Genomic DNA, 72,089 nt, shown 5'->3' with positions numbered 1-72,089 from the left:
TTTTTTTATTTGGAGGGGGGCTATGTTTTGTTTGGGTTTGAGTATTTCCTTTTGGTTATTGCTCTGGGGTTGTTATTTGCTTAGCTAAATTTAGGTAGATTTACTTCTTGCCATCCTAGCAAAAGATGGGGGAACACAGTGAATTATCCTTAAGCTCTTAGGAAAAGGAGATTTTCACTGAACAAGCCAGTATGAAGGAGATTATTGGCTACGGCAGGAGATTTTCCCTGAACAATGCAGTGTGAAGGAGGAGATCATTGACTATGGTAGCTATGGATATGTAAAGTTGGCCTAGCACCACCTCATAGACACTAAGGTGGTAATGAAAATAATCCTAAAAGGAGAGTTCAATAATTGTCAGATCAAATATGAGATGGACAGGCCGGGATTGTGGATCAGTGGTAGATGTTTGCCTCGCATCCAGGAGGTCCTGGGTTCAATTCCTTAGCACCACAAGAACAGAAAATGCTGGAAGTGGTGCTGTCGCTCAAGTGGTAGAGCAATAGACTTAAGCTGAGGAGATCAGCCACAGTGCCTAGGCCCAGACTACAAGCCCTAGGACCCACAAAAAAAAAAAATAGATGGATATTATTACATTTTTCCATCACTCACACATGATTAGGTCATACCAGGTGAGGGAAAAGGATGAGCACCAATACCTGGCAGTGGAACTGGCCATCTAGAGACCTCCTGACATATATGTGAAAATCATAACACCTATTCAAGAATGAAGTCACGAGATTGTTCAGATTGTGAGTACTGTGCATTACTTTAATGAATATATAAATGAACACTGAGACATTAAACCCAATAACATCGTGTTGGATGACAAAGGCAATGTGAAGGTCAATGACTTTAGCATGAGCATGAGGATTTCCCAAGGGTAGTTGCTGAAGGACATACTGGTACCTTAATTTTGTCCCTATAAAATATTCCTGCATGGAAATTACAATGGTTGCAATGTAGACATCTGGTGTTTGGGAGTCCTCATTTGTATTCTATGGGGATGGCACATTTCCCATTTGAATATATGAATTTTAGCCAGATAGAGGTAATTGTCTTGGAGGTCACATACATTTCTCCATTCACTTGTCTCCAAAAGAACAAAATATCATCTTGAAACTGAAAACTGCAGACCCAAAGGAGAGGCACAGTATGGAACAAACAATAAAGATTGGCTCAACCAAGTTGAGGAATATTTCCTCTGTCCTGGTGAGCTACTATGTAATAAGCTAAACCCTATTATTCTTGCACTCATATGTGATGGGGTACAGCCTGCCTGATATGTACAAATCTATATTGGACAGGACATTCAATGAAATCATTAAAGTAGAATGAAAGCAGTGAAATTTAATCAGTGCCTTCAATTGTTTCAGTGTGCCCATCTTCTGCAGATATATAGTATGTACATATGTATATATTTCACAAATATATTACATATTAAATATGTTATATATAATTATATATGCATAAATATACATAATTCTGGAGATGGAGTTTCATGGAATTCTCTGCTTTTGCTTCAAGCCAATATTCTCCTCATCTGAGCCTCCTTAGGTGCTAGGATTATAGACTGGGGCCAGGCAAAACATTTCCTAATAAATGCAACATAGAGCCTGTCTTTAACTTCCAAGGAATATTAGAAACTGAAAATAGTAGAATGATGAATGTAACATAAAAGACTTAAGTCCTTGTAAAATTTCCAAAACTTATTTCATACAAACATGAGGGGACAGTATTACTAGATTTATCATTTACAAAAAGATTAATAAAAACTTAAACACAGATACAGATCCCAGGTGGAAGTGTGAAAGTAAGTGGAAGGCCCATAAATTCAAGTCCTAGTACTGACACATTACCATATATAAAATTAATTTTCTATGTGTTTTATTATAAAAATACTGTACAGAGGTGTTTCAGTTACATGAGCAAGGTAATGAGTACATTTCCTATCAAGCATTGTTGCCTCCTCCTTTTTTCCCCCTACCATCCCTTCCCTCCCACCTAAACAACTACCCCCCCCAAAGTTGTAAAGATCATTTTCAAGGTAGTGTCTTGTACATCAAATTTTTACAATGGGTCAACCTGTATCCTTAATTAAGTATTTTGTGCTTTTCCTTACCGTCCCCGAATTAGAGAAGTATATGTACAAGATGCAGGTTACCAGAATCAAATATAGTGAAAACAGGGTTTATACCATAAGGGAGGAATATACAAAGCAACCAAAAATCCCATGGTACCTTATAAATAGGTTAGAAACAATACCAAGAAAGGAAAAACTACTTGCGTCCCTATCTTGAGGTTTATTTCACTTAACTTCATCTTATCTGGTCATATGTACATAGATTTTGACCTTGTGTGCTTGTCCTAGACATGTACTAGTTATTGCAAATAAGGGAAACCATGGGACCTATGTTTCATTGGACATGCCTTACTTCACTTAATATATTTTTATCTCAAGACTTTCCATTTCCTAACAAATTGGGCGATGTCATTTTTTCTGATGGAGGCATAGAATTTATATATACAATATATATATATTATACTATATATAATATATATATGACATTTTCTTGATCCATTCCTCTACTGAAAGGCATCTGCGTTGGTTCCATATCTCAGCTATGATAAATAATGTTGCAATAAACATAGCTGTGCTGGTAGCCTTAGTATGGCCTTATTTGTGATCAGTTGGGTAAATGACCGAAAGTGGGATGGGTGGGTCATAGGGGAGCTCTATGTGGAATCTTTTGAGGAACCTCCATACTGTTTTCGAAAGTGGTTAAACAAATTTATACTCCCACCAACAATGCAGTAGAGTTCCCTTTTGGCCACATCCCTTCCAACATCTATTATTATATTTCTTATTTATAGCTATTCTAACAGGGGAAAGGTGGAATCTCAATGTTGTTTTGATTTGCATTCCTTTTATGGCTAGAGAAGTTGAACATTTCTTCATGTGGCTATTGGCCATTGTTATTTCCTCTTCAGAGAATTTTCTCTTTAAGTCTTTAGCCCACTTATTTATCCGGCAGTTGTTTCTTTGAGGATTTGTTGTAGGGGTATTTAATTTTTTGAGTTCCAAGCATTTTTTAGATATTGGACCCTTGTTTGTTGTATGGTTAGTGAAGATTTTCTCCTAATCCACGGGATTTCTATTGATTTTGCCAGCTATGTCCTATGCCATGCACAAGCTCTGCACTTTCATGCAATCCCCATTTGTGCAACCTTTCTTTGATTTGTTCTGTTTCTGGGTCTCTATTAAGAAAATTTCAGCCTGTACCAAGGAGAACTAGGGTTTCTCCTATTCCTTCCAGTAATGTTTTCAGGGTGTGTGCTTTGACTCTGAGGTTGACAATTAATTTTGTAGGCCAGAACTTATTTTTTCCCCATCCTTTGTGTTCATAGGATTGTCTGTATTATGTGTAAACAGGCTGCTCTACAAGGTATCTTTCCATGTCATACAGTAGGTATTACATGACTCTATGTAAGTATTGTATAATGACATAGAGCTTTCTAATGACTTACCTACAAAATCTATTAATGTTAATTAAGTGTCATGAAGAATGCCAAACCTCCATTTTTGTGTCTATCTCCGTCCTTGTTCTCCCTATTGTTTAACAGCTTATATCACACTCAGCATAACAAGCTGGCACATGGAACAGACATGAACTCAATGGATCCTAGCTGTGAGATGGCCCCAAATACAGAAAATATTAGAATCAAAGAGATTGAAGCAGTTGTCCAAGGTGCCTAGTTTATGAATGACTTTGGGTTCCAATGGTCGCACCTGCCTCTGTCAGAAGCCTGTTGATGGTCTGTCACCATCAAAGCTCACACTGAAGCTTAACTTCTCAATGTAGCAGTGTCAGGAGGTGGAACGTTTAAGAGAGGTTTCAGTCATAAATAGATTAATGTCATCTCATCAACTCTGAAGGGACTAACATCATCGTCATTCTAGCACATGCCATGATGCCAAGATCCTCTGTGATATGATGCACGTAGGGGGCCATAGCCCATGTGCTAGCATGCTATTTAGACATTGCATCCACTATTATTGTGACTGAAATAGACCTTTTTTCCGTATGAAGTATACAGCTTCAATGATTTTGTTAAACCATGACAAAATGGACTGAGATGCTATTCTTTTTGTCTTTTTCATGGAACTGAGGAATAAACTGAAAGCCTTACACTTACTAGGCAAATACATTACCATTTGTGCCTGCATTCCCCCAACCATTTTTTTTTCTTTTTCAGTTGGCTTTTCATATAGTCATGTGCTAACTTCACTCAAGCCACCCTCATTAACCCATCCTCCTATACCTCTAACTCTCAATATCTGGGATTAGAGCCTGTGACACCACAATTTAACCCGTAGAATATACTATTCCTTTGGGGAAAGAGATACAGACCCCTGAGAAGCTTATGTGTGTTTGTGTGCTTGTGTGTGTGTGTGTGTGTATTCGTGAACTGGTCTTGATTTATTTTGTACTGAGGGTGAATCTTCCTGATGATTCTGCATTCTAATTCCTTTCACTGAAAAAGAAATGGTTCTCTGCGTGCTAGTGGCTCACATCTGTAATCCTAGCTCTTCAGAATGCTGAGATTTTGAGATAACACTGTTAAACCAGGTGAGTCAAGAAAAGTCCATGACACGCTTATGTCCACTTAATCACCAAATATGTCAGAAGAGGAGCTGTGGCTTAAGTAATAGAGTAATATTCTCAAGGAAAAAATAGGAATAGCACCTAGGCTCTTATCAAGGTTAAGGACCAGCACCCATACAAAATCTACAGATAACACTTGTGCTATTACAATGAGCTCTTGTGCTATTTAAAGTCACAATTATGTCTAATGGATTATCTGTACAGGACAGTTGCAGTAAAATTCTTGTATTTCTTCATAAGATATGTTCTCTCTGGACCATCTTTATGCTCCATTTTTGTCTCTGCAATGATGTCTTGATTTTGAAATAGAGGAAAAATTCAGTGATGAATTTGTTCTCTGTGTCCCTCTCTCATCCATTATTAACATGTTCTCTCTTTTTATTTTTTGACAATCCTGGGGCAGGAACTTAGGGCCTGGGCACTGTCACTGAGCTTCTTTTCTGCACAAGGCTAGCACCCTATGACTTGAGCCACAGTGCCACTTATGGCTTTTTCTTTTTATGTGGTACTGAGTAATTAAACCCAGAGCTTCATGCATGCTGGACAAACACTCTGCCACTAAACCACATTCTCAGCCACATAATCTCTTTTTAAAATATATCTGTCATGTTTACCTCTGTCCCATTTCTGAAGTCACTGCCACTGCTCTTGAATCTATCCTCAGTTTTACTCCTAACTGCCTTTCATTCCCTATAACTGCTGAATTGTTTTCCATTCCAAAGGAACTATCTTTCCTTTTCTTAAATTTCACACTTCATTGGCTAAAAATCAAAGAATAACTCAACATTACCAGTGTCTGAAATTGAAGACACTTAGAATAGTAAATAGCTTTTTCTACGTAGGTTTTAAGCTGTAGGGCTTCAACTCTGGGCCTGGGCGCTGTCCATCAGCTCTTCAGCTCAAGGCGAGTGCTCCACCACTTGAGCCACAGTGCCATTTCCAGTTTTCTAACTGGTTTATGGGAGATAATAGTCTCTCAGCCTTTCTTGCCATGGCTGGCTTTGAACCGGGAGCCTCAGATCTCATCCTCCAGAGTAGCTAGGATAACAGGAATGAGCCACCGCTGCCCAGCTAATAAATAGCTTTTTATGTGTATCAGGTGATACACAACAAGTCAGAACCTTGGGATATCTATTATCTTCCAGTCTGGGAAGGATCTAACCCCACAATATACCCTGCTAGACAACAAAATTAAAGAGATTCTACAAATGTAATTAGTTCCCACAAGATTTGGGTGTGAGTTACTTCCAAGGAGTGAGTGCAAAATAAGGCCTTTCTAGAAGTCAGTGACACCAACAGAATGAATCAAACAGTAAGGAGAATATGTTTGTCAATAAAGTATGGAGGTGTCTAGGAGCTGACAAAAGTGGTTGTATGATAGGGGACCAGAAACACAGACTCACAACCACAGAACCTAAAGCATACCAGGCATCCCTTAAGCTTGGAAGAGATCCTTACATTCCATGAGAGACTATAGCCTGGTGGCCCCTGGTAGAAAGTGAGCAGCTGCTAGAGACAAACTACACCCAAGCTACCAAACTTATGTCCTACTATTGTTGGTATTTAATGGACAAACAAATACATTTGTGGTGATTTGCCACATATCATGACTAAATGAATGCATTTCTCAGAGTACTGGTGCCTCACACCTGTAATCCCAGCTACATAGGAGGCGGAGATCTGAGGATCTAGATTCGAAGAGATCTCAAGCAGCAAGCAGCAATATCTGTGATATTCATATTGCCAATAAAAAGCAAAAATACTGGAAATGGTAGTATGGATTAAGTAGTACGGCACCAGCCTTAAGGGAAAAGCTAAGTAAAACACAAGACCCTAAGTTGAAACTCCAATACCAGCACATACACAAAAAAGAATGGAAAAATGAGAGCATTTATTGAAGACCATTTGGTATTTTCTTTGCTCTGTGTAAAACTCTAACATCTCTCACACTTTTTCTTGTGCTTGAAGAAATTTATTAAAGTCTATAACACCACCTTAATGATATCTAACTACACAACTACACAAACATGTTGGTCACACACTTTTCAATATAGCATATTGTAATTGTTACTGCAAACAAAGTACCTTTCCTACTAATTTAATCTAATTAATCTCAGAAACTAGATTTGTATATTGATACTTCTCACAATACTTTATCTGAAATCAAACTTAAACTTCGTAACTCATCTAAAGGGAAAACTTATACTGTATCTTCAGGTATATTCCTTTCTGCCAGTTTTCCTACAAATGAAAATTAATTGATTCCAGCACTTAAAAATCCTACATCCCAAATTAATAGAAGATTCTGATTAAAACAAAAAAACTTTAAAGTGTTTTCAATTTCTGTTTAATTTGGACAAAGTACTTAAAGATATCTTTGGACTTCCATAGAGATATCATATCCAAAACTTCATCTATACCATATAAATAAGTTCCCTAAAGGCTGTCTATAAATTCACATAGATGTTGCTCAATTCACTAGAGCAAAAGAACTATAAATTCTGACTTACATCTATAAACATCCCATGACAATTTCTAGATCATTCCATTTTTCTCAGAAAAATGAAGGCTGCCATGAAACTCACTAATGGTGAGAGGAGAAAAAAGAGCAAGTTTTCAATGGCTGATATTTTACAAAAGCCTTATTTGCATGTGGGCACACACAGAAAGCTATACAATGTTCAGCTTTACGTGGAAAGAAAAGGAACTCACCCTACAGAGAGAGAAAAACCCTTGGCAGGAGAAAGACCGAAGAATTACCTGAATGAATGTCTTCTCATATATTTCCCTCCATGTGCTTCATGGAGTTTTCTCTGGGACTCAATGCTCAATAAGGCAGACCTCGGTCATCCCAGCAAAAGCACAGACAGCCAAGACTCAGGTAACAGCCATTTCTTTGCTCTCCCTGTGGAAACATCACCAACCGAATGAAAAATAAAGCAAAGTGGATTTCAGGGGCACATACAAAGAACCATAGTGCTTTGGGGACAAAGAAAACATGTGTGTTTGTGTGTGTGTGTGTGCGTGTGTGTGTGCTTGTGTGCTTGTGTGTTGGTACTGGTACTTAAAATCAGGACTTGGAAACTATCCTTTAGGAACTACACATTACTACACTTTAGCTTCTTTGCTCAATCCTGGTGCTCTACCACTTGAGCCACACTCAACTTTTGGCTTTTTAGTCATCAATTGAAGACAAGAGCAATAAAATCTCTCCTGACGAGGATGAATTTGAACCTTTATCCTCAGATCTCAGCCTCCTGATTAGCCTGAATCACAGGAATGTGCGCCATCAATGCTGGCATTAGTGACATACCAATGTACTGATTTCAAGCCCCAATACCAGCACAAAAACTCAAACCAAAATCATACTTCATAGCCTATAAATATACTGATAGCATATGAAACCAATATAATGAAATGTGGAGAAATGTGAAGGACATCAGAAAATGATTATTATTATTATTAGCTTTTCTAATTCTTAAAAACCTAAAATTATTTATAATTTTAAAAACCTAAAATTATTTATTTATAAAACGTAAACTGACTACAGAAGGCACTTGTACAAGGTGTATGTCTCAAATGAGATAGCAGATTAGGACAAACAGAAAATGCTAAGGAAAACAAATAATTTTAGAATTCAGTGATTATTACACAGAAAAGATACTTGAGCATCTGTACTTTGAAACTGTTTCAAGTAAGCAACAGTAATGACATATTTTAGATATGAGACCCTTGTCCGTTATTTGGCTAGTGACGATCTTCTCCCAGTCCGTGGGCTTTCTATTGATCTTGCTAACTATGTCCTTTGCCATGCAGAAGCTCTGCAACTTTATGCAATCCAATTTGTCCAACCTTTCTTTGATTTGTTGTGTTTCCGGGTCTCTATTCAGAAAATTTCGGCCTGAGCCAAGGAGACCTAGGGTTTCTCTTATTCCATCCTGTAATGTTTTCACAGTGTCTGCTTTGACTTTGAGGTCTTTAATCCATTTGGAGTTAATTCTGGTGCAGGGTGATATATAAGGATCTAGCTTTAGTTTTCTACAAGTAATTAACCAATTTTGCCAGCAACATTTACTGAAGAGCCTGTCTTTCTTCCATTCTATTGTTTTAGCTCCCTTATCAAAGATTAGATGGCTATAGGTCTGTAGGTTCATTTCTGGGTTTTCAATTCTATTCCATTGGTCCTGAGGTCTGTTCTTATGCCAATACCAAGCTGTTTTGATTACTATAGCTTTATAGTAGAGTTTGAAATTTGGTATTGATATTCCTCCAGCAGTGTTCTTTCCGTTGAGGAGCGTTTTTGCTATTCGGGGTCTTTTATAGTCCCATATGAATTTTTGGATTGCCTCTTTATTTCCTTGAAGAATGAGGTTGGAATTTTGATAGGTATCGTGTTGAAATTATAGATAGCCTTGGGAAGTATTGCCATTTTCACGATGTTAATGTTTCCAATCTAGGAGCATGGGAGGTTTTGCCATTTTTTAAGTTCTGTGTTAATTTCCTTTTTCAAGATTTTAAAGTTTTCATCATAGAGGTCCTTCACTTCTTTGGTTAAGATAATTCCTAGGTATTTTATTTTTTGTGGGGCTAATACAAATGGAATTTCCTTCCTAATTTCAACCACACTTTTCTCATTGTTGGCATACAGAAAAGCCATTGATTCTTGGTGGTTAATTTTATTACCTGCTACTTGCCAAAGTTTTGAATCACCTTGAGTAATTTGGGAGTGGAGTCTAAGGGATTCTTTAAATACAAGATCATGTCGTCTGCAAAGAGGGAGAGTTTTCTTTATTCTTTTCGTATTTGGATACCCTTTATGTCTGCATCTTCTCTTTTTTTTTTTTTTTGTCATTCGTGGGGCTAGAAATATGGGACTGGGCGCTGTCCCTCAGCTCTTCAGCTCAAGGCGAGCGCTCTACCACTTGAGCTACAGCACCACTTCTGGTTTTCTGGTGGTTTATTGGAGATAGGAGTCTCATGGTGTTTCCTGCCCCGGCTGGCTTTGAACCGCGATCCTCAGATCTGAGCCCCCTGAGTAGCTAGGATTACAGGCATGAGGCACCAGCGCCCAGCTGCATCTTGTCTTATTGCTGTAGCTAGGCATTCTAATAATAGATTGAAGAGAAGTGGAGAGAGTGAACATCCTTGTCTTGTTCCTGAGTTAAGAGGAAATTTCTTTAGTTTTTCACCATGAAGTATAACGCTGGCTGTAGGTTTGTCATATACAGCCTTTATTGTATTGAGGAATGTTCCATGGATTCCTAGTTTTTCCAAAACCTTCATCATAAAGGGGTGTTGGATCTTGTCGAATGCTTTTTCTGAATCTATTGAGATAACCATGTGTTTCTTATTCTTGCTCCTGTTGATGTGATGAATAATAGTAATTGATTTGCGTATATTGAACCAGCTTTGCATCCCTGAAATGAATCGTGTTTGATCGTGGTGTATGATTTTTTGGATGAATTGTTGAAGTCGATTAGCCAAAATTTTGTTGAGAAGTTTTGCATCAATGTTCATCAAAGAATTGGGTGTATAGTTCTCTTTCTTTGGTGAGTCCTTGCCTGGTTTTGGGATGAGGGTTATGATGGCTTCATAGAATGTGTTCGATAGTGACATTTCTCTTTCAATTTCATTGACGAGTTGGAGGAGTATTGGTGTGAGCTCTGCTTTGAAGGCCTTGTAAAATTCCACTGTAAAACCATCTGGTCCTGGACTTTTCTTAGCTGGGAGGTCTCTTATTGCTGTTTCTATTTCAGTGCTTGATATGGGCCTGTTAAGATGGTTTAACTCATATTGGTTTAGATTTGGCATGTCAATATTTGCTAGGAAAAGGTCCATTTCTGTCAAGTTCTCAAACTTATTATCATAAACTTTTGACAAGTATTCCCTTATAATGTTCTGAATCTTGGTTGTTTCCATGGTGATGTTTCCATTCTCATCTCTGAGTTTATTAATTTGGGTGTGTTCTCTTCTTTTTCTGATAAGATTTGCTAAGGGTCTGTCAATTTTGTTAATTTTTTCGAAGAACCAACTCTTTGTTTTGTTGATTCTTTGTATAGTTTTTTTGGATTCTAATTCATTTAATTCTGATTTAATTTTAATTATTGTTTTCCATCTACTGGATTGGGGTTTATCTTGCTGGTCATTTTCAAGGTGGTTTAGATGTGTCATTAAATTTTTGGTTTCAGATCTCTCTAATTTGTTGATATAGGAGCTCAGAGCTATCGACTTGCCTCTGAGTACTCAGAGTACTCAGTGCCTTTGCTGTGTCCCAAAGGAGCTGGGAATTTGTGTGTTCATTTTTGTTGAATAACATGAACATTTGAATTTCCTTTCTAATCTCTTCCATGACCCACTCATGATTCAGCAGTGTGTTGTTCAGCCTCCATGTAATACCGGATTTTCTTTGGTGGCTTTTGGTGTTGAGTTCTAATTTTATTCCCTTGTGGTCAGAGCGAATGCAAGGTATAACTTCAATGTTTCTGAATTTAGACAAGTTTGCTTTGTGGCCTAAAATGTAGTCTATTTTAGAAAATGTTCCATGTGCTGCTGAGAAAAACTTGTATTTTGATGCTGCTGCGTGAACTGTTCGGCAGATGTCTGTTAAGTCTAGTTGATCTATGCAGCTGTTTAGATCTGTGATTTCTCTGTTGAGTTTTTGCCGAGTTGATCTATCTAGTGGGGAGAGTGGGGTGTTAAAATCCCCCAAAATTAATGTCTTTGGATCTATATCGGAATTGAGGGAAAGTAGTGTTTCTTGGATAAATGTGGCTGCTCCATTGTTTGGCGAATAGATATTTATAATTGTAACATCCTCCTGAAGGAGAGATCCCTTAATTAGTATGTAGCGACCTAATTAATCACTTCTCACGAATTTTAATTTGAAGTCTGTTTTATCTGATATTAGGATTGCAACTCCTGCCTGTTTATGGCAGCCGTTTGCTTGGTAGATTTTGTTCCAGCCTTTAACATTGAAAATGTGTTTGTTTTTACGGGCAAGATGTGACTCCTGAAGGCAGCAGATAGAAGGGTCTTGTTTTTTAATCCAACTAGACAGTCTATGTCCCTTAATTGGAGAGTTCAGTCCGTTAATGTTAAGAGATGACTTAGAGGTATTTGGGTGTTCCTGCCATGTTATCCACCTTCTTGGGTGTGTAAAAACTGGGTTCTTCCTATGGTTCTTGGATTCTCAGTTTGGGTGCAGTTTCTTGGCCTTTATTATGGTCTTGTTGGTATTCTATGTGTAGGACATCTTTAAGAATCTTTTGTAGGACTGGTTAGGTGGAGATGTATTGTTTCAATTTTTCTTTGCTCTGGAAGCTTTTTATTTGGCCTTCAGTTATGAAGGAGAATTTAGCTGGGTACAGTATTCTTGGTTGATAGTTGTTTGTTTTCAGGGCATGGCATACATCATTCCAGGCTTTTCTTGCTTTGATTGTCTCTGCTGAGAAATCTGAGGTGATTCTAATTGGTTTCCCTTCATAGGTGATTAATCTTTTCTCCTTGACAGCTTTAAGAATCTTTTCCTTGGTTTTAGTTGATCCTGTGTGGATTATAATGTGACGGTGGGATGTCCTATTCTGGTCTGGTCTATTTGGGGTTCTAAAAGCTTCTTGTATCTGAATAGGCCTATCTTTTTGTATGTTTAGGAAGTTCTCTGCTAGGATCCTGTTGACCAAATTTCCTAGACCATTAACTTCTGTTTCTAGGTGCTCCTCTACACCCATTATCCTTAGATTAGGCCTTCTGATGGTGTCTTCCAAGTGATGGATAGATCTATCATATTTCTTGGACTTGTCTTGGATGGTTGTATGTTCTTTCTCTATAATATCTAGGCTGTTGTCAATCCCCGAGATTCTATCTTCTGCATGGTCTAACCTGCTGCTAGACTCTCTACTTTGTTTTTTATCTCTTTTCCTTCTAATTGGTCAGCTTTGATGGCTTCAAATTCTTTGTTGAAGCTCTGTTTTAGATCTTGTATGAATTTCTTTACTTCCTTAATTTGGTGTTCAGTGTTTATTCTCAAATCACTTAGTTGATTGGTTATGGTTTCTTTGGACTCCCATTCCTTCTCTTGGGTTCAATTCAGCATTCCCTTTGCAGGCTCCCTGACTTCCTTCAGCTCTTTGTTAATGGATTCCATGAATGTTTTTAGTGATGTTTGTGTATTGTCTTCCTGCTCTCTCAATTCCTGTATTACTCTTTGATTAGCTTCCTCCCATTCGTGGGATTCCTGCAGTTCTCTTTGAGTGTTCTCAGCCTGCTCATGCCATTCCTGCCTTTCTCTTTGAGTATTCTCAAGCTGCTCATGCAAATCCTATATCAGTTTTTGAGTAGCTTCCTCACGCTTATGATATTCCTGTATAAATTTTTGGATTGCCTCCTCTGTCTCCCTATCACTCTCATACAGAGTCCTTTGTATGTTTTCTATCTTTTCATTTATCATTTTTACCAGCTGTGTTTGTAGAGTTATTTGGGTACTCTCCTCTGGATTAATCATTATCTGTTCTGTCCCCTGATTACCAAGATTGGGAAATGAGATACCCGCATTTGCCATTTTTCTTGTGTTTTTCCGGCTTACTCTGCCCGTTTGAGATGAAAATAGCACCAGTTTTGTGCTAGAACACTATCTTAAGGCAACCATCAACCATAGTCTGAATTTGTACAGTCAATAGTCTACAGATACAATCTAGTTCAACATATACATCTATTCAACATCATACAACTATATGTTAAAGGGCTTCAACCGCAGAGAAGAATTTGGAAAACCAGAAAATATTAGGGTGAGGGAGAGATGTGGGTAAAAAATAGGAATAGATTGGTGTGGGGAGGCACAGGGAGAGTTAACTAAGTCCTAATCTCAATGCAGGACATAGGTTGGGTAGGATGAAAGTAGAGAGAGAGAAAAAATGAAGAAAGGGAAAGGGAAAGAAAAGAGACCAGAAAAAATAGAAAAGTAAAAATTAATAATATTATGGCGTTTTGAAAACAATCTATTTAGAGAAGAACGTGAATATAGGGACAGAAGGGGAGGGACATAGAGCAGATGTGAAAAATTTAAAAATAAAAATGCTTAACATATTATATAGGTATAAAGAGGTAGTACTGCTATTAAGGAATTTAAGTCTCAGAGGTTTTGAACTGAGTAATAAATTTGTGGATTAAGTGTGTACACAATGGGGTATAGGGTCTACTAGTTAACCATGGGTTTATCTGAGGATGTGCAGGACAAGAGTTAAGTCACATAAAGAAGAACAAAAGAGAGGAAAAGGTGAAAAGGATAAGAAAGGGAGAAAAGAAGATCAGAAGTTCAGTAGAGCTAAATAAAAACCAAAAAAAGATTAAAAAAGAAAAGAAGAAGAGATAGAAGACAAGAAAAGAAAGAAAAACGCACATTCACGTATCCCTAAAATAAAAATTATAAGAGGAAAAAAAAGTTACTGGAAAACAATTTTTTTCAAAAAAGGCAAAAATTAAAGATTAATAAAAGTTTTAGAAAAGAAAAAAAAATTTTTTTATATATAAGGTACCAAAAAGAAAAAAAGAAAAAGAAGAAGAAGAAAAAAAGAAGTTCTTTGATTTTTTTTTAAATTTTTTTTGGGAGGGGTGGTAAAAATCCTGTATCTCCCTTGTGTCTGTAACCAGTCTCTTGTTGGAGTCTCTGGTCTGTTTGAGGTCCTGTGGCTTGATTGGTTTCTTAAGTCAGATTGTTCTAACCGGCAGAAAAATGCTCTGCTTTACCCAAGATTTTGAGATCCCCCTCCCAGGTTAGTTTACTGGGAGGGGGATCTGCTTTGAGAATCACAAAAGAGGGGGATGCAGTGGTGAGGCTAGGTTCTGGGTAGAGTTGAGGCCTTTCAACAAAGAGTAGCTTTTCTCTGGGGCTATTTTCTGGAAAACTCACAGAGCCCAGCCTGGAGCCATTCTCAGGGTTTCTGTTTTTCAATTGATTGATGAGGCTGCTAGAAGGAGGGGCAGCTTCTGGCTCTGATTACCCAGTGAGGAAAGCCACTCCTATGGTTGGCACCTGAGCTGGGTGACCTTTCCCTGGATGGAGCTGAGTCTGGCAGGTCACGCTGTCGTTAAGTTCTTGTGATCTGCTAAATGACTGAATTTATTCCAAGGTCTGAGTTGGAGCTAGCAGCTCCTCCGAGCTTTGTCAGTATCCAAGATGTAGATCTCCAGTACTGGTGGGGGAGGGGTGGCCTTCCTTCCTCTGCTCCCTGAGAAGGAGTGAGGACGTCAGGCTTCTACTCATGCCGAGTCTTGGTTCCTGGGTCGTCTCTGGTCTGCAAACTGCAGGATGAAGTTGTCCACTCCTTGTCGTTCTTGCTGGTGTTGAGTAGAATCCGCTTGCCTGCTGCGTCTGGCTCCTTTGTCCCGGACTCTCTGTGGCTCAGGTATGGTGCCCTGCGGTCGCCACTGCGACCGCTGCCGCCGTGGTGCCGGTGGCTGGCAAGTGCTCAGATGTGTCTCCTTGCCTTGGCTTCCCCTCTCTTGCCTAACTCTCTGTCCTGTGATTGCACACTTGGTGTGATTCTCTGGCTTAGGACTGTTCACTGGAAGTCTAAAACTGCTTTCTATGCGAGATCTTGTTCAGATTCCAGCTTCTCCTCCGCCATCTTCCCGGAACTACAAACAATCTTTCATACACACATCATTGCATAACAACCTATGCATGCAAGTGCTAAAATGAAAAACAGTTTTAAATATTGATATGTGCTTTTATATTGTTAGGGCATCCATCATTTCAAATAGCCAATTTGTATAAGTTTTTATCCTGGCAGATAGCGGATGGATTGTGCATATAATCCTTGCTATTCAAAAGGCTGAGATCTGAGGATCAAAGTTTAAAACCAGTCTGGGCACCACAGTCTGAGAGATTATTATTTCCAATTAAACACTAGAAAAATACAAGTGGACCTGTGGTTCAAGATGGTAGAGTACGATCAAATTGTTTAAATAAAGATACAGTTGGACCCATGGCAACAATGAGATGTACAGGATGTTATGTCGAAAATGAAATTTACAACTTTGTGGTGGGGTGTGAGATGGGAAGGGATAGTAAGCGGCAACAAAGGAGGAGGCAACAATGCTTGATAAGAAATGCACTCATTATCTTGCCCATGTAATTGTAAGCCCTCAGTACGGTATTTCCACAAAAAAAGGGGTGTTCCTAAATTAAAACCATTTTCCCAGAGGAAAAACAAAACAAGAACAACAAAAGCATTATCTCCCTAGGTAGATCATGAGGTGACCTCCAGTTCTCTCCTCTCTATAGCATATTTGATGAAATGAACAACTTCACATTTCTATAAAATGGTCCTATATATTTCCTTCTCCTCATTACACACTATGTGAATAGTATAACATTACATTTCTAAATGGACTATTTAATTTACTTATTGCTCTTGTTGTTAGATGCTATGTAGACTACAATTAATAACCATTAATTAAATATATCCTTGGCTATATTACTTTGAAATATGAAGCTGAATAAACCTACCTGTAGGTAAAATAGCAATCATCACTATGTTTTAAATATATTTGCACAGTAAACTCATTTAGTTAATAGAGTTGAATTGAATTCAACTAATATATTTATGTGTTTTATTGCCAATTAATTTCTGCATACATGCCAACAAATTCGTTAAAAATCAACAGATGGATGCAATTATCCACAAGCATGAAAGCAAATTGCTAAGAATGTTATGGTTGTTAATTATGAGAATAGAAAGCTTAGTTACTCTCATCAGAAAAAATGGTCGCATGGTAGTTTTTCATAACAATATTAGAAAGCAAATTACGAGAGTTCACTGGGGAAACATCTATAGAAGCATTAAACATATTAAAAAAGTAATTCCATTCCATCTAATTAGTCAAAGAATTTGGCATTATGAATTGCTTCCTGCACAAGTGAGAATTAGGTGGTCTCAGATGGCTTAAAGCCATTGACATAGAACATGGTCCAATTTACACAGTTTTTTGTGAACTGGATCTGTTTTACACCTTCAAACTTAGTTACTTCTCACCTTTCTCTTTATTCTCCACTAATGTAGACAAATCAGCATGAAATCTCTAACACAGGCTGCAGTAAATAACACAACTGAAATGATCTTGCAGTATACTTGGATTAACTACTTTTTAAAGTAGTATCTTCAAAGTGTCAACCTTCCTCTCTCTAACATAAGTTATAGTTGACAAATATTTCTAACCAATTCCCATTAACTTTTCTGCTAAATTATAATGTAACATTAGGATGTTTTTCAATAGGTTCATGAATGAGTGCTTTGATTTATACAATGAGATACATACTGAAACCTTAGTATGAACCAGAGCTAGTTTCATAATAGGAAAATCAAACTATTATTTTCAGATAAAGAACAACAGGTGATCATTACTCACACACATTCATTCACATTTATTAGTTCATGCAGTGATAATGGGGGATGAGTAAAAATAATCAAAGTAAGATTGTATGTTGAGAATAGGGTACTAATTTACATGTGTTAGTAAATAAAATGAGTTAAGGTTCTATTGGAAAGAAGAGCAATCCAATTAGAGGGGAAAAAAAAAAAACACAACAACTGTGAAGTGATAAAGAAGCATTAGGTAGCTTCCCTTAGAGTTTTTATTGTAGTTTACGTGAAAGGAGAAACCATTAGAATGTCTTAAAGAGAAGAATGTCAAAATCTATAGCAGAATTATGCATGGTGGCTCATATCTGATGTAAACATAGCCACTCAAGAGGCTGAGTCAGGTCTGAGGACTGAGGTTAAAAATTAGCTCTGCAAAAAAATTAAAAATACAAGTCCACAAGATACTTGAGTTAACTAGGTAAAAGTCAGGTGTGGGTCTGTGGCTCAAGTAGTAGATGACTCAAGGACAAGAACCAAGTCCCAAGTTTAAGACCCAGTGTCTAGTGCAGATTTTAAAGACATATTTCCTTGAGAGAATTTTTGAAGGTAGATTAACACAATTATCTGATTGAAATGAATTCTTGGATGGAAGTTGGTAGGTAGGAGTGAGACTGGTGAACAAGTCTCAGTGGTATTTACTGGTAGTTTTCATGTGAAATCTTGCAGAGATAGATCAGAATTGGGGGTATGGACACTAGGCAGAATTGCAGTCATCATTCTATAGGGTGCTATAAATTTGGGATATGAAGATAAATTAATTTGTTTAGATTAAACTACTTATTAAAAGAAATAGCAAACTATTTTAGTATGAGAGCTCTCTGAAGGACATTTGTGAGATACTGAAAATAATGTGAAAATGAGATAAGAACCTCCTAAGGTGCACGCTGATGACAGCAAGGGACTAATTAATATCCTGAGAAGCAGGACAGACAACTGCAGGTAGAGTTAATGAGCAGATGCTAGGAAAGGATACCCAGTGCCCAGGAGCAAACATGGCTACACACAGATGTGCTGGCACTTCCTTCAACCCTTACTTTTTTGATCAATATGATATTCCAGATATAGGGCAGTTGCTAGCTTTCTTGGTGAGAATGCTGAGTGTTCTGCTGGGCACCAGTAGTTTACACCTACAACTCTAGCTAATTGGAAGGCTGTGATTAGAGAACTCTGACTCAGAACAAGCCCAGGCAGACAAATCCATGGATAGGACTCTTATCTCGGAATAAACAGCAAAAAGCTGGAAGAGCAGGTGTGGCTCAAGTGGGAGAGTGAAATTTGTGAGGAAAAAGCAAAGCAAGGGTGTAAGGTCGTGAGCTAAAGCACAAGTATGGACAATAATAATAAAAATTCTCCTCCTCCTCCTCCTCCTCCTCCTCCTCCTTCTCCTCCTCATCATCATCATCATCATCATCATCATCATCATCATCATCATCATCATCATCATGTCTGAGAATTAAGGACAATAATATGATGTCTGAGGAGGAGGAGGTACAAAATAGGGATTAGGAAGATTCTCTGGCTGGATAAAAGCATTTTGTTATACTTCAAACAAGAGAATACTTAACTCAGTGATTATCACCATAAATTGTTAATAGTCAAGGAAGTTGAAAACTTATACCTACCTCTTAATTTTTTAAAATTTTATTGTCAAGGTGATGTACAGAGGAGTTATAGTTACACATTAAGGAAATGAGTACATCTTCACTTTTTAAAATATATTTTTATTCAAAGATATTGTACAGAGGGGTTACAGTTACATGAGTAACTTAATCAGTCCATTTCCAATCAAGCATTGTTATCCTCTACTTTGTTTTTCCCCTACCATCCCTTTCCTCCCTACCTCCCCAACTCCTCCCTCCACCTACCCCAAACAAAGTTATAAACTACATTTTCAAAATAGTGTCTTGTACACCTCATTGTTACAATGGATCATCCTGTATCCTTATTTCATTTCAGCATTTTATTTCCCTTCCCCTCCCCAAATTAGAAAAATGTATATTCAAGATACAGGACACCACAATTAAATTCAGTGACAATAGAGGTTATACCATGGGGGAAGAACATAAAAGAAACAAAAAAAATCACATAGTACATCATAAGTACATTAAAACAAACAGTGAGAAAGATAAAACCTCTTCTTTCCCTATCCTGGGGTTCATTTAACTTAGAATCATCTTATATGATCATAAGTACATAGCTTTTGACCTTTTCTGCTTGTCCTAGACATATTCTAGTTATTGCAAAAAAGGGAAACCATGGGACCTATGTTTCTTTGGGCCTAGCTTACTTCACTTAAGATAATTTTTTCCAAGTATTTCCATTTCCTAACAAATGGGGTGATGTCAATCTTTTTGATGGAGGAATAGAATTCCATTGTATGTATGTATATATATATATATATATATATTCATATATGTGTATATCTATATCTATATCTATACCACATTTTCTTGATCCATTCATCTACTGAGAGGCATCTGGGTTGGTTCCATATCTTAGCTATGGTAAATATTGCTGCAATAAACATTGTTATTCTGGTAGCTTTAGTATAGCCTTGTTTGTGAACATTTGGGTAAATGCCCAAAAGTGGTATTGCTGGGTCAGAGGGGAGCTCTATGTGGAGTCTTTTGAGGAACCTCCATACTGCTTTGTAAAGTGGTTGAACAAGTTTACACTCCCACTAACAATGTAGTAGGATTCCCTTTTGGCCACATACACTCCAGCATCTGTTGTTATTATATTTCTTGATTATCGCCATTCTAATTGGGGTGAGGTGGAAGCTCAATGTTGTCTTGATTTGCATTTCTTTTGTAGCTAGAGTAGTTGAAAAGTTCTTCATGTGGCCATTTGGCTACTTTTTATTTCCTCTTCAGAGAAGTTTCTCTGTTAAGTCTTTAGCCGACTTATTAAGGAGGCAGTTGTTTCTTTGAGGATTTGTTGTTGGGAGATTTATTTTTTTTTTGAGTTCTCAGTATATTTTAGATATGAAGCCCTTGTCTATTGTATGGCTAGTGAAAATCTTCTACCAATCCGTGGGCTATCTATTGATCTTGCTAGCTAGGTCCCTTGCCATGCAGAAGCTCTGCAATTTTGTTCAGTCCCATTTGTTCAACTTTTTTTTTTTGATTTGTTTTGTTTTGGGGTCATTATTAAGAAAATTTTGGCTCATGCCAAGGAGTCCTAGAGTTTCTCCAATTCCTTCCTGTAATGTTTTCAGGGTGTCTACTTTGACTTTGAATTCTTCGATGCATTTGCAGTTGATTCTGGTGAGGGTGATATATAGATTTAGTTTTCTACAGGTGTTAAGCCAATTTTGCCAGCACCATTTACTGAAGAGGCTGTCTTTCTTCCATTCTATGTTTTTAGCTCCCTTATTGAGGATGAGGCGGCTATAGGTCTTTGGGTTTATTTCTGGGTCTTCAGTTCTATTCCATTGGTCCTGAGGTCTGTTCTTGTGCCACTACCAAGCTGTTTTGGTTACAATGGCTTTGTAGTAGAGTTTGAAATTTGGTATTGATATTCAACCAGCACTCTTACTTCTTCTAAGAATTTTTTCTGCTATTTTGGGTTCTTTTATTGTTCCATATTAATTTTTGGATTGCTTCTTTAATTTCCTTGAAGAATGAGGTTGGAATATTGATAGGTATATCATTGAATTTGTCAATAGTCTTTGGCAGTATTGTAATTTTCATGATGTTAATTTTTCCAATCCAGGATCATGGAAGGTTTTCCCACTTCCTTAGTTTTGCTTTAATTTTCTTTTTAAAGTTTCTAAAGTTTTCATCATAGAGTTCCTTCCATTCTCTACATTAACTCGCAGGTATTTTATTTTTGTGGGGCTATTACAAAAGGAGTTGCTCTTCTCATTATTGGCATACAGGAAATCCATTGATTTTTGAGGGCTAATTTTGTATCCAAAGTTTTGAATCAGCTCTACGAACTTGGGAGTTTAAAAGAACCTATGAGCTAGCTAGAGTGATAAGTTCATGGTTGCATCAGTTATGGATAAAAAATAGTAATAACCTCCCAACTATTTGAAGTACACTATATTTATGTTGTAAATATCACAATTAAACACTTTTGCTAATAAAAATTATGAAGACATTTCTCCTCCATAAAAAGGTAATTCATTTAGTATAAGCCAATACCAACCAAGTAATGTTTGTGAAAAACCATGGGAAAATAGAAGTCAGTGAGAAGTTATTAAAGATCAACAAAATAAACATCCAAGCAGATCATATTATTTGGCATTTTATTAATACTCTAAACTGAGAAGGTAGACAATATTGGAAATATTAGGATATTAGAATCAACAAAAAATGAAACGAGAATAATACCTGAGGAGAAAAACTGTAATTGCTATGCTATTGAATAAAGAAGAAGAGAGATGATAGTTTGTAAGTGACTGAAAAGGGTGAAGGGCAATTTAACATCCTGCATATATGAAGAACCCAAAAATTAAATACCAAAAATTACAAATGGGTAAATAATCAATGTACTTTCAAATAAAAAAAGTACAAATGGCCAGTAAATACACAAAGAAATGTACAATGTCATTAGCCATCAGTAAAAATAGGCAAATCAAAGCTACATTGAGATCCCATCACATCTCAGTCAGAATGGCTGTCATTTAAGCATCAAAAAAAGTAACAATTGTAGATTAGAATGTGGGGTGAAAAAAGAGCTCTTTTTCATTATTGGTGGGAATGTAAATTAATTCAGGAATATACTTCACCTTTGTTAATTTAGATCTGGGTAAAGTTAGTAGGTTTAAGTGAATTGAGGACTTTTACAAATATCTCAGAATTTTTGATGCGTATAATAATTCAGAATATTGTAGAAAATTATAAGAAAAAGACGTCTCCTTAATAATCAGAAGTTAACTCGTACTTCCTCTTATATTGCTGTGGGTGTATGTGTAATTTAGTTGCATTAAAATGAAATAGCCACATAATATAAAGTAATTAAACATGGCTTTTCCTGGGGTCTCTGAAATGCTGTGTACCTTGCAGGTTTCCTATTACCAAGACTTTCCAATCATGAGGACCAATTTCTTAACGTAAATGATTCTATATTTACAGACACACACACACACACACACACACACACACACACACACACACACACACACACACACACACAAAACTTAATTTTGCAAAATAACATCATTTTCCCACATATTTTTAGCAGATATTTGACTACCATCACTGTAACTACATATAATTTGAAACAATGTAAAAACAAGAAATAAAAGTCATCTGAACAAAAGATAATTAAAAAATCAAAATCAAAATAAATAAACTGTCCTGTAGCTTTCCCTTAGTTTTCATTTCATAAAAAGAACTTTCCTATTGTTTTAAAGGTGTTCTTTAAAGGTGTTTTAAAAGTGTTCTTACATTTTTTCATTTTTCATTATATAATAAATTGAAATATAGTAATGAGAAGAAAGGAATACAGTCAAAGTTTTGGTAATTGTGATATGGCTAAGTGAAGCCATATCACATTATACAGATCTGTGTAACTCTCAGGGGAGTGGTGGAATTTACCTAGTTTACACACCAACAGTGACTAAACAAATCTCTTCTTTATTTTCTCCTGTAGGCTCCTTACCTATTCCACAATGAATACCCTTGGAAAGTAAAATGTTAATAGGAGACAGATTGCAGTTATCAAGGTATTGGTTTAATTCAACCCTTCCTAATTGGAGCCCAAGCAGCATTGCTCTCATAGATAAATAACTAGAAAAAAATAAAATAGCAACAAGTAAGACAGCATATGTTTGGAGGAGACAGGCTGCAAGAATAGAACATCCACATAGCCTCCAGCACCTGACCATGATGAAGGCTGTGAAGAGCTGATAACACCGGTTCTTTGGGGCAGACACACTTACATTGGTCCTAAAGGCCAGAATTTAGATTTTTAAATTAAATGGCAAACAGTTGCTACCAGTTGGAATGAAGAGGGCACTGCAGCAATCCGTGTAGTATTGGTATATATCTGTGACTCCATTTCAGCAGTCTGAAAAGTATCCATGTGGGAAGATAAAATTCCGTGTAATCAGGTAGGGAAGTGCACGAAATGAACTGCTCTGAAGCGCTGGCCAGGGGCAGCAAGGTGAGACAGGAAGGGGAAGAGGCTCTAAGGAAATCTAGGCCACCCCTCAGGTACCATTTAATCACAATGCCTCTGGAAACAGGTCATGATAACATTGTACACAGCAAAGATGACAGTTTGTACAAATAAAGCCTTGTTTGTTCTCAACTTACTTTAAAGATTGGGAATTTCCTTCCCCACTCTTGCTACAGTTATTTTATGATAAGCAATTCTGTTCTTCTGTGAAGTTCACTTTATCTGTGGCTTTTTCTCCCAACTAGTGGTGTCAGGATTGTCTAATGCTAGCAGTTTAGACTCTATTAAAAAGCTATGTGTATATCAGCGATCAAATCATTAGTTTTAAATGCAACCTATCTTTCTTGTTCTAATTTTTCCTAGTTATTTATCTAATAGATGAATCCATCTATAGGAATATTGAGTAAAATATTGAGTACTAGTCTCTATTCTTTATCTGGTAACTAGAAAATGAAGGAGGTGAAATATATGACATCCATTTTGCATTTTTGAACCATTTCCCTAGGAACCAGTGAAAATTAAGAGGTCAAAGGAATGAATCATTTTTATAGTCTATATAAAAGTGCATTTGTCTACTATCAATGACGTTTACAACCATTTATAGGCTTTAATTTGTACAGCAATTGTTTCTTTTTAAATCAGAAATACTCTTTCAGAGTTGTAATAGATCACTGCTAGAGGAATTCAGATCAAGGTTATGCCTTATGACCCTTAACTAGACAGAATTTCCTTTCACATACAGACTTAAATAATACTATAGATTTTGTTGACAACTAAATGCATGTGATGAATTGTGGCCTGTCTTGAGAATCCACACCAAACAATGAGATGTCTTTTTTGTGTGTCTCTTCTATGACGCAAGTACATATGCAGACTAGTTCTGAGAATTAACTTTGGAATAAAATTGCTTTTAAATTGCTTTTGTGTTGTCGTTTGTTTTTATTGCAGAACTTGGGGCTTGAACTCAGGGCCTGGATGCTCTCCCAGAGCTTCTATTTTGTTCAAGGCTAGTATGCTACCACTTGAGCGAGTGCTACTTCTTGATTTTTCTGGGAGATTTATTGGAGATAAACATTTATCTGAATTAGGGAAGGGAAGAGGAACAACAAAAAGGTGAGACAAAGGACAAAGGGTAAACCAATGCAACCGTGATACTCATAAGAAAATATGTTGGAGATGGGGGAATAGAGGGGAAGAGAAAATGGCAGAAAAATGAGGGAGGGGGTAATAAGTTCAACAAGAAATGTACTCACTACCTTACATATGTAAATGTAACCCCTCTGGACATCACCTTGACGATAAAATTAAATTTAAAAAATGAAAAAAATGTCTCATGGATTTTCCTGCCTACACTGGCTTAAATCACAATCCTCAGATCTCTGCATCCTGAGTAGCTAGGATTATGAATCAACAGCAAGAGGCTTAAGTCACTCTTGTAGACATGCACTGCTGTGAGTTCTTGAGAAAATAATTCAATGTATTCATGTTGTGTTCTCATCCATAAATCACAAAGAATAATAGTAGTTAATGTATAATTTGTGAGAAGATTAAATAAGTAAATATGTATGTCTGTGTAATGTATGTGTGTTTATATATGTATATGTGCATATATAATGCATATGTGCATTTATATACATACACAGGCCTATGCATTCATACATACATATGAACATACATATGCATTCTTATATTTTGAATTCATATACATTACATATGAATATTTATTTACTATACCCATGCACAAACAATACACGGACATAATGAGCACTTCACTCATGTGAACTCTTATTCCTGCAGTTTTCAGTATTTGTCCTTATTTATTCCATGGGCATATCAGGCAAGTCTCCATCACCTTCCATCTAAGATTTTGCAATGGATTCCTCCCTAGTATATTCACACATTCTTCCCTCACCTTATATTCTGGCACAATTACCAGCATGACATGGTTAAAAAAAATTTGCTGAAATAATGAGCTGGCTATGTCCTCTGATTGAAGTTCTTCAAATTTCTCAGGTCTCCTTAAGAAGAAGTCAGTGCTACCCTAATAACACGAGTGTTGCTCAGAGATTTGAAAGTATACTGACTATTTATATTGATCATCTTTAACTAAATATTTCAGTCAAATTGAAAAATGAGTACCAGATTAAACAAATGATTACTGTGACTGTGAGAATGCCTTTCTTAGCATAGTGTGCTTAACTGTTGCATTATGCTGTTTATTTAACAGTAAAGTTAAATGTATCCTTCTAAACTCATCATGCTTAAAATGTTATCAATCTACCCTATCCATATATATTTTGTGTGTACCATCACCACATCATTAAAGCATTTTAGTGATTTTAAATATTTTCATGTTGTTTTGAAATTGTTTAATGACCTCTCCACTGGCCTATGAAATATCTTACAATGTTAGATATGCTATTGCACAACTTTCAGACTCTATGTTAAAGGACCAAGCCATTGAACAAAGAAACTTAGTCTGCATGGTTCATAATTGTAAGGAGAAATGGAAATTCAACTTGGAGAAGTGATTGAGGAATGGTATTTGCGGAAAACAAGAAGACATGAAAAATTACCTAATCTTTGATGTGGGCTATTAAAATAATTAAAAATAGAGGCAACAAAAACCAATTGAATCAGCACCTCATCAATGCAGAATGACAAATACTTACCTCTTCCAAAAACCCTGTATTGTACTATAGGCTTTTTTTGTTCTTAAATTGTTATGAATTTACAAATAATTAATGTATATATTTGAAGTAGTCAAAACATTACAATTACTTACTTTTTAAGATTATTACTCATCAACAGTTATTGAACAATAATTAGTTACAGAAAATAGTATAAAAGAATGAATTTTACTGATCTTGGGACCTATGTCCCTAGCCATGTAGAAGCTCTACAATTTCATGCATTCCCATTTGTCCAATCTTTCTTTGATTTCTTGTGTCTCTGGGTCCCTATTAAGAAAATTTTGGCCTGTGCCAAGGAGACCTAGGGTTTCTCCTATTCCATCCTGTAATGTTTTCAGAGTGTCTGCTTTGACTCTGAGGTCTTTGATTCATTTGGAGTTAATTCTGGTGCAAAGTGATATTTAAGGATCTAACTTTATTTTTCGACAAGTAGTTAACCAGTTTTGCCAGCACCATTTACTGAAGAGGCTGTCTTTCTTCCATTCTATTCTTGTAGATCCCTTATCGAAGATTAAATGGCTATAGGTCTTTAGGTTCATTTCTGGGTTTTCAAGTCTATTCCATTGGTCCTGGGGTCTGTTCTTGTGCCAATACCAACCTGTTTTGATTACTGTTGCTTTGTAGTAGAGTTTGGCAAAGGACATAGCTCTAAGATCAATAGAAAGCCCACGGATTGGGAGAAGATATTTTCTAGGCATATAACAGAAAAGTATCCCATATCTAAAATATACCTAGAACTTAAAAAATTAAATCCCCCAAAAAGAAATTTTCAAAGAAACAACTGCCCAATAAATAAATGGGCTAAAGACTTAAAGAGAAACTTCTCTGAAGAGGAAAGAAGGATGACCAATAGACACATGAAGAAGTGCTCAACCTCCCTAGCCACAAAAGAAATGCAAATCAAGACAAAATTGAGATAGCACCTCACCCCAGTTAGAATGATTATAATCAAGAACTCTAATAACAACAGATGCTGGAGGGGATGCAGACAGAAGGGAGCCTTACTGCATTGTTTGTGGGAGTGTAAACTTGTTCAACCACTTTGAAAAGCAGTATGGAACTTCCTCAAAAGACTCTACGTAGAGCTCCCCTATGACCCAGCAATCTCATTTTGGGCATTTACCCAAATGATCACAAACAAGACCATACTAAAGCTACCAGCACAACTATGTTTATTGCAGCCTTATTTACCAAAGCTAAGATATGGAACGAACCCAGATGTCCCTCAGTAGATGAATGGATCAAGAAAATGTGGTATATATACACAAGGGAATTCTATGCCTCCATCAGAAAGAATGACATTGCCCATTTGTTAGGAAATGGAAAGCCTTGGAAAAAAGTATATTAAGTGAAGTAAGCCAGGCCCAATGAAACATAGGTCCCATGGTATATGTCTGAGTCCAGCAGAAAAGGTCAGAGAAGTTGATGTTAGGGGAATGAACCTCAAGATAAGTATTCAAAAATTGTTTAGCTTTTTATTCTTTCATGCAATTGTTTCTATCATATTTATAAGATGATTTCTATGTTGCTTTGTATGTCCCTCCCCCACAGTGTAAAACATACCTTCACTGTATTTGATGTGGTATAATTTGTGGAAGGGAAGGGAAAAAAACAAGTCGTTTAACTTTAGATACAGGTGGACCCATTGCAACAATGAGATGTACAAGTCGTTATATCGAGAAACAAACTTAACAACTTTGGTCGGGGGGTAGGGTGAGGATCGGGAGAAGAGAAGTATGGGGAGAGGAGGAGTATGGGAAGGAATGGGAAGGGGAAACAACGAGGAGGCAACAATGCTTGATAAGAAATGTACTCCTTATCTTGCCCATGTAATTGTAACTCCTCTGTATGGTATTCTCACAATGAAAAATTAAGTAATTAAAAATAAAAAACACTTTTACTCATTACACATTGTAAAATAAAAAGAATGAATTTTTAATGGCTTTTGTTAAATGTAGTCAAGTGCCTTTAAAAACCAAATTTTTCTGTTTATATATGTTTGATTTTTGTAAGCTTATACTACTAGAATATACATTGACTACTTGTCAAAATTAATTTTAATATTTGATTGAATATTGCCCATCTTTAAATGTTTTGTGCAAGAGAATATCTTTTCAATGAGTGATTTTGGATGCTTTTTCTTTAAACATGTATGATTTTAAGAGAGTTATACAGTATTTACAGCTGTTCTTTAAAATTGTGCATATAAACAAAATTAGCTGGGACATAAAAAAGAGTACTTTAGTGAATGTGTATGCGTAGCAGAAAAATATAAAATTTATGTAAAATGGATGCTGTTTCTGGATAATTTTTTTCATCTTTAGAATACTATGTATAATAGATAGGCTAATAAGGAACATATGACTTTTATCACTAAAAAATACACATTTTTATTTATGCATAAATTAAAATTAGTATATACATAATTATGTGTATTGTTATTTATCATGGTATTTTGAAAGATTTATATTCCAGGAAACCATCATCACTATCAGAAAAAATATTTTGCTCTAATATCAGAAAATATTTGCTCCTTTTGTGGTCATTCCCGGCTTCTCTCTGACTTAATATCTATTTATTTTATTGTATATTATCTTGCATCTTATTTATGTGCATAATTATATGTTATAAATTCATATATATAAATTCCTACAGTGGAGTCAAATGAGTAAAATAAGTCTCCTTTAGACTTTCTACTCCTATGTAAAACATGAAACCAAACCGTACTTGGAGTTCAAAAGTCACATTTTTATGAAGAAGAAAGAAAGCCTACTTGTACCACCAGATCAGTTCTTCTTCAGTAAACTAAATTCAGATCTATTTTTAGGTGAAAATATTTCCAGGACATGGCCAATTGCTATTTTGTGAATCATCACTAAGAAAACATATATGGACGCTGCATTGATTTCAACTATTTTTTATCGTGTATTTGTATATTTGGGTCAGTATTCATCTAGATTAAGGCACACTTTACCTCTCAAATGTTGTGTTTGGTCCCAGAGTCCCCCTGTTTTGAGCTTATTAGAGGGTCATATAAATGAGACTAAAGATGAATCTCAGTGGATCTTTTTGATCTTTCTAAGGAGATTAGGTTACATTATATAAAATCAATGATAGTTCAAAAAATCAAATTTCTTTCTCTGTTTTGAATGGCACATTCAATAGTGCAACTCAAGGGTATTGTTGCAGGGTGATTATTGGCACTATCCTCCTCCTGTCTGAGGAGGTCCAGAAATCTTCAAGGCCGGAGATCATATGTACATGAGAAAATGAGAGGGAAAAACATCAAGAACTACATTCAATAACTGAAAAATTATGAGTTTATTTTTTTGTTCCAAAAGACATTTTCAAAAACTTGCTTAGTAAAGTGTTTTGACAGGCAGTAGAAATTATAGGTAGAGAATTAATAGGATTTCTGAATTTAGCCAGAATATAATGCCTCTCTTTAATGTCTTATTAATATACTACGGCATTTTGATATCAACACAGGGGAAAAAGGAAACATATTTTATTTGAATTAAGATAGTTTTGCATTAATTTTATGTCAGAAGTATATGCAACTATCAACCATATGACATTAGGAAGAGGTTTTCATTAACCTATTGAAGTGAAACTATCAATTTGAAGGTTTCTAATGATAGAATTCCTATAAGTTTAATAAAAAGGTAAAATAGGAGGGGAAGAAGGACCAGAAGTAAAAGGAAAATTATTAGTGAACTGAAAATTTATTGAAATGGCCATACAGAAGCATACCAACAATACGCTTTCCAGTTAGTACTGTTCTGGTTTAGTTAGCAAAAAATGTATCTTCAAAGTAATAATTGTTCCTTTTAAAGGCGTCTGTATCTCAGTCACTCTTGATTTTAGTGTCAAATATCACCAATCTCCATTTAGTCACTATTGCTTCTCTACAACACTCAAGTTTAGAGCACTTATTTAAAGCATTTTTAGAAAACAGAGATATTGGCCGTCACTCTTCATGGAGTCTGTCCCTGTAATCTCAATGAAACCACTTTACTAATCCAGTTCATTCCAGTTCATTTCAGCAGGTATATCCTAAGCACTTACAGGGTGGCCAATCGTGGGAGAGGGCAAGAAGATGAAACTAAACAGGAAAGCAAAAGGTAACTGCTCCTCTCATGGAGGATAAAAAATAATTTAAACAAGTAGAACTCCTCACAAATAGTGATAGGTGTTAGAAAACTAACACGTTGTGGAGAAAGTTTGCCCATGTAAAGAGAGGGAAGACTTCATGTTGTGAGTAGAAGATAGCCATGAAAATGAGATGCAAGCCAGTCATATAGCTAAGGGAAAAAAATAATTGCTGGGAAAAGTATGTTCACCATCAAAGTTGTATTGTAGCAAGAAGATTTTTAAGTTCTTGGAAAGAAGCCAAGCCCAGGAGGGATTAAAAAAATCTAGTGAATAAATGGAAGGCTCAAGAAAGAAGAAATACAAGGGGAGGCTTCAAACTGTGATTCTGGGATCTCAGCCTCCTGTGCAGCTAGGATTACAGGCTTTAGCCTCAGGTGCCTGGTGTAATTAACGAATCTTTAGAATAGTCGAATTTTGTAACAATTGCTGACTGTAATTTTGATGTATTATAATCTATACTCTTTTATTTTACACTAATATACAAGCAATTCTGTAATAATATGATTGCTTATGTGGTATTATTTTATTAGCATGAAAACTGTTTTATCTATTTTCTTATATATATATATGTATATATATATATAAATAAATATTTTTACATTTGTGACAGTATTGTGGCTTGAACTCATATCCCTATACTCACCCCTGGTTTTGTGATAAAGGCTGACACCCTACCACTTGAGCTATACCTAAGTCTCTATTGGTTAATTGGACATAGGAGTCTCAGAGTCTTTTTTAGTCTGGCCGGTATTGAATGGCTGTCTTCAGATTTCAGCCTCCTGATTAGCTAGGATTACATACGTGAGCTACCTGTGTGAAAATCATTTGATATTAAAGAAACTTGTATTTTGAAATCTGGTCATTTTTACTCCTGGGTATCACAAGATACTTTAATCTTCAACTTACAGAAAGGTCCATTCTTCATTTATATGTTCACTTAAATGTGTTCTGGAGATTTTGTGTCCTTAAAACTTATGTCATTTTACATATTACATGGTAATATTTTGAAGTACAGATGAGTTCTAACTCTAGAAGACATGATATAAAGTCTAGAAATAAGAGCCAGGTATTTCTTTTTTTTCAGGAACTCTTCTTTGTGAAGATAAAAGATTAGGGTTTATTTACATTTTTCAAGTGAGAAAATTTATTTGAATATACTTTTAAGCATTTCAAACTTTATGGAAATTCAGTTCGCTTATGAGAAGTAAAGTCTGTATCTTATAGACAAATGTTAAGAAAAGTCAAACTTCAGAAAGATGGCACATTGAATTTGATATTTTTCAAAGTACACATGTTGTATTATTATAGACTAGTTTTTAAATATACGTGTTTTAATACATATTGGCACCTATTTCCCTAAGTAACAAGTCTGTTTAGGTAGATTAGCAATTTATGTCATTTACCTCATTTGTTTTTGCATAGTTTTAAATATTAGAAGGAAAACTATGCATACAGAAGTCACAATTCTTTCCATGGAAATTTCATAAATATTTTACTAGTGTTTTCAAGTAGTATTTTTTTCAACTGCTGGTCAGTTACCAATTTTGAAAATATAGCCAGAAAATGACCGCGTTTTACTATTTCCAAAATTACCTCCTTGTAAAGCACTTTGACTTGGTTTACTAAAACTACAGTGAATATTTTCCCAATTTTAATCCTCACTTGCTAGAAGTTTATGTCTCATATTATCCAGAGATGAATACAAACTTTAAAATGAGTTAGAGTCGTGCAGAACCTTGCCCTTCATTTCTAGCCTACCTAAGTTCCAACTATTTGCTATCTCTGGCTCATCCTTAGTAATGTATAACAGGCCCTTGACTTAGCCCTATTTCTATTCTCCTTGTGTGCAAATTGTGTTTCTACTGAAAATCTCAGCTCAAACATTTTTTCCCTGGTAGTATAAATCCCCCTTAAAATTTCATTTTTCGTCATCTAAAAAGTCTATTTTAAGTTTGTTTTAATTCTTTTTCTTTGCATCAATTGTCACTAATATTACCATTTCCTAACTCCCCTCCCACACACACACTTGCTTATTTTTACTTCTACCCCCATAAAATTTTAATTTCCAAATGAGGAAGAAAAAAATTATTAATTCTGGACACCAGAGAATTATGAGATCTTGAGGATTACTGTTGGGAACTGGCCTAGCCAAAGACTCCTGGGAGATTGTACACTATGCCCAGCTAAAAGCAGGCCTGACGCTGTGGCTGAAGAAGAGCACCAGTGGAGATAACACGAGGAATGAACATGAGGCCTTGAATTTAAACCCCAAGAACTACAATAAATTTATTGAAAAAAGGTAAGAATATAGGAGTGTTATTATTTTATAAACCAGACCAAATTATTGTGCTTTTGACCTTATGTATACTATGATTTGATTATGTATTGAACTTCCAAATTCATGGAAGAATTAATCCAAGTCTTATTTCAGTGGCAAGAAGTGTATAGAAACTTTATTCAGCTGTAATGATTACCAATGAGGCATTAAGTAATAATTAGATTCGAATATTTTACTATAATGGACCTGTAACTGTGTCTTGAAGAACATATGGATACTAAAATACACACAGTTCCCTAGTGGATGTGAGAGCACAGGAGAGATTTCCCTTTGTAGTTTTGACATTGTATCTCTAGAATTGTGAGCCTATAAATCCATAACTTTGTATATAATGATGCCTATCTCAGGTGTTTTATTACACTACAATATAATAATTTCATCCTGGAGGGAGTATTTTTAAATCCACCTGAGTGGATGACGTTTAATTTTAATGCACAATTATTTGTGTAAAGAAACATTTCAATGACCAGTGAATGAGATATAAAATAGAAATTGATAAAATGTTGCTTTACTAAATAACACACAAAATATGAAGTGGGGAAAGATGTTAATGAATAAAGATACAGAAAGTACTGACCTGCTTAAAATTATAGCATTCTGAAAAAATACAATTTAGTCTGTGCCTGTTATGTTTTATATAAAATATAACTGTTAACAAAAAGCTGAAGTCATGTAATATAGTAATTTGCAGTACTGGTCCATTGATTAAGTCCCAGCTAGTGATATTAAAATCATTTAAATAACTTTATAATATGTATGTTAATATGTTATACTTCTATAATTTCTAATTAACAGGTATATTTGAGAGTTACTGCTTAAAAAACAAAGTAATATTTCCTAAAAGATCTAGCTGCTAGTAGCACACAACTGTAATTCTAGCAACTCAGTGGTGGAGACTTTAAGGTGTACAATTTGAGACTGTTTGGGTAATCTGTGAGGTTCTTCCTACAAAACAAACAACACAAAACAGAGATAAATATGAGGGTCATCACACGTTTTCACTCTATTTGATGTTGACAAAATTTGTGGAGGGGAGGGGAAAAATTGTTTAGGGATACAGGTGGACACATTGCAACAATAAGATGTACAAGATGCTATGTCAAAAACAAACTTTACAACTTTGGCAGGTGGGGGGTTAGAGGGGATTGGGATTGTAGTCATTGAGGTGGGAGGGCAGGGATGGTACAGGATAAACAAAGGATGAGGCAACAATACTTGATAAGAGATGTACTCGTTACCTTGCTCATGTAATTGTAACCCCATGTACAGAATTTTCACAATAAAAAAATTACTAATAATATATCTTTCTCAAAAAAATAAATATGAGAGTCAAATAGTAGAGTGCCACAAGCAAACAATCCAAGAGTTCGTGAGGCCTTTAATTCTAATCCTAGTACCACTAAAAAAAAATAAAAATACCAGAAGCCCAAGAACTCATACCATTCTTGAATAACACGAAAATAATTGTATTTTTTCTTGCACAAATGTTCCCAGCATTCATCATGGTATCTCAGAAACTATATTCCAGAGTTATGCTGAAGATACCCCCAGGTCTTTTTATTTTACATTAAGTAGAACGTGGCTAATTTCTGTGGTAACAAAATATTCATGGGATTATCCCCAAACAATGTGTTTTGTCTTTTAGGTTATTTATTTATGTGTATATTTTTCCAAGTAGTGATTTGGGAACTTTTCTTCTTATTTTGTTGCAATAAGAGCCACTGAGTCTTCAAGATCATGAAGGTTATTTAGCAGAAAGAAAGAACAAAAAATATAGGTGATAAAAATAATACCTCTTGCCTGGGAGCTACTTTCTAAGAACACTAGTGAATGTTTGATACTGAAGGACATTGGACTCTCTGTATGTTATGGTTTTCACTCTATATCTATACCCTAGATTAATAATCATGTTTTTTTCTCAGAGGAAGAAAATCATGACTTCTCTTTGGTATATCTGATTTCTAAACATTTCTAACTTACTCCATCACTATTTTGGTATTTTTAAACCTCTACATCACTTCAGAAATATGAATAAGTAAACACAAGCCTCATGATATCAACTAGTAATCGGTTACTGAGATATGTCTTCAGTGACTGACAGGTTGGGAAACATATACTGTGTCTACATGGCAGGACTAGTGTGGTTGCATGGAACAGGTTAGTGTGAGATTTCAGCATTTTAACTAGAACATCATGCAGTTTAATACTTATGAGAGAGCATGAATAGAATTGAGAGAGATGGAGGAAAATGACAGAGTCAGTGGCATTGATCAAGTAGCATCATACTCACAAATTGACATGTTAAAGTGAAACTCCTTGTACAACCACATAAAGATAATTAAAAAAATCAAAAGAGTTTAGTTCTAGATTTTTTCATTTCATAATTTCACACCTCAGTAGGCTGACACCAAATAGGTTGTCTACAAAAAAACAGTTTAGGAGTGAGGCAAATCAAGTTTAATTATTTGGAAATGAGGATTTAAATTAAAGCCAACTTGCCTAAATGACGCCAGTGTTTAAACTTGAAGATACCAGATCTGATATGATTGTTTACTATTGGGGCAGTGAGGGGAGAACAAAAATGGCCTTAATTTTTCAATTGCCCCTCAGGATAACTCATTTTACTTGGTTTGCCCAAGTAGCAACACATAGTTGTGTGCTTGCTGTCTTGTTAGTTTCTCTGCTTTGTGTTGAATCACGTCTGGCTCTCATTTTCCACTGTGTTGTAAGCCTTTGGACCTCATCCACTTGTGAGTTTAAATATCTTAGTTTTTAGAATGATAAGTTTTATTTCATCTTCAAACTTGCAGGACTCAGAAAAAGTTAGCTTCATTTTCTTATTTCACTTTGATATGAGTCCTTACTCAGCTTGATCATGTTCCAACACACAACTTCAGTTTGTGAAACCACACTTGAGGGAGGCATGTACAAAGCCCTTTTGTAATTGTGTAATCACGTAGTCTGAAATCTCGACACACACCCCCTTTCCCTTCCAGTTCTTTGATGCTACAGAAGATGTACCTAGAGGGTGGTACAGTTGGTGCAAACTTGAGGGTTTTTTTGTTTCATTTTCTTTCATCCAATGGAAATAAACAAGTTCAAGATGAAAAGTCTTTATGTTCGCTGTATCATTCAGGTACAATTGCCCATGGACAATTGGCTTTGACTTCTGATCTAGTCCAAACCTTGATTTTAAGGAGAGAGAAGTCTTTACAAAAGAAATAAAACATCCCGCTAAGGCTTCTGAATTAGTTAACAATAAAACTAGGAAAAAGACTGGAAACAAGTCTAAATTCAAATTGAGCCTAATTCCTGTTACAAATTTCTATCACTGAATAATTTCTATTACATTTTTTGTTGTTGTATACATATATAAAACATAATAACAATCCCGTGCACCTTTATACTTATTTTCCTATTTCTATGTAAGGTCTTTTTTGGTTATTTTATTTATTTTACATGAAATTGTATTTTTCTCTGTGTGTCTCTGAGTGTGTGTGTGTGTGTGTGTGTGTGTGTGTACTTTGCCAGTACTTTTAAAACTCAAATTGCCTCAGTTCTTGCCTGGCTTTTCCACTCACAGCTGGAGCTCTACCACTTGAACCACACCTCCACTTCTTGATTTTGTTGGATGAGATAAGAGTCTATTGGACTTTTCTCATCTGTTTGGCTTAGGATCAGATCTCAGCTTTCTGTGTTGCTAGTATTACAGGTATCAGCTAACATTGCTCATCTGTTCAAATATTTATTTTACTTAATCATTTGCCTCTTTTTATTATTGTCATTATAAAGGTGATATACAGATGGGTTACAATTATGTACATCAGCTGAAGAGTACATTTCTTTTTGAAGAGTGTCATCACCTCTTTCCTCATTTTCTTCCAGGTTTTTCTTCCTGAACCCCGTCCCTCCCAAGTTGTATAGTTCGTTTTCAACATAGTTTCTAGTGAGCATTACTGCTGCATTTGTTCACCCTTTGTCCCACCATTTCTGTATGCCCCTTTACCCTCCACAAGACAAATAAACTTATGTACAAGATACAAGGTACAGAAATCACAATGATAAACAAAGGATTGAAAACAAAAACTAAAATCAAAATAACAAAATATAACCCTCTTTCTTCCATTTCTTGGATTTCATTTTGATAAAGATCATCTTTATATGGTCATATTGCCTTAGCTATTGAGCCTTTGTGATTCTCTCTTAAGAATATCCACCTTTAGTCTCACTGTGTGAATGTCTACGTAAAGTCTTGCATTATTTATCATATCCTAGTATATTTTTTCTCTTTTACCATCTATTGTTTTTAGTTATAGCTTTATAGGCACATTATAGTTACAACAAATGAGGGAACCCATGCAGCCTATGTTTCTTTGGGTCTGACTTACTTTTCTTAATATAATTTTTCCAAGTCTTTCCATGTCCTTACGAAGCAAAAAATTCCATTGTGTATATATACCACATTTTCTTGACCCATTTGTCAAGGAGAATCTGGGTTGATTCCATTAAATACATTTCTTTCTTTTAATAAGATCACTAGGAATAAAGACTTTTCACTTCCTACATAACACAGCTATTCTGAAGAAGCCATGAACGTATCATACAGTTATGGCCATTAGGGTGAACATGTGAGATAAGTCTGTTCAATCATTACATATATCCATACCTGAGGCATTGCCTATGAGCCTGAAATCTACCAACAAGAGAACTTCTTTGGAGATAAAGTATCAGGAGATCTGTCTGTTTACTCCACCTTCCTACCCTTTTGATCAGGGTAATGTATTTTATGTGCTACCTCCACCTCATTTTCTATAATAGCTGAGACATAAACAAATCTTTCCTCTCTAATTCAGAATGGGACTGGTCTACGATGTACTTACTGAAACCATGGACCTCAGACACCAGGAATACAGCTTGGAAGAAAAAGAATGTCCCTGAGAAAGGTTACAGCCATGGGGATTGAGGACGAGCATCAACTTTGAACAAGCTTCCAGTGTAAAGACTGGTCACTGAGTTATATATAAACTCTGACACATATTTCCATGACCCCAGCTCTGTGAGGCAGTGTTTTAGGAGTAAGGAAGCCAGATGCAACACATTATGGAGAAAAAGACCCAATAAGAGGGAGAAAATGTCAGTTACTGTACCTTTATTTAGGATTTTTCAACCTGTGCCAAGGAGCCCTGGTGCTCTCCCTATCCTTCCCTGTAATATTTTCAGGTATTTGATCTTACATTGATATCTATGATGAATTTCGTATTGATTGTGGTACAGGAAGATATATAAGGATCTAACTTCAGTTTTCTATAAACATATAGCCAATTTTGCCAGCACCATTTGTTGAAAAGAGTGATCCCGTAATTCTACACCTGACATTTACCAAAAATACCACAAACAAAGCCACACTAAAGCTACCAGTACAACTAGTTTCATTGAAGCATTGTTTACCACAGGCAAGATGTGGAATCTATCCAGATTCCCTTCAGTAGATGAATGGATCTAAAAAATGTGATATACACAATAGAATTTTATGCTTCTATCAGAAAGAATCAAATCATCCCATTCAGAAAGAAATGGAAAGACTTGGGGAAAAATCATACTAATGAAGGAAGCCAGACTCAAAGAAACACAGGCGATTCTAGGGGGTTCCGGGAAGATGGCGGAGGAGAAGCTGGAATCTGAACAAGCTCTCGCATAGAAAGCAGTTTTAGAGTTCCAGTGAACAGTCCTAAGCCAGAGAATCACACCAAGTGTGCCATCACAGGACAGAGAGTTAGACAAGAGAGGGAAAGCCAAGGCAAGAAGACACATCTGAGTGCTGGCCAGCAGCCGCCGCGGCGCAGCGGCGGCAGGGTCGCGGTGGAGACCGCAGCCGGGGCCATACCTGAGCGCTCACACAGAGAGTCCAGGACGAAGGAGCCAGATGCAGCGGGAGAGCGGATTCTACTCAACACCAGCAAGAACCAACAAGGAGCAGACATCTTCATCCTGCAGTTTGCAGACCAGGGACGACCCAGGATCCAAGACTCGGTGTGAGTAGAAGCCCGACGTCCTCACTCCTTCTCAGGGAGCAGAGGAGGGAAGGCCACCCCTGCCCCCCCCCCCAGCACCGGTGATCTCCATCTTGGATACCGACAAAGCTCGGAGGAGCTGCCAGCTCCAACTCAGGCCTTGGAATAAAACGAGTCATTTAGCAGGTCACAAGAACTTAACAGCGAAGTGACCTGCCAGACTCAGCTCCATCCAGGGAAAAGTCACCCAGCTCAGGTGCCAGCCATTGGAGTGGCTTTCCTCACTGGGTAACCAGAGCCAGAGGCTGCCCCTCCCTCTAGCAGCCTCATCAATCAATTGAAAAACAGAAACCCTGAGAATGGCTCCAGGGTGGGCTCTGTGAGTTTTTTCACAAAATAGCCCCAGGGAAAAGCTACTGTTTGTTGAAAGGCCTCAACTCTACCCAGAACCTAGCCTCACCACTGCATCCCCCTCTTTTGTGATTCTCAAAGCAGATCACCCTCCCATTAAACTAATCTGGGAGGGGGATCTCAAAATCTTGGGTAAAGCAGAGCATTTTTCTGCCTGTTCAAACAAACTGACTTAAGAAACCAATCAAGCCACAGGACGTCAAGCTCACCAGAGACTCCAACAAGAGCCTGGTTACAGACAAAACGGAGATACAGGATTCTTCCCACCCCTCCCAAAAAAAAAAAAAAATCAAAGAACTTTTTTTTCTTCTTCTTCTTTTCTTTCTTTTTTTTTTGGTAACTTATATATATAAAATTTTTTTTCCTTTTCTAAAAATTTTATTAATCTTTACTTTTTGCCTTTTTTGAAAAAATAATTGTTTTCCAGTAACCTTTTTTTTCCTCTTATAATTTTTATTTTAGGAATACGTGAATGTGCATTTTCCTTTCTTTTCTTGTCTTCTTTCTCTTTTTCTTTCTTTTTAACTATCTTTTTGTTTTTTGTCTAGCTCTACTGAACTTCTGAACTTTTTCTCTCCCTTTCTTATCCTTTTCACCTTCTCCTCTCTTTTGATCTTCTTTATGTGACTTAACACTTGTCCTGCACATCCTCAGATAAACCCGTAATTAACTAGTAGACCCTATCCCCCATTGTGTACACACTTAATCCACAAATTTATTACTCAATTCAAAACCTCTGAGACTTAAATTCCTTAATAGCAGTACTACCTCTTTATACCTATATAATATTTTAAGCATTTTTTTAAGTTTTTCACTTCTCCTCCATGTCCCTTCCCTTCTCTTAATATACTCACATTCCTCTCTAAATAGATGGTCTTTTAATCTCCATAATAATATTAATTTTTACGTTTCTATTTTTTTCTGGTCTCTTTTCATTTCCCTTTCCCTTTCTTCTTTTTCTCTCTCTCTCTACTTGCATCCTACCCAACCTATTTCCTGCATTGGGATTAGGACATATTTAACTCTCCCTGTGCCTCCCCACACCAATCTATTCCTATTTTTTACCCACATCTCTCCCTAACCCTAATAATTTCTGGTTTTCCAAATTCTTCTCTGCGGTTCGAAGCCCCTTAACATATAGTTGTTTGATGTTGAATAGATGTATCTGTTGAACTAGATTGTATCTGTAGACTATTGACTGTACAAATGCAAACTTTGGTTGATGGTTGCCTTAAGATAGTGTTCTAGCACAAAATTGGTGCACTTTGCATCTCAAATGGGCAGAGTAAGTGGGAAAAACACAAGAAAAATGGCAAATCCGCATATCTCAATTCCCAATCTTGATAATCAGGGGTCAGAACAGATAATGAATAATCCAGAGGAGAATTCCCAAATAGGTCTACAAACACTGCTGGCAAACATGATAAATGAGAAGTTTGACAAATTACAAAGGACTCTGTATGAGCATGAAAGAGAGAGAGAGGAGGCATCCCAAAAGCTTATACAGGAATATCATAAGCGTGAGGAAGCTACTTTAAAACTGATAAAGGATTTGCGTGAGCAACTTGAGAATACTCAAAGAGAAAGGGAGGAATGGAATGAGCAGGCTGAGAACACTCAAAGAGAACAGCAGGAATCCCACGAATGGGAGGAAAGAGAACTACAGGAATCACATGAACAAGAGGAAGCTAATCAAAGAGTAATACAGGAATTGAGAGACCAGGTAGAGAATAAACAAAGATCACTAAAGGAATTCATGGAATCCATTAACAAAGAACTGAAGGAAGTCAGGGAGACCACAAAGGGAATGCTGAATGGAACCCAACAGAAGGAATGGGAGTCCAAAGAAAGCATAACCAATCAACTAAGTGATTTGAGGACAAACACTGAACACCAAATTAAGGAAGTAAAGAAATTCATACAAGACCTAAAACAGAGCTCCAACAAAGAACTTGAAGCCATCAAAGCTGACCAATTAGAAGGAAAAGAGATAAAAAACAAAGTAGAGAGTCTTGACAGCAGGTTAGACCATGCAGAAGATCGAATCTCAGGGATTGAAGACAGCCTAGATATTATAGAGAAAGAACATACAACCATCCAAGACAAGTCCAAGAAATATGATAGATCTATCCAACACCTGGAAGACACCATCAGAAGGCCTAATCTAAGGATAATGGGTGTAGAGGAGCACCTAGAAACAGAAGTTAATGGTCTAGGAAATTTGGTTAACAGGATCCTAGCAGAGAACTTCCTAAACATGCAAAAAGATAGGCCTATTCAGATACAAGAAGCTTTTAGAACCCCAAATAGACCAGACCAGAATAGGACATCCCACCGTCACATTATAATCCACACAGGATCAACTAAAACCAAGGAAAAGATTCTTAAAGCTGTCAAGGAGAAAAGATTAATCACCTATAAAGGGAAACCAATTAGAATCACCTCAGATTTCTCAGCAGAGACAATCAAAGCAAGAAGAGCCTTGAATGATGTATGCCATGCCCTAAAAACAAACAACTATCAACCAAGAATACTGTACCCTGCTAAACTCTCCTTCATAACTGAAGGCCAAATAAAAAGCTTCCATAGCAAAGAAAAATTGAAACAATACATCTCCACCAATCCAGCCCTACAAAAGATTCTTAAAGATGTCCTACACATAGAAAACCAACAAGACCACAATAAAGGCCAAGAAACTGCACCCAAACTGAGAATCCAAGAACCATAGGAAGAACCCAGTTTTACACACCCAAGAAGGTGGATAATTTGGCAGGAACTCCCAAATACCTCTCAGTCCTATCTCTTAACGTTAACGGACTGAACTCTCCAATTAAGCGACATAGACTGTCTAGTTGGATTAAAAAACAAGACCCTTCTATCTGCTGCCTGCAGGAGTCACATCTTGCCCGTAAAAACAAACACATTTTCAATGTTAAAGGCTGGAACAAAATCTACCAAGCAAACGGTCCTCACAAACAGGCGGGAGTTGCATTCCCAATATCACATAAAATAGACTTCAAATTAAAATTCGTGAGAAGAGATAAAGAAGGTCGCTACATACTAATTCAAGGATCTCTCCTTCAGGAGGATATTACAATTCTAAATGTCTATTCGCCAAAAAATGGAGCACCCAAATTTATCAAAGAAACACTACTTTCCCTCAAATCCCATATAGATCCAAAGACATTAATTGTTGGGGATTTTAACACACCACTCTCCCCACTAGATAGATCAACTCGGCAAAAACTCAACAAAGATACCGCAGATCTAAACAGCTGCATAGATCAACTAGATTTAACAGACATCTACCGAACATTTCACCCAGCAGCATCAGAATACACGTTTTTCTCAGCAGCACATGAAACGTTTTCTAAAATAGACCACATTTTAGGCCACAAAGCAAACTTGTCTAAATTCAGAAACATTGAAGTTATATCTTGCAGCCTCTCTGACCACAAGGGAATAAAATTAGAACTCAACACCAAAAGCCACCAAAGAAGTCCGGCACCATATGGAGGCTGAACAACACACTGCTAATTCATGAGTGGGTCATGGAAGAGATTAGAAAGGAAATTAAAAGGTTCATGCTATTCAACAAAAATGAACACACAAATTACCAGCTCCTCTGGGACACAGCAAAGGCAGTACTCAGAGGCAAGTTTATAGCTCTGAGCTCCTACATCAACAAATTGGAGAGATCTGAAACTAACAATTTAATGACATATCTAAACCTCCTTGAAAAAGAGCAGCAAGATAAACCCCAATCCAGTAGATGGAAAGAAATAATCAAAATTATATCAGAATTAAATGAATTAGAATCCAAAAAAACTATAGAAAGAATCAACAAAACAAAGAGTTGGTTCTTCGAAAAACTTAACAAAATTGACAGACCCTTAGCAAATCTTATCAGAAAAAAGAAGAGAACACACCCAAATTAATAAACTCAGAGATGAGAATGGAAACATCACCACGGAAGCAACCAAGATTCAGAACATTTTAAGGGAATACTTCTCAAAATTTTATGCTAATAAGTTTGAGAACTTGACAGAAATGGACCTTTTCCTAGCAAATATTGACATGCCAAAACTAAACCAATATGAGTTAAACCATCTTAACAGGCCCATATCAAGCACTGAAATAGAAACAGCAATAAGAGACCTCCCAGCTAAGAAAAGTCCAGGACCAGATGGTTTTACAGCGGAATTTTACAAGGCCTTCAAATCAGATCTCACACCAATACTCCTCCAACTCGTCAATGAAATTGAAAGAGAAAGCTCACTACCGAACACATTCTATGAAGCTATCATAACCCTCATCCCAAAACCAGGCAGGGACTCATCAAAGAAAGAGAACTATAGACCCATTTCTTTGATGAACATTGATGCAAAACTTCTCAACAAAATTTTGGCCAATCGACTTCAAAAATTCATCCAAAAAATCATACACCACGATCAAACAGGATTCATTTCAGGGATGCAAAGCTGGTTCAATATACGCAAATCAATTAATATTATTCATCACATCAACAGGAGCAAGAATAAGAACCACGTGGTTATCTCAATAGATGCAGAAAAAACATTCGAGAAGATCCAACACCCTTTCATGATGAAGGTTTTGGAAAAACTAGGAATCCATGGAACATTCCTCAATAAATAAAGGCTGTATATGATAAATCTACAGCCAGCATTATACTCAATGGTGAAAAACTAAAGCCATTTCCTTTTAACTCAGGAACAAGGCAAGGATGCCCACTCTCTCCACTTCTCTTCAATGTAGTATTAGAATGCCTAGCTACAGCAATAAGACAAGATGCAGACATAAAGGGGATCCAAATAGGGAAAGAAGAAATAAAACTCTCCCTCTTTGCAGATTACATGATCTTCTATTTAAAGAATCCCATAGACTCCACTCCCAAATTACTCAAGCTGATTCAAAACTTTGGCAAAGTAGCAGGTAATCAAATTAACCCCCCAAAATCAATAGCTTTTCTGTATGCCAACAATGAGAAAAGTGTGGCTGAAATTAGGAAAGCAACTCCATTTTTAATAGCCCCACAAAAAAATAAAATACCTAGGAATTAACTAAAGAAGTGAAGGACCTCTATGATGAAAACTTTAAAATCTTGAAAAAGGAAATCAACACAGAACTAAAAAAATGGCAAAACCTCCCATGCTCCTGGATTGGAAAGATTAACATCGTGAAAATGGCAATACTTCCCAAGGCTATCTACAAATTCAACGCAATACCTATCCAAATTCCACCCTCATTCTTCAAGGAAATAGAAGAGGCAATCCAAAAATTCATATGGAACAATAAAAGACCCCGAATAGCAAAAACGCTCCTGAATGGAAAGAACACTGCTGGAGGAATATCAATACCAAACTTCAAACTCTACTATAAAGCCATAGTAATCAAAACAGCTTGGTATTGGCATAAGAACAGACCTCAGGACCAATGGAATAGAATTGATAACCCAGAAATGAACCCACAGACCTATAGCCATCTAATCTTCGATAAGGGAGCTAAAACAATAGAATGGAAGAAAGACAACCTCTTCAGTAAATGGTGCTGGCAAAATTGGTTAACTACATGTAGAAAACTTAAGCTAGATCCTTATATATCACCCTGCACCAGAATCAACTCCAAATGGATCAAAGACCTTGAACTCAAAGCAGACACTCTGAAAACATTACAGGATGGAATAGGAGAAACCCTGGGTCTCCTTGGCTCAGGCCGAAATTTTCTGAATAGAGAACCGGAAACACAACAAATCAAAGAAAGGTTGGACAAATGGGATTGCATAAAGTTGCAGAGCTTCTGCAGGGCAAATGACATAGCTAGCAAGATCAATAGAAAGCCCACGGATTGGGAGAAGATCTTTACTAGCCATACAACGGACAAGGGACTCATATCTAAAATATACTTGGAACTCAAAAAATTAAACCCCCCAACAACAAATCCTCAAAGAAACAACTGACCAATAAATAAGTGGGCGAAAGACTTAAAGAGAAACTTCTCTGAAGAAGAAAGAAGGATGGCCAATAGACACATGAAGAAATGTTCAACATCCCTAGCCATAAAAGAAATGCAAATCAAAACAACATTGAGATATCACCTCACTCCAGTTAGAACGGCAAAATTCAAGAACTCTAACAACAACAGATGCTGGAGGGGATGTGGACAGAAAGGAACCTTACTTCATTGTTGGTGGGAATGTAAACTTGTTCAACCACTTTGGAAAGCAGTATGGAGGTTCCTCAAAAGACTCCACATAGAGCTCCCCTATGACCCAGCAATCCCACTTTTGGGCATTTACCCAAATGTTTACAAACAAGACCACACTAAAGCTACCAGCACAACTATGTTTATTGCAGCATTATTTACCATAGCTAAGATATGGAACCAACCCAGATGCCCCTCAGTAGATGAATGGATCAAGAAAATGTGGTATATATACACAATGGAATTCTATGCCTCCATCAGAAAGAATGACATTGCCCCATTTGTTAGGAAATGGAAAAACTCGAAAAAATTATATTAAGTGAAGTAAGCCAGGCCCAAAGAAACGTAGGTCCCATGGTTTCCCTTATTTGTAATATCTAGTATATGTATGAGTCAAGCGGAAAAGGTCAGATAATGTGATGTCAGGAAAATGAACCCTTAGATGTGTATTTTAATGTTTTTTTCTTTCATGCATGTGTTTCTAACACATTTATAAGATTATCTCTTTGTTGCTTTGTATGTCCCTCCCCCACAGTATAACCCTTGCTTTCACTATATTTGATGTCAGTATAACTTGTGGAGGAGATGGGGAAAAACCAGTTGTTTAAGGATACAGGTGGACCTGTTGCAACAATGAGAATTACAAGTTGTCATGTCCAAAACGAACTTTACAAAGTTGGTGGGGGGGTTGGGGGGGGAGGAAGGAGAAAGATTGGGATTGGGGGGGACGGGGGAGGCTGGGAAGGGATGTGAAGGGTAAACAAAGGAGGAGGCTGCAATGCTTGGTAAGAAATGTACACATTATCCTGCCCATGTAACTGTAACTCCTCTGTACAGTATGTTCACGAATAAAATTAAATTAAAATAAAAAAAAAGTAAAAAAAAAATGTTAGTAACTCAAAATATAAAATACCTTAATATCCCTGCAGAGAGCAGGTTGTTAAATATATTATAGTATGTTACTCCAAATCATTCAGAACTTGCTACTAAAACATGACAATATTGGTTTTATATAAAATATAGATATAAAAAGTCGAGCTCTGAAAAAAATCTCAAATATGTCTGTATAATAAAGTTTATTCCAAAGAGGGAAATGCAACAGTTTGTTTCATATGATCACAAAGATGGAGAGTAATCTTAGATATTTTGTCCATATTTAATTGACTAATGTTGCTTGATTCTAAATTTCCTGTAGCATTTATAGGAGGTAAATTTTGTAAAGGTTTGTTTAAAGAACTATTACTAATGCTAGTGGAATCATTAAAGAAAGGAGTAACTTGCAAAAGAATCTACTAGTGTTTATAATTACCTATGTGGATTATAGTTATGCTATAATTTTCACATAGTGAGTGAAGAAAAACTCCTTGTGTTTCTTTTAGATAAAGGTAAGGTTAGAACTTAAATAACATTCCTATTTTATTCAATTATATTTACATAAATCTACCTTAAAATTAAAATTTTAATATTGATAATGACTGACTAATCAACATAATAAGGTTATTAAGCCAGGTGCAGGTGGCTAATGCCTTTAATCTTAACTACTTAGGAAGCTGAGATCTGAGGATAATGGTTCAAAGCCAACCTGGGCAGGTAAGTCTGTGAGACTCTTATCTCCAATAAACTACCAGAAAACTGGAAGTGGTACTGTGGCTCAAGTGGTAGAGCACTAGGCCTTGAGCTAAAGAGCTGAGTGACAGCCCAGAGTTCAAGCCCCATGACCAACAACAACAAAAAAGAAAAGTCACTATTTATTATTGTCTTCATTATAAAGGGAAAAAACCTTAAATTTAAGATTGATACTAAAACCCACGCTAATATATCATTGACTGAATATCTTGTTATAGTTTATTAATGCCCCTAGATTTCTGTACATAAAGTTCTCCTGGATAGACAATTATGATGATACAATGATATTATTAACTTACATCATTTACCAATTCTGCATACAAGACTCCAGAAGGTGCTAAAATTGTTTCTATTGAATCTCTGGACACATGAGTAGTCGTGTATTGGTAAACTGTATTTTTATGCAGTGTTTCCAATATTTAGTCACAGATAATTCATCTTCTCCAGTTGTGAATCTTGTGAAATCAGTTACGAAGTGTCCAACTGTCAGTGAGCAGGATTCCAGCACAGTTAAGAAAAGCATTAGCATAATAGAAATAAAAAAAATCCAAGAGAAATGGGCACAGGTGGCTCACATCTGTAATTCTACCTACTCATGAGGCTGAGATTTGAGAATAACATTTCGGAACCACCTGGAGTAGGAAAGTCAATGATTCTCTCATTTATATTAATCACAGAAAAATCTGGAAGTAGCTCTATGGCTCTAGCACACGAGTCTTTATTAAAAGGAGCTCAGGAACAGTGCCTAGGACCAGAGTTCAAGTCCCAGGACTAGCAGAAGAGGAAAAAAGAAAAAGAAGAAAGAAAAGAAAGAAAGTGAAAAACGTAGAAAAGAAAATCCAAAGAATTGTATGTACCAATGTTCGACAAGACATATACTCTTTCCTATGTAACTGTAACCCCTCTGTACATTACCTTTAAAACAAAAGTAAAATTAAAAACAAACGAATTGAATGGAAAGAAATATAAATAAGAATTTTATCTTTACTAATCAAGGTAACCTATTTTCCTTTACCTCCCACAGATGCTTATATGGGATAGATAAATGTTCATTTATTTTAGTTTGACATTCTTATTTTTTGTTGTTCTAAGAAGGCTAAAGTCCAATTTTCTTCTCACATTATATTCATCCCATTATAAATCCATACAATATATGACTTGGGATAGCATAAGAAACAAATGCAACATCTCACTCCACTTGGGAAAATTATGTAATAATTGAATCTCTACGTGGACTTAGTTGGAAGAAGCATAAAGATTGACTCAAATGTTATACACAATTTAAAGTGCTATTGGATCACGCGCACACACGCACATACACACACACACACACACACACACACACACACACACTCCAAAGAAGTGCTGGCTTACATAATGCAACAGAGGAAAGATAAATCCCAGTTCTTGGTTTCAAAGAAATTTAGACCACAGTCTATTGCTTCTGGAGCAGTGATAAAGCAAATGACCATGGCTGAGCCTATAGAGGAGAGCAATGCTGTTCACTTCAATCCAGATAGGAAATATAGGGGGAAAATGCTCATGGACCAGGTACAAGCTCCAAAATCATGCGTCTAATGACCTACTTCCTCCACTTAACTTCCAACCTTTTCATGACCTTCTGAATGGATATCATCAGCGAGAAACTAAATGTTTAACACACGAGACTGTGGGCTGGGAAGAGAGGGCATGCATTATTCAAATTATAACACCCAAGATGGCAATGGGTATGTGATAATAGAATAGATAAAGCCAAGGTTTTAATTCCGTTTTTTTCTATGCATTTAAGGAGATCGCTTATAAAACATATGTTGGCCAGGAATAAAACAGGTGGTCAGCTTAAAATGCTACTAACTTGTCGACCTGCAAAAGGACTGAGAATAGCTACCTCTAGTGGTTCATGCCTGTAATCCTCGCTACCCAGGAGACAGAGATCTGAGGATCTCTGTTAGGAGCCAGCCCAGGCAAGAAAGCCAGTGAGATACATTAAAAAATAAAAATAAAAAATTGATGATAAACAAAAGAGTTATAGTTATATAAGTCAAGTTTTTAATACATTTGAACAGTATCACCTCTTCCCTCATTTTCTCCAAATTTTTTCTCCTCCTCAATCCCCTTTCCCCATAAATTGCATAGTTTTCAACAGAGTTAAGTGAGTATCACTGCAGATAAAGTTTACCCTTTGTCCCACCATTTCTGTGCTTCCCTTTATTCTCCCCAAATCAGATATATTTGCATACAAGACAGAGCATATTGAAGTGAAAAAAACACAAAAGATGCAAAACAGAAAGAAAGCAACAACAAAAATGCAAAAAATAAAATCCTTAACCAATATAAACTCTAGAAGAATAGCGGTGGTTCAAATGGTGGAACACTGGCCTTGAGCACAGAAGCTCAGGACAGTGCTGAGACCCTGAGTTCAGACCCAGGACCAGTACAAAGAAAAAAAGGAAGAAAAAAAACAACAGTACTAAGAGTAGAGGATCAGAAGATTGACAGCAATTATCATAATAAAAAATGTAGGAGACATTACACAGTCCTGGATGGTAAGCTACAGATAGTAGAAGAGACCAATCTCCTGAAAGAAGCATAATATGATTACTGTGTAAAGTATTATTTTTTCCCAATCCTTCAGGGAGATATCTAATAATGCACTCTGACTGCTCAGGTTATTAATGGAGTCCTGCCCATGGTTCAGCTTAGGCCATGAATGCACTTACTATTTGTTTTCACAATCCCTAAAACTACAATTGAGATTGACATACATAGTCTTTGGTACAGCTTCCCCATTTATTTCCTTGTCTGAGATAAGCTTTCTCAGATAGCAGAAGACGAGAGAGAGAGACTGAATCTGCCATTCTATGATGTCCATAATAGAATATAATAATGCACCTTGGAGTAAGTAGAGTGAATGAGCAAGGTGCTTGAAAGATGCAGTAATTACTGTCTCAGTCATCTCTACTTGATTCACCGAAGGGGAACCTAAGAATGTAGAGGGATTTGAAAGATGACCTGTGTCATTTACCAGTTCAGAGAGGCTAGGCCTGATTACTGTTCTCATATGTAGTTTTTGCTATAGCAGACTATCATGATCTTCAGTGTCAGAGTTGGTGAATGTATTTTTATTATCAGAGAAAGGGCTTAGAAGCAGCTCATATTTATATCGGACATTTAAAATTCACCTTTATCATTTCACCTTTGCAGGTTCTACTGCCTCTTCTGACCCCCATCATTTAAAAGTAGTAAGAAATTTAGACTATTTGTGTTTGTCATAAAATGTCAGAATGATCCACTACATTTAATACTTTTAAGCTGCATGATCAAGAAATACCTGACACAATAGAGGCCCTAGTAAAGACAAGTACATTCTGGAGATCAACCACTTAAAGGTAGACACATCATGTTTACTGCAAGAAAGCTACATTTCCCTTCAAAATCTCCATAATCATGCAAATGGATAAACTGACACTGCAACTAGTATGTAGTAATTGAAAATTTAATTTTCAAGAATGAAAGTTTGATGAAAGAGCTGAAATAAATAATTTGAAAACATAGTATTTGCAAAATTTGTTTTTCTAAACAGAAAACATTAAGATTTGATTCCTTGGTTTCAAAATGATTCTCTATTAAATTATACATTTTAATGACTGGGGAGTCTCAGGCTTTTCTGGTAGTTGAATTTGATTGCTTATGGTATTAATCAATGTATAAAATCAACTTCAAATTCCTTTCAAATTAGAATTGCTTGAAGGAATAATAGACTTAAAGATTCTCCAAAAGAAAATAATTAAACTGTTAAAAATCTTTGGCAAAATGAATTAACATGGTGAATTATTCTAACTTTGCTGCAGTTAAGTGATTTGATAGCAGCTTTTGTGCATGTCAAAAATAATGGATTAATATGTGTCGAATATATACTTTTAAAAACCTAATTATTGTCAGTTTGATAGGCTAAGCTAATCACAGAAAGCAGTAAGCGTGATAAGCAATTCCCAAATAATTAATATTTTGTTCTATAGTAGGTTTTTCCCAGCACCTTAATTTCCTTATTGCATTTTTCTACTCTTTAGGTAAAATGTGCCATAATTTACATTTCATTCATCTTTTAATCAACTTACTTATTGAAATATTGTTTCCACTAATTGTCATGTTTTTAAACATTATTCTTTTATCCATTTTTATCTATTATCTCATGACTTTATCTTTTATGATGCTTATTGTACGCAACAATCATCAAAATATTTAAAAATTTGTCTTTCTAGCAAAAAAGAAAGTCATAGTTTTAAATCACTAAGAACAAATATGTACATCATTGATATAACTCCATCACAACTTTGTTGCTATGTAGAGCTATTTATTTATTTATTTATCTATCTCTCTATCTATTTATTTTTTTGTTGTGGGGCTTGAACGCTGTCCTTGAAGTCTCCATCTCAAGGCAAGCTCTCTACCACATGAACCACAGCACCACTTCTGGTTTTCTGGTGGTGTATTGGAGATAAGAGTCTCACAGACTTTCCTGCCTGAGCTGGCTTTGAACCACGATCCTCAGATCTCAGCCTCTGAATAGCTAGGGATACAGACATGAATAGCAAGGAATACAACACTGGCTGGATTTCTTATACATTAATACATGTTTATAGCAACTTGTAACAGAGTTTATCAAAACAAACATTTTGAAGAATGTGTTTGCCCTGCACCACCTGTTACAAAGGCATACAGTTATGTAATGTAAATGTATAGTCTAATCAATATATGAAGTTTTCTAAATTAATAAAATTTAGCAGTTTATCTAATTTATTTCACTCAGCAGCTATTCTCTTTAACTCATGAGGCATTTGGTTGGAAATAAAACAGAGAAGCAATGACTCTCAAGTCACGAAACAATCGTTTTGGTGAAGTGAAAATTACCTTAGAAATTTAGTTTCAATAAAATATAATCATACCAAAGGTACGATAATTGTCTTCAGTTTTCTTCCCTTCATTACTGTAGGTGATTAAAAGAGCATCTTACACTGTTGTGGAGAGTACAATGTAAAATGTCCTACTGTGTGAATTTTTAATTAAATGTTCTCCCAAACATTATGATTCTTCTTTATGAAGGAATTGTACCTCTACTGAAAGCTATTTTAGAATGGGACCATTTAGTGTGATACAAATTTTAACTTTGGGTAACATTTACATTTTATTTACGATATATTGTAATTTATAGACATTACTCATTTACAGATGTCTGACTACTTAAAAGAACCATAGAAATTGGTACCGTTTCCAACTGTTCATTGTATTTTGTATGCAAGAAGCAGCCACAGTACTAGTCAACATACCTGAGGCAGGATTTTTAACAAAAATCAATTTATGTATTTGATTTTGGTATCATGCATCTTGTATATACATTTATCTAATTTAGAAAGACGAAAGGGAGTAGCAAAATTCGAAAACAAAGACCCAGGTTGACTCATTGCAAAAAAGTTCAATGCTCGCAAGACATTATGTTGGAAATGACCTTTACAACTCACAACTTTAGGAGGGAAATGGGGGAAGAAAAGGATAGTAGGAGAAAAAAAAGGAGGGGTAACAATGCTCTACAAGAAATGTAATCATAACCTTCCTCATGTAACTGTAACCCCTCTGAACAGTATCTTACAATAAAATTAATTTTAAAAAATCAATTTATGACTGTTTTCAAACACTTAAAATTAATAATTTAAATAATTGTTAAATATGATCATTGGTTATACAATATATATTACAATGAAATTAATTTGCATTTGACATCTTATATTTGCAATTTAAATATTCTTAAAAACTGAAAAATATGGCTGGCTTCTTTCCTTCTTTCTTCTTCTTCCTTCCTTCCTTCCTTCTTTTCTTCCTTTCTTTCTTCCTCTCTCTCTTTCTTTCTTTCTTCCTCTCTCTCTCTTTCTTTCTTTCTTCCTCTCTCTCTTTCTTCCTCTCTTTCTTTCTTTCTTTCTTTTTTACTTTCTTTCCTTTCTTTCTTTGCCAATTCCTCTTAATAGCTTTGCCTTGATTACTAAGCTCTGACTAAAAACTGTCAGTTAAAAGGAAAAATAACTCCACAATTACTCAATTTGAGTGATAACTGTATTACAGTTTGGACAATTTCCAACACAAATAAATTTTTAATGTCTTTTCAAAAATGGAGGAAAAACTATTTATTTACATAAATATAAGTAAGTAGTTGGTTGAGTTTTTTAGATTAAATATTCTAGAGAGGACATACACAGCAACAAAGAAAGATTATTTCTTTGTTGTTTTGTATGTCCCTCCCCCACAGTATAACCCCAGCTTTCACTGTATTTGATGTCGATATAATTTGTGGAGGGGAAGGGGAAAAACAAGTCGTTTAAATAAGGATACAGGTGGACCCGTTGCAACAATGAGAAGTATAAGTTTTCATGTGGAAAACGAAGTTTACACCTTCAGTGGGAGGGGGGAGGATTGGGTGGGGGGGGCAGAAGGAGGATGGGAAGGGTTGGGAAGGGGATACAAAGAAGGAGGCTACAATGCTTGATAAGAAATGCACTCATTATCTTGCCCATGTAATTGTAACCTCTCTGTACAGTATTTTCACAATAAAAAAAATCCTGAAAAAAAATATTCTAGAGAGGAAAATGAGTTTTCTTTGTTGTTGCAGTTATCCTTTTGCTTTTGTGCATTTGTAATCTGTCTTAAATGTTCAAATATTTTTGAGCATACTAAGTATATAATATAGGAGCATATATATGTGTATATATATTACTGGAAAATCTCTTTTGAAATAACATTAATCAATGATTTGTAACAACTCAGAAAATTCATGTTTCACAAAATAGTTTTTAGATATTTTTCGTATATATTCTGCCTATTTTATAGGAAATGTTTAGTCTTAAATGCAAATATAGCATATTTGTAAAATTAATTAAAGGATAGTGCAAAAATAAGCTCTCATCTACTCTTCCAGAACGAACTCTAAATACATGAACAATACACAGCTTTTTAGGGTACTATGTTTTATTTCTTCATATACAATTTGAGAATAGCTTGAAGTCATGTAAATAGGTCAGTTGTGGAGTTTTGCAGCTTCTGGCCCATAATCAATACATCTCTCAGCAACATCATCCTTCCAAATGTTGCCTTTTTATTGACAAGTGTACTGATTTTCTGATTAATGTACAACTCTTTTATTGGCATCTGCTACAGCAGACAGATTGTATGATCAATAGTTCCATCACCACTGAGATTACCCACTGTTAGTCTGAATAGCTATATCTGTAGGGAATTGTATCCTTCTTGATAAATCCAGGAAAGACACTGTAAATATTATCAAAGCAAAGAAGATGGATGTTCTCTACAGTGCTCGATTATATTTTCTTCTCAAATAAAAGGGGAAAAACCAGAAAACAAAAGCAGAAGGAATGAGAATCTTGAAAGCAATTCTCTACAGAGGAAGAGACTCAGTAAGTGCTGTTTATCTAAGGCTAAACAGTGAGTGCATATGATATTTTCCCATATTTAAAAAAATTATCAGTCTTAATGTGAAAACCTTTCTAATCAAATCTAGTTACAACAAGTTTAATCTATGATGGTAACAGTAATTATGAGATCAGTAACAGTTACCCATTAAATACAGAGCCCAATAATGATAGCTTAAATATGATATAAATGTGATAAATTTGTACTTAGAAATTATAAAATTTTCAGTTTTGCTTAATATATGTTTTCCTTCACTATAGTAAATGAGAGACATAAAGATTAAGTGGGGATTTATTTTAGGTTTCCAAGATTATTACCAAATAATACCAATCATTATTAACCAGAATACCAAAACTTTAAAGCAAAATATCATATAATTCTATCAATGTTAAAAGAAGATGAGCCACATTTTACCACCATTTGTTATTGAAATAAAATCCTGAGACAATAAGATATTGTAAGACTTTATATTTGTTGGGAAGATATCTATGGAAAATTCAGTGAATGTCTCACTTAACAGGATACCATAAAGAGTGGAATTCCTATATGATCTAATGATAAAGACTTATTGTAATCCTTCAGAACTGTTATTCAAGCATCAGACAGCAATAACACAAAACAGCAAAAAAATTGTAAGGAAGTGGAATGACGTGAAAGAAATTGTATTAAGCAAAGTAAGCAAGAGCCAAAGAAGTATAGATTGTTATAGGTTGCAGTTTTCCTCATTAATGGTAGCTATAATTTTCCTCTAAATCTACAAGGAAGCACACTAAATTGTGTGTGTGTGTATGTGTGTGTGTGTGTGTGTGTGTGTGTGTGTGTGTGTGTGTGTGTGTGTCCTCACACATTGAACACAAAGGAGGATATGAATAAGAACAGATGTCAAAAGCTCAACAGCTATGTGCATATGACCATATTAAATAATATTTTATGAACCCCAAGAAATGAACACCAAGAAAAGGAAACCAGAGTAATTCCTTTTAGTTTCTGTTACTCCTGTTTTTGCTTTCTTTTCCTTTTGTCTTGCTTGTTTGTTTTTATTTGGGAGGGTAAGACGGCACAGAAAGGTGGAACAAAGGGTGAATATAAACAACAGTGGTACTCACTAGACAATATGTGGAAATGAAATGTACATCTTGTGAGTGGGAACAAGAGGGAAAAACTGGATGAGAGCTAGTAAAGGGGAGACATGGTTCAAAAAGAACTACACTGATTACCTGACTTGTGTAAATATAACTCCTCTATCAGCTGTACAGTAACAATCAAAATATAAAATAAAAGGTCCATGTAGAACAAAAGGATGGGTCATAATAAACATTTTATTATTCACAATTAATGCAATTATCTGTCATAACATAGTACCACAAGCTGTATGGTATTTTCTTTCATTTATTTATTTTTTATTGTGAAAATACTGTACAGAGGGGTTACAGTTACATGGGCAACATAATGAGCACATTCCTTTTCAAGCTTTGTAGCCTCCTCCTTTGTTTCCCCTTCCCATCACTTCCCATCCACCCCCCCCCAATCCTCCCCCCCCACACCAAAGTTGTAAAGTTCGTTTTCGACGTGACAACTTGTACTTCTCATTGTTGCAACGGGTCCACCTGTATCCTTATTTAAACAACTTGATTTTCCCCTTCCCTTCCACAAATTATACCGACATCAACAGGGGTTATATTATGGGAGAGGGACATACAAAACAACAAAGAAATAATCTTATAAATGCGTTAGAAACAAATGCATGAAAGAAAAAAATACATTTGAATACCTATCTTAGGGTTCATTTTCCTAACATCACCTTATCTGACCTTTTCTGCTCGACTCATAAATATACTTAATATTGCAAATAAGGGAAACCATGGGACCTATGTTTCTTTGGGCTTGGCTTAGTTCACTTAATATATCTAAGAAATAACTCCCCAATCAATAAGTGGGCTAAAGATTTAAAGAGAAACTTCTCTGAAGAGGAAATAAGAATGGCCAATACACACATGAAGAAATGCTCAAATTCTCTGTCCATAAAAGAAATGTAAATCAAAACATTGAGATTCAACCTCACCCCAGTTAGAATGGCTAGAATCAGACTCTAACAACAACAGATGCTGTAGGAGATGTGTCCAAAAGTGAACATTACTGCATTGTAGGTGGGAGTGTAAACTTGTTCAACCACTTTGAAAAGCAGTATGGACGTTCCTCAAAAGACTCCACATAGAGCTCCCCTAGGACCCAGCAATCCTACTTTAGGGCATTTACCCTAATGATCACAAACAAGGCCACAGTAAAGCTACCAGCACAATTGTGTTTATCACCGCATTATTTACCATAGTTAAGATATGTAACCAGATGTCCCTCAGTGGATGAATGGATCAAGAATATGTGGCATATTGCTGGACGCCAGTGGCTCATGCCTGTAATCCTACCTACTGAGGAGGCTGAGATCTGAAGATCTCAGCCTTGGTTCAAGGCCAACCCGGGAGGAAATTCTGTGAGACGCTTATCTCCAATAAACCACTAGAAAACCAGAAGTGGCTGTGGCTCAAGTGGTAGAACACTCGCCTTGAGCTGAAGAACGCTGAGGTAGTGCTCAAGCCTAAATTTCAAGCCCCACAACTGACAAAAAAAAAGAAAAAGAAAAAAAAATGTAGCATATTTATACAATAGAATTCTATGCTTCCATCAGAAAAAATGACACCGCCCCATTTGTTAGAAAATGGAAAGACTTAGAAAAAATAATACTAAATAAAGTAGGCCAGGCCCAAGGAAACATAGATCCCGTGGTTTCCCTTATTTGCAATAACTAGTATATGTCTAGCATAATCTTACCAGCCAAGTATAAAAGGTCAAAAGCTATGCATATATTACCATATAAGATGGTATTAAGCAAAATGAACCCCAAAATAGGAAAACAAGGGGTTTTTTCTTTGTTGCTGTCATTTTTAAAATATTAAAATGTATTATGTGAGTTGTTTGTTTCTTTTGTATATTCTTCTCCTATGGTATAACCTCTGTTTTTAGTGTATTTGATTCTGATGCCCTGCATCTTCTCTATATATTTTTCTAATTTGGGGAGGGGAAGGGTAGTAACAAAATGCTGAAACAAGGATACAGGTTGATCCATAGAAACAATTAGATGTACTATGTTGAAAATGAACATTACAACTTTGCTGGGGAGAGGAGTTGGGGAGATCAGGAAGAAAAGATCATAGGGGAAAACAAATGAAGTGGTAACAATGCTTCAGAGGTAATGTACTCATTACCTTACTCATGTAACTGTAACCCTTCTCTACAGTATCTTTACAATTAAAAACATATTTATATAAAAAAGAATCCTCAACTACTTTAGCCATAAAAAGAATGCAAATCAAAACAACATTGAGATTCTACCTCACCCCAGTTAGCATGGTTATAATCAAGAAATGTAATAAAAAGAGATGCTGGAGAGGAGGTGAGGAAAAGAGAACCATACTTCACTTTTGGTGGGAATATAAACTTGTTCAACCACTCCGAAAAGCAGTATGATGGCTCCTCAAAAGACTGACTATAGATTTTCTTATGACCCAGCAACTCCACTCACAGGCATTTATCTCATAGACTACAAACAAGGTCACACTAAAGCTGTAAACACAACCATATTCATTGCAGCATTGTTTATTATAGTCATGCTATGCAACCAATCTAGATACCCCTCAAAGGAGGGATGGAATAAAATGTGGTATATATACAAAATGGAATTCTAATCATCCATCAGAAAGAATGATAATGTATCATTAGTACAAAAATGGAAAGACTTGGGCAAAGTGATTTTAAGTCAAATTTAAACACATAAGATGAATCCTTTACTTTTGTTTACATACAATTCTTTGATCACATTTAACTTGTTTCCTGAAGGAACATTTGACATATAAGCTTTTACATGATGAATATTCAATTATTTAAAATATCAGACTTACATACAGGAAATAGATGAAGCTAGTGGTCATTCAGGAGTCAAATTCTATAGAATTTGTAAATAAAATGTTCATTTAGAAAAAGCAGTGAGTGGAATCCACCAGGATAATATTAAAAGCAAACTTATTTGGATTAGAAAACATTATGTTATTTTTGTAATTAATCAATTTGATGTTTCACATATGTATAATTACAAATTGATTGTATTGATATCCCTGTTAATTAGTTTGGGTAAAGAACAAAATGAACTTTAAATGAGCTCTTAAACTCCATATACAGACGAAATGTTCCAGGTATATTTCACCACACTCTTCTAACTTTCTATGTTAAAATATAAAAACATGTTTTCTCCTTTTGGTCCATTTGGAAACTTGTAAGAAGGTAGCTTGAGCCTCTTAAAAGTAGATGAGAAGCCGGGCGCTGGTGGCTCACGCCTGTAATCCTAGCTACTCAGGAGGCTGAGATCTGAGGATCGCGGTTCAAAGCCAGCCCGGGCAGGAGAGACCGTGAGACTCCTATCTCCAATAAAACACCAGAAAACCGGAAGTGGCGATGTGGCTCAAGTGGTAGAGCGCTCGCCTTGAGCTGAAGAGCTGAGGGACAGCACCCAGGCCCAGAGTTCAAGCCCCATGGCTGACCAAAAAAAAAAAAAGGAGATGAGAAGAAAAGTTAGCATATATGGATTTTACTACTTATTTTATATATTTTGAGATTTCCCTTTTATTCTCAAAAAATGGAAAATAAATTCAACAGTCTTCATTCTTTTTCAAGCAACCATTCTCTCTAAACATTAGAACCATTCTACATAAGTGGAGAAACAGAGTTTCAACGTTTTCTCTCACAACTCAGGGAGATTTCTGAAGAAAAATCAAGACTTCCACATACATCTTTTTCCTTTTGAAAAACCTAATGCCACTTCTTAAGTGACTTATAAAACACAAGGTTTAATATCTAAGTCAGATGACAAAAATGGTGAGAAGATGTTTTATCTGTCAGTGTTGAGGTACTAACTATATTTCTATGGGTCTATAATAGATCCAGTAAAGGTAACTGAGCTATGTGAGCTTCTACAGAGAAAAATGGACCAGTCAGAACACATCACTCTTAGGGTATTCTTCACAAGGAATAATGATGAGGTTTCAGAGAAGGGAAAACAATCTCACCGCAAATTAAAATATTAGCTTCTTTATTTTAAGGAAGAAGCAGCGCACAGAAATGCAAAGCCCAAAATGTGAAGAATGACCTTAAACTGGAGTTTAAATTCAACTTAATTAAATCAATCCCGGTGTGTCATAATCTATAGGAGAGTTGAGAGATGGGAAAAGTGAAGGAGGTTCAAGCTGGGGCAACTGGCAGGGGGTTGCTTCACTCAAACAAAACAAAGATTATGTTAGCTTCAGGCAGTTTGAACTGAGTAAGGCAGGAAAGTCTAAGGTCACCAAAGAATATGATTATAGTTTGACAAGGAAACAGCAAAATTTTCTGATGACTTCCTTGTCAAAAAATACTAATAGTTGTTATATAGAGCAGTGATATATGTTGAACTTCAATGTCCATTTATACATAGCTCAGCACTCTTGAAAGTGAACAACGAGTAAAGTAAACCAGCATTTGTAACTCAGTGAGTTCCAGTACATAACTAGCGTTCTAGCAAGAAAAAATGTCACATTATCATCACGATTATATGTTGCTTAAAGATTGTCTGGGAATATTCCCTAGGCTAAATTTTTGGATAAACTACCACATTATACTTTCTTCTTCACAATCTGGTTAGATACTTGACATAAATTTTAAAAAGATTTTATAGCCTACGCAGGATTTACTTCATAAGTGGCAGTAACAAAAAATAACTTTATGTCAGTTGCTCAAGACAGCAGTCCCAGCTACTCAGGAGTTTGAGATTTGGGAATCACAGTTCAAAGCCAAGTGGCGTAGAAAAGATCTTGACAGCTTTATTTCTAATTAAGTAACAATAAGCCTGAAATGGAGTTGTGGCTAAGAGATTGAGTACTAGCTTTGGGCAGTGAAAGCCAAGGGACAGGGCCTAGGCACTGTGTTTAAAGCCCCAGTACTTCCTTTCCTCACCTTTAACTAACTTAATTACAATTATATAAATATTAATGTATAAAATTAGTCATTTTCTGCAAATAGCTTTAAAACAATTATACTTTGTATATTTTTAATGGTTCTGTTAATAATGTAAAGAAACTGAACCCCAACAGCTTCTCATCACTACATACATGGCTTGATTTACTATAATGTAACTTACTATGCAAATGTTCCTTGTTTTGTTTAACACCATCCTCCATCCATTAGTATTAAAAACATGTTTTCACATGTCTTCTGATGTGCAGCAAACTTAACTAGCAGCACTTGAGAATACATAGTGTGTTTAAAATTAACAGATTTGTCACAAGGTGGAGGTGGTCACACCTGTAATCCTAGCTACTCAGGAAACAGAGATGAAAGACTCCCAGTCCAAAGCCAACAAGGCAGGAGTGGCCTTGAGACTCTTATCTCCAATTAACCACCAATGCCAGAAGGTTGATTAAGTGGTAGAGCACTAACTTGGGCAAAAGGAGTCCAGGGTCAGGCAGGAACAGTGGCCAGGATGTAAGTTTAAGTCCCAGGAATGGAATTGTGTGTGTGTGTGTACACACACATATATTTATATATATATATATTATATATTATGAGCCAGCAGCATTTTGTACTTGTAGCCAAAGATTATTCGAAAACGCTCTCCTGCCGGCCTTGTTTTCCTAACATGTTTGGTTTTATATAATGAAAAAAATAAAGGTAGTAAAACAGATTGACTTACTTCACACTTGAATTAGCTCTGCTTTCTCAAATCCGTGTTTTACTCCCCAAAGACAGGATGAATCCTATAGGTAAAAACTAAGAAAACTTAGATTAGTAATATTGCTTTCACCAAAAAGGCATTTAAAATTCTCTGCTATTTGTATTTAGATTAGAAAACATCCCTCTAAAATGTAAGTGAGCATGTCTTTTCATTGCATATAATGAAGCATCCTTAGCAATATTAAACATATTTCATCATAATATTTTATATTTATTATAAATATTCTAGATGAATTAGAATATACTAAATCATGTACTTGTAATCCGATATTGGAAACTATATGGCCAGATAGCTACTGATTTATTGAGGCATGTCAGCCACAAAAATAACGAGTAATAATTTATGCAAGTAAATTCTAATCGTATTTCTTAAAAGAGTCTGATGGGAAATGAACAACCAATGACAAACTAATCTCTTTAAATAGAAGAGTCTCTGATGTTTTGAAACTAAGGAGATATTATATAAGATGTTCAACAAGGAAATACATAATTTAAATATTGAGGTTCCATGGTCCAAGTAAAATAAAAGAGTAGTTAAGTACATAGAGTAAAATTATTTTAATTATCATTTTATCTACTTGTTTCCATTTTAAGAATCATGGCGAGATTTTTCAAAAACACAGTTCATAAATTTATTGATTTATAATCTGAATATATGTCTGTGATATCACTTTTCTTTTGTGATAGAAAGATAAAATTAAAGAAGCAATTTCTTATTGTATATTCATTTGTTTTAAGTAATTCATAAAATACATGTTAATATAAATTACTAATATGTTATGATTATATAACCTACCCAATACGTAATATACCTTTTCATAGTTGAATATTGCATTAATTTTATTAAAATATATCTGTAAATGAATGTAACTTTTAAAACTGCAAAAAGTGATTTAGAATGCTGTACACATTAACTAATGAAAAACTGTATTACGTCTCATAATAATATCTAATTTTAAATTCTTATTTTATAATTTCTATATTTTAATGAAATTGTTGATAAAATATGTTGAAGTATATAGAGCTGAGCAAACTCCAAATTAATATACTACTTAGAAAGTGCACATTGGTTACTGGGAAAGCAAAAATGTAAGTATTTCAAAATAAAATACAAATCCGTATCTTCTATTTCTTTTTTTTTCTTTCTTTTTTTTTTTTCCGGTCTTAGGACTTGAACTCTGGGCTTGGGCGCTGTCCCTGTGCTCTTCAGCTCAAGGCGAGCGCTCTACCACTTGAACCAGAGCGCCACTTACAGTTTTCTAGTGGTTTATTGAAGAGAAGAGTCTCACGGACATTCCTGCCCGGACTGGCTTTGAACCGCGATCCTCAGATCTCAGCCTCCTCAGTAGCTAGGATTATAGGCGTGAGCCACAGGAGCCCAGCTACTTATATTTCTTAATTAACAAATGACAAAATGAAGCAATAAAGAGTAGAGATATAATAATATACTCTACTTTCTTCAGCAAAAGATTTATGTAGTTTAGAACGTGAGCAAAATGAATTCACAATATTTACAAAAAACCTATTAAAATGATTTCAAATAAGACTTTGCACTTTTAAATTGAGATAATACAATTCAGGTAATGCTCATCTCTGTTTTATAACCTTTGTTTCCTGTGATATCGAGGTTCATGTAGCATTTATAGGAGAACTTTTGGGAAGTGTACATTATTGTAAAGATTATAAATTTGTCATTCATAAAGCCATCAATTTCTTTTCTCACTCATACCTCTCTCTTATGCCATATAATTAATTGTGTAAAAAGAGAAGATTGAGTATGAATTAACCATAAGCATAGCAGTTTTTTTACACAGACAAGAAATCAGTCTTTAGCAACACAGCAATGTACCAGTTTCCAAAAGAAAACCAAAGCATGGATTCATGACTTTGGCATCAACCTTACTAAGCATAACTATAATATTTTTAGGACACTTAATTGTATTATGTTCTGTACATCTTAAAGCAATTGTTTTATTGTAATATTGAGTATAAACAATATAAATATAAATAAATAGTACGATCTTAAAATGGGGTCCTCATTTTAAACTTTAAATCATTTTAAATAAAAATTTTAATTAATTTTTAAATCATAGATTTCCTAGTTTCTTAAAATTCTGTGAAGTTAGATCAAAATTTATCACTTGAAAGTATGAGATAGATAAATTTATTAAATTAGGTAAGATGAGGCTACTCAATTCTGTAGAAAACCTCGAACATGTAACATTAGACCCTGACATTAGGAATTTACAGGACATTTAGAAGATACTTCTTTATGAAATGTGTTTTTTTCATGACAGATGCCTGGCAATATCACATGAATTTTATATGAGGTTCAAGGGAAAATGTAACTGAGATATATGAACTTTTTTAAATAATAACGATAACCAACATTTTGAATTATGAATTATTTTGGTTGACATAGGGTGGTTTCAGGTGTGAGCTCTGAGAGTAAGAATGAGGCACTTGATTTGGGCAGAATGAATGGTGATGTGCAAGAGTAATGATAAAGGAAAAGACTGAAGTTCTGCACTTTTGAAACTAAAATTTAGTTTTGCACATGAAAAGGAGGGAAGGGAGTGGTTTTAGAACTTAGGGACATAGGGTGTTAGGGAAAAAAAACCAATATAGGTTAATAAGCAGATACCTGAGCAAAATTGTATTTATTATATACACTACATATACACTTGACAGGTAGTCAGCCAATGAATTACATTCAAAAAGCATAGATTTTAGCCAAGAGCTGGTGGCTCACTTCTGTAATCCTGACTACACAAGAGGCCGGAATGAGAGGATCATTGTTCCAAACCAGACCTAACAAACAAATCTGTGAGATTCCTATCTCCAGTTAACAAGAAAAAAGCCACAAGTGAAGGTCTGGTTCAAGTGGCAGTGTGGTAACTAGCCCTGAGCATAGAGGACAAGTGAGATCATGAAATCTGGAGTTCAAGCCCCCGTAGTAGCACCAGCAAACAAGCAAGCAAGGAAATCTTGAGAAAGAAGAAAAACATGGAAGCATCAGATTTTCAAGTTTTATGAAAGATTCATATACTAAAATACATCATCAATAGTTCAAGGTGTATGAAGATGAAAGAAACAGAGAAACTTAATTGCAATGATATCATTATGACAAGTGAAGTTTATACTGAGAAATGCCAACCCTATGGAAGAAAAAATCTTAAATTAAAATTTAGTTTTACATGTTTATGACCTAGAAAATTAGAAAAAATTAATGACAATGAGAGAGAGAGAAAGAGAGAGAGAAAAAAGAGAGAAAGAGGAGACTTTGGATAAATTCAGAAATGAGACACATTGAAACAAACTTACTGAAAATTAAAAGAATCATAAGACACTAGTGTGAACAATGGTTTGCCAACAATGTGGATAACTCAGAAGAAATGAGTATATTCTTAGCACCTTACAATCTACAAAATGAAATCAGAAAATGTAGATTGCCTGAACAAACAAATAAAAAAAGTTCAGAAAGAATCATAAATCAAAAACTTCCAAACAAAAAGCCCAAACCAGATTGTTTAACTCTGCCAAATATTTTAGGAGCAATCAACACCAATGTTATTCCAAATTCCCCGAAAAAACCTTATTTTACATCAAATCAAGCAAATTAACTGAAGAAGAATTAAAAATTAAAACATTAGACTTCAAACTAAAAAAAATCCCAGGAGAAAAAAAAATGGAGTTAAAATATTTTGACTTTATTTTTGTTTTGCTATTATTTTATTTATATGATGTCCCCACTACACACAAATGTAAGAAAATAGAATTTGAAAAGTGAGATTGCATCAAGTGACTAAGGCTGGAAACATTAAAGGAATGACCACAAAATAAAAAGGCAACATACAGAATAAGAAGTTATTTTTCATTTAATTTTCTACACTTTGGAGAAAAGAATATTTTTTCTAAACTTTAAATGGTCATACAAAGAGGTTACAGTCAAATATGTCGGCCTATATATCCAGTCGTTTTATTTTTTGTTTGTTTTTGTTTTATTTTTGTGTGCTGGGGATTGAACCAGGATGTTGCACTTGCTGAGCAAGTGCTTTGCCTCTGAGCTACATCCCAGCCCTTTCCAGTGCTTCCTGATCACTTACCTCTGCTACCATTCTAAACAATCCCACATGTAACCACTCATTTCCCATTTGCTTTACTGCATATGTACATTGAGTATTCTGACTGTATTTGTCCCTGTTTCCTTTATTATTAATACATCTCTCCCTTCACAAACCCCTCACCTAAACCCCAAATGTCACACACACACACACACACACACACACACACACACTGGAATTTTCTGCAACCATTAGGTAAGAACATAATTATGTCTTTTGCAGGGAAAAGATATCTGGAAAATATACTGAGTGAAATAATTCAGGCCCAAGCATATTTTCTCTCACATGTGGATTTTTTTTGGGGGGGTCCAGTCGTGGGGCCAGAACTCTGGTCCTGGGCGCTGTCCCTCAACTCTTTAGCTCAAGGCTAGTGCTCTACTAATTGAGCCACAGCACCACTTCCGGCTTTTTTCTTTTTGCTTATGTGGTGCTGAGGAATTGAACCCAGGGCCTCATGCATGCAAGGCAAGCACTCTACCGCTGAGCCATTTTCCCAGTCCATCACATGTGGATTTTTGTGTGTTTGTGAATGCATAATACAAACTCCCATATCAACATATACATGGGGGTACATGCATATGTACAGAATCTAGCTGACTGAAGAATTGTATATGCAGGAGTGTAATTGGATGGAGTAAATTCTTCAAAAGGAGTCATATTTAAGCTAAACTTTTTGTATCAGAATAACGGCCCCATTTTCTGATTTAAGATATATATTACAAGCTACTATAACCAAGACAATATAATTTCATAAAAGGACATACAAATCTATTATGATAGACCAGAAATAAATCCATGTAACATAAATGAATCTCAAAGCAATGGTTTAGGAAAGGAAGCTGGATCTCACAAAACATACCTTAAAATTTCCATTATGTTATGATCAAATTAGGAAAATCCAAAGTACGTCTAATGATTGTATAAATTCTGTGGCTTGGGACAACAGCTTGCTGGTGCAACCCCAGCTACCTTAAAGGTGTCAGTAGGAGGCTAATCACCAGATGTCTGCTCAGGTAAAAAGCACATGACACTCTAAAAAGCGACAAAATTATGACAAAAGGAAACAAAGTATGGTTCAAGTGGCAGAGAACCTACCCATCAAGTGTGTGGTGCTGACTTCCAATTCCAGTATTGCCCCAAATATAGAAGTAACAATGCTTGAAAGGAAATGTACTAATTACCTTGCTCATGTAACTGTAACCCTTCTGTACATTTTTTTTACAATAAAGAATGTATTAAAGGGCCAAAGATTTATATGATCTGAAGAGAAACTGTATGTCCCTCCCTCATAACCCCTGTTTTCACTGTATTTGATGTTGGTATACTTTGTGGAGGGGAAGGGAAAAAAACAAATTGTTTAAATAGGGATACAGGTAGACCCATTGCAACAAAGAGATGTAAAAGGTGTTATGTCGAAAAACAAACTTTACAGCTTTGGCCAGGGAGGGGATGGGGGTAGCGGAGAACAGGGGTGGGGAGGGGGAGGGGAGATGGGAAGGGATGGGAACGGGAAACAAAGGAAGAAGCAACAATGCTTGATAAGAAATATATTCATTACCTTGCCCATGTAATTGTAACCCCTCTGTATGTTATTTTCACAATAAAAAAAGTATTAAAAAAAGAAGTCTTATTTCAAAGATAAAACAATAAAGAAATGCGTTGAAATTCTCTGATAACAATCATAACTGTTATGACTCCTTGGGAGGAAAGAAGTTGGAGTATCTTCATAGATGTTGATGGAAGGAAGAAGAACGCACCCCCTTCCCCCAAATATGTTGCTTTGGTGGGTATTAGGATTGTTGTCAGAAAAGCTACATGCAATAGCAGATAAAAGAGATCCCCTTACCCAACACCCTTCTTCCAAAGCCAGGAGATTAAAAACTCCCATGAAAAAAATTGCAATCCCAGAACAGAAAAATAAAATAAAATAACAAAAAGCAAACTCTTAGACCTGGACTGACGGAAATGAGAATTCTGGGGTGGGGGGAATTTGTTAAAACTGCTTTTGGGGATGAGAAGGTGGCTTAGTGGTAGAGGCTTGTCTAGCATGTATGAAGCCCTGGATTCGATTTCTCAGTACCACATCAACAGAAAAAGCCAGAGGTGGTGCTTTGGCTTAACTGCTAGCCTTAAGCAAAAGGAGCTCCAGTGACAATGCTCAGGCCCTGACTTCAACCCCAGGACTGGCAAAAACAACAACAACAACAACAACCAAAACTACTATCTTCTCTTTACTGTCCATATCATTCATTTATTTTCATTTTATATAACTTCTTCTCTTCACTTCATATGAAAGCATGTGTGCTCTGTTACTTCATTTTTATTATCCAGGTCACATAGCATTTAAATTTGTTTGCATTTGTCCTACTAATCTATCAATTTTGTCAGTTTAATTAAGCTCTACGGGGCATCCTAAGAGAGTACAGGTCCAGCGTTACCATTCCTACACTGTCATCATTCTTCTTTGTTTGGCTGGGGATGGTGGGGATGTTGCAAGATCCTTAATTGCTTGGAAATATGGACAGTTCTTTGCATTACTTTCTTTGTGTGTCTGTCCACATTTTTCTATGACTTTAATTCTTTCTATTTCTGTTTTTTCAATAAAATCTAGTCTAATCAAATTTGGAAATTGAGACAAATGACTAAGGATAAAAAAAATGTGAACATCACATGACTACTCACTTTTGTGGGTCCAATCAGGAAACTGATAGAGTGACTTAGAGAACCTTTTAAGTTGCAGTAAATTTACAGAGTTGCTTACAACCTTCTACATTTGTGCTGCATGTTACATTTTTTCCCACTCCTGGGGCTTGAACATACTGCTTGGATGCTGTCCTTGAGCTTCTAGCATTCTACATGAGCCACAGCTTTATTTATGGCTTTTGTGGTAATTTACAGGAGACAGTCCCCTGATTTTTCCTGACCAGGCTGGCTACCAACTGCAACCTAAGATCTCAGCTTCTTGAGCAGCTAGGTTTTCAGAAATGAGCCACCAGATCCTTGCCTGTTGTAATTTTTTATGCTATTCTGGCTTTTTATCCTAGCAAGCTGTAACCCCAGTGGTTATACAAATTGCTATTAAATTCTATATTAATACCATGTGGCTCCTGATAGCTTGAAGAGATTTTGACTAATTAGGTCTTTATCAATCTTTGTTTCATCTATTTATATTTATCATATGCATTGCTCTCTAAAAATGTATAGAATAGTGTGAATGTTTACCTCCAAAACATAGGGTGAAACCAAACCCTCATTGTGAAAGTAAAAGGAGGCTGAATTTGGGGAAAAGTGATTAAATTATGAGGATTCCAGCTTCATGAATGGAGTTTGTGCTTTAAATAAAGGAAGGAGGTGGTGCACCTCTTTTTACATGGGAAGGAAGATACAGCATTGACCCATTTCCCACATGAGGATGAATGAAGAGGCATCGTCTAAGAAAGAAACAAGGAGCCTGCCCCCAGAGGCCAGATCAGCATTTGATAGCAACTGAGCTATTCGAACCTCTATAATCATAAAAAAATACACCTATATTGCTCATAAATAGCCCACATATGTTTTAATTTTGGTAACATACAGGAGCTAAGATGAAGAGGTTTAGTTATGATAGTGAAATGTTGAAATATTTGTATTATGTTATCTATTTAGAAACCTTGAAAAATTAGTGACTAAAGGTAAAGAAAATATGTTTCATGTTTCCATGATCCTCACGTACAGGCCTTTTTTTTGCTAATATCTTAATGTTCTTAAGTATATATGAAAGCATATGTGCATATATTATTATTGATCTTAAGACTGAATCTGAAATTCATTATACTATTGCATTTGTACTTGTACTATCTTCTCTACTTAATCCCAAGATGAGAGCCCTGCATTGGTGGATCACATCTATAATCCTCACTACTCAGGAGGCTATTTGAAGAATGGTAGTTCAAAATGAGCCACACAGGAAAGTCTATGAGACTTCATTTAGAAATAATTAAAAAAGAGAATAAATTGGTAGAACATCATCCATAAGCAAGGAGGGCCATGTGTGAGCACAGGCCCTGAGTTTAAGCCCAGATACAGATACAAGCAAGGGAAGAAAGAAGGAAAAAAAGGAGAGAAAGGAAGGAAGGAAAGAAGAAAGGAAGGAAGGAGGGAGGGAGGGAGGGAGGGAGGGAGAGATACAGAGAAATAAAGATACAGAGAGAGAGAAAGAGAGAGAGAGAACACTGAAGCTATTCCTATAGCCAAAGAAGCAAGAAGCCCTGAGAAAAGAATGGCACTTGTAACAGTAATCACAGAATACTTACAGTGTCAGGACCTAGATGTTCCTTCTATGGCATTTGTGTGATGCAAGAGCCATCATTATCTTCCTGTTATTTGAAAAGGATCCATTTGAAATTGAGGCACAAATCAGAAACTTGGGGATAGAAGATCGCCAATGAGCAGTTGTTTGTCAGGAAGCCAGTGCAGAAAACAGAGCTGGAGAAGCCAAGTGTACTGATCTCTAATGAAATCATCACGGAGACCAGGGTCAGAAACACTGTCATGGGTGTGTTTTGCTCCATGAACCAGCAGAAGAAGCACTAGAAATCTCCAAATCTTTGAATTGTACAGTGGAGTTAAAGAAAATGATAAAAAAGAGAAATAACCATGATGACATCTAAAATAATGACATCTGTGTTTGATTTCAGAATAAAAGTATGTGATTTAAACTAAATAATAGAAGACTTGGAAAGAAAATTAAACATTTCAATAATTAAAAAAGTAGAAACAAACTCAACACCAGGTTAATGAAAAGGAGAAAAATCTCACCTTAAGCAACATATTTACTTTGTTTACTAGAGTTTAGTTGTTTTATTAATATCCCAAGGATAAATTAGGATATATGTGAAATATATAATACATATTTATACCTCAAATGTATTATTTTAGTGTGCTATGAATTTTCATTGTAGAACTTATAGATAATATATGAATTCATGCATGTATACATATACACAAACCAACATATACATTTCAAAGATTCTTCTCCCTTGTATAAATAGCTCAGAAAGAGAACTCTTCATTGTATCGTTTTAGATGTTTGAATCACTGGTGAATACTGATACAACTCAGAATACATACCTGGTGTAGTCTCAAAGTTTTAGATACAACTACAAGGTCAACATTTTAGCTTCCCAACAATGGAAATGTATTTCTTAGTCCTTTCCAGTGTATATGATTAGAAGAAGTGCTAAGAGGCTTAGATTACTGAGAAACTCATTGATTTAAGCTTCGCATGAAATTGCTGCTGCCATATTCATTCTGTACACTTAAAATTGAAATATCATAGAAAATCATCTCAAAAGCAAGCTATATTATATAGAAGAACAAAACTGCAAGACATTAATACATATTAACATATTATTTTTCAGACTCATTTTGCTGATGTCATTATGATGTTGGTTATGATTATTAAATATTATTATAAACTATAAAATGGTCTGGATTATTTCTAAATGAGAGCAGAGTTCAGGGAAGCCCTTAGCCACCAAGAAAGAAAGAACGAAGGAAAACTAAACTATCACTGCCATTAGTTTTGCCTAGAACTGGTTCTATGTAATCAATGCCTTAGGTGCATCATTATCTCAGCATGTGTTCATAGACACATAGATTGGGTATAATAACCTCATAATATTCCAAGATATCTTGATTTGCTGGCAGCCTCAGTGATCTGCTTATTTACTTATGAAATCACAAATTATACTGGTTTCAGTGTAGTTTTAGAGAGGTATTGAGTGGGATTGTAATCACATATATACCATCTCTCAGTATTAATATCTTGATGTGTTCATGTCTTGATTAGGTAAAATAATCAAGTAAAATTAAATTTAAAAACCAATGGAATGTACAACACTGAGTGCGAATCCTAATTTAAACTATAATTTTGATTAACAATGATATGTCAATGCAGATTCAACAAGTTCATTAAATACACCACCCAAATGCCCAATAGAAAATATTCTTATGAAAAAATGTTCATGAAGAGTATGCTCTGTACCTCTTGGAAATATATTTTTCTTGTGTGATTATGTAATTTGAAGACATTCTCTTTCGAGGTCTCTGATAATTTGTGTGCTTTTAAGTTAGATATTTTAAAATATAATTTCATTGCCATTATTAATCAGGTAATGAGTACATTACTTTTTTGGAAATGTCACCCCTTCCTTCGATTTTCAAAGTTTCTCCCTCCTATCCCTGCAGAGAATTTACATAATGCATTTTCCACATAGTGTATACTGAAGAGTGGTTGCATTTGTTCACGTTTCTTTTCACGATTTCTGCACCCTCTCATTGCCTCCAATAAAAAGAAAAACAATCGCAACCAACAACAACAAAACAATAACCCATGTTTCCACTTCTTGTTTGTATGTGAATACCTAGAGTCTTGCAATTTACTTGATAATAAAGTTTACCAGTATATAAATACATAATATACACACAGTTATATATAATATAAATGAATATATTATTAACATATATATTTGTGTGTATTTTATCTATTGTGTATTGATAGAAACACATTTGAACTATATGTTTATAAATAATACTGATACACATTGTATACAATTAAATATACATGTTTCCTGTCTTATGATGGTACACATTGTATTGTTGAAGTTTACAAAAGTTTGAAAGGAGCACACCTTGAGGAGTAATTTTACTTCAGTTGTTGAATTTTGATATGTTTCTGACTAGACACATATGGTAGATGACTCTCTGTTACAAACTGGGCAGCTGTGCTGATCCTCAACCACATGCAGCCCTGTAATACCAACATAAACAGCTGACTTCTGGATGCTGTGTTGCAGGTATGTTTTTTATATAAGTGTGCAATAAGTGACAGGAGGTATTCAAAAATTTATTATAAAACTGTCTTTGTGTTGAATGATTTCACCTACTAAAACACTAATTTATGTATTGTGTGAGCACTTGGGGTAATTCAAGCTAAGTTTTTCATTGAACAATTTAATTTGTGTG

The sequence above is a fragment of the Dipodomys spectabilis genome, unplaced genomic scaffold (genome assembly GCF_019054845.1).
Source record: "Dipodomys spectabilis isolate Male_0828 unplaced genomic scaffold, ASM1905484v1 ptg000547l, whole genome shotgun sequence".
NCBI lineage: Eukaryota > Metazoa > Chordata > Mammalia > Rodentia > Heteromyidae > Dipodomys > Dipodomys spectabilis.
Note: the sequence above shows the minus strand (reverse complement) of the source record.